The sequence below is a fragment of the Chiloscyllium plagiosum genome, unplaced genomic scaffold (genome assembly GCF_037043375.1).
Source record: "Chiloscyllium plagiosum isolate Xiang-an unplaced genomic scaffold, Cpla_swu_hap1 HiC_scaffold_32, whole genome shotgun sequence".
Classification (NCBI taxonomy): Eukaryota; Metazoa; Chordata; class Chondrichthyes; order Orectolobiformes; family Hemiscylliidae; genus Chiloscyllium; species Chiloscyllium plagiosum.
Window position 1 is genome coordinate 35,813,036 of NW_028270170.1, and position 72,089 is coordinate 35,885,124.

A 72,089-nucleotide genomic window follows, 5' to 3' on the forward strand; every position below is an offset into this window, starting at 1 on the left:
TGACATAAGAAACGTTGATGTTCTCTTTTACCTTTGTATGGCTTGGTGCATTAATTAGCAAATTGTTGCTACTCCTGTCGTGCTAACATAAATCATGAAGCTGTTATATGAAGCTGGGAAAATATTGTGGAGACCCAAGTATCAGGGTCTTCCTCTCAGCATTGCCAAAGGTATGGGTGAAACCAGCATTGCTCTGTACTAGCTCTGCAGCAGCAGTTACCAAGGTTAGAGACAAAAAAAACTGCAGATGCTGGATTTTAGGGTAGACAAGCAGGAGGCTGGAAGACCACAGCAAGCCAGGCAGCGTCAGGAAGTGGAGAAGTCAACCTCTATCTGCCTCCACTCAGACAAGGAGACATTCCACTCCCAAGCATTCCAGATGTCCAACTATTTTGAATAACATGCTTTGCCCCACTCTGTCATCCAGATAGCTCTCAACTGCACCACCTCCATTCCCCGTTCCACTGCTCTAACAACCCCCTCCAAATGCAATAAAGACAGTGTCCCCCTTGCCCTCACCTACTACCCCACTAGTCTCTGCAACCAGCGTATCTTCCTTAAACACTTTCAGCAACTCCAATAAACCTCACTACTGAAGAATATCTTCCCCTCCCCATCCCTCTCTGTCTTCTGCAAAGACCATTCCCTTTGCCAATCCTTGGTTCACTCCACTCTCCCCACCAACCCAACCCCCAAACCCCCAGATACTTACCCTTGCAACTGTGAAAGATGCAAAACCTGCCAGCATACCACCCGCCTCACCTCCATCGAGGGCCCCAAATCCTCCTTCCAGGTGAGACAGAGGTTCAACTGCCTCACCTCCAATCTAGTTTACAGTATCTGGTGCTCCTAATGTGGTCTTCTCTACATCGGGGTGGCTAAATGTAAACCATGGGAACATTTCGCCAGGCATCTCAGCCGGTCCGTAAGGACTGCCCTGACCTCCCAGTCCCCGCCTATTTTAATTGCCCTTCCCACTCCTTTTCTGACATGACTCTCCTTGACCTCCTCCATTGCCACAATGAATTAAACTGCAAATTGGAGGAACAACAACTCATCTTCCGCTTGGGCAGCCTACAGCCCGGAGGGGTCAACATTGAGTTCTCCAATTTCAAATAACCTCCCTTCCCATCCCTTGACTCTTTTCTGAGCCCCTCCCCCTCGCTTCTATTCCTTTCTTTGATCTTTCCTTCCAGACACAAATCGGGTTCATTCCTCCCATTGAATAACCAGGTTGTACCCTCTACCTGTCTGCACCTATGACCAGCTCACTTCCCTGTCCTCCCCCACACCCTTTATCTGCAGTTCCCCTTACACCCACCCCCTGCCCTGAAGAAGGGTTACACCTGAAACACAGATAAAGAGGAGCTGCCCGATGGATCATAGATTACTATCTATGAACTGCCTTAGACTTCATCTCTCTCAAGACACCCACAAAGCACTGTGGTAGTTTACCCATACCTATGAGTCATAGAGTCAGAGTCATAGAGATGTACAGCATGGAAACAGACCCTTCGGTCCAACTTCTCCATGCCGACCAGATATCCCAACCCAATCGAGTCCCACCTGCCAGCACTTGGCCCATATCCCTCCAAACCCTTCCTATTCATATACCCATCCAGATGCCTTTTAAATGTTGCAATTGTACTCGCCTCCACCACTTCCTCTGGTAGCTCATTCTATACACGTACCACCCTCTGAGTGAAAAAGTTGCCTCTTAGATCACTTTTATATCTTTCCCCCTCACCCTAAACCTATTCCCTCTAGTTCTGGACGCCCCCACCCCAGGGAAAAGACTTTGTCTATTTATCCTATCCATGCCCCTCATAATTTTGTAAACCTCTATAAGGTCACCCCTCAGCCTTCGACGCTCCAGGGAAAACAGCCCCAGCCTGTCCAGCCTCTCCCTGTAGCTCAGATCCTTCAACCCTGGCAACATCCTTGTGAATCTTTTCTGAACCCTTTCAAGTTTCACAACATCTTTCCGATAGGAAGGAAACCAGAATTGCATGCAGTATTCCAACATTGACCTAACCAATGCCCTGTACAGTCCCAACATGACCAATAAAGGAAAGCAGATCAAATGCCTTCTTCACTATACTGGGTCGGAGTCATGGACACTAAGTAATCCTACATTAGTAGGACTGCATTCCATAGATCTGGGGCCACGTCTCCTCCAAGCCCCTGGAAACTTATCCTGACAACACAAGGTCCTAAGTTTACATAAGTCACCATAGGGAGGCACTGCATAGGACTGGCTGACTGAGAGCTTTTGTACTGGGCAGGAAGAGGATTAAACACTCAGCTCTTGTTTTTATCTTGTCCTGCAAGCCAGTGGTAATAGCTGATAAGGCACTAAACACCACCCAGCTATTCAGATGTGACATCCAGACATATACCATGGCCCTCACACTTTGTTCTTCCTTTGCAGAAGGAGTTAGCATATGCCAGAAAGCAGCAGAAATGAACTGAATATGTCTCATTTGGAAGCATATTTAAAAGTTTTATTCCATTGGTGGAAACTTTGCTGGCCAACATAGGTCAAGGCATCACCTGTGAACACAAACCGGGCTGAAACAATTGGTGATGGGGTTACCTCAGACATTGTGATCTGTATGGCTTGTTTAGTCATTAGGGACATGTGAAAATTTCTTTGTGCACTTCCTATTTCAGGTGTGCATACTCCCAGAAATAGACACTACAGAGACCACATTCTCCCTTCTCTGAATCCTGATGTACGTAACTTTGAATTCTGTGCATTAAGAAGAATGATGTAAGATATATTAAATGTTGGGCCATTTTACCTTGGCCATTCTGCTGGATCCCAAACCTCTTCTGCCTGTATTCTAATTTCACTCAATCCCGCTCACTTATTTGGTACCTGGTCTGACAATTATACCATAAGACCATAAGACCATAAGACATAGGAGTGGAAGTAAGGTCATTCGGCCCATCGATTCCACTCCACCATTCAATCATGGCTGATGGGCATTTCAACTCCACTTACCCTCATTCTCCCCATAGCCCTTAATTCCTTGTGACATCAAGAATTTATCAATCTCTGCCTTGAAGACATTTAGCGTCCTGGCCTCCACTGCACTCTGCGGCAATGAACTCCACAGGCCCACCACTCTCTGGCTGAAGAAATGTCTCCGCATTTCTGTTCTGAATTTACCCCCTCTAATTCTAAGGCTGTGTCCATGGGTCCTAGTCTCCTCGCCTAACGGAAACAATTTCCTAGCGTCCACCCTTTCCAAGCCATGTATTATCTTATAAGTTTCTATTAGATTTCCACTTAATCTTCTAAACTCCAATAATACAATCCCAGGATCCTCAGCCATTCCTCGTATGTTAGACCTACCATTCCAGGGATCATCCATGTGAATCTCCACTGGACACGTTCCAGTGTCAGTATGTCCTTCCTGAGGTGTGGGGACCAAAACTAGACACAGTACTCCAAATGGGACCTAACTAGGGCTTTATAAAGTCTCAGTAGCACAACAGTGCTTTTATATTCCAACCCTCTTGAGATAAATAACAACATTGCATTCGCTTTCTTAATCACAGACTCAACCTGCATGTTTACCTTTAGAGAATCCTCAACTAGCACTCTCAGATCCCTTTGTACTTTGGCTTTATGAATCTACTCACCATTTAGAAAGTAGTCCATGCTTGTATTCTTTTTTACCAAGTGCAAGACCTCACATTTGCTCACATTGAATTCCATCAGCCATTTCCTGGACCACTCTCCCAAACTGTCTAGATCCTTCTGCAGCCTCCCACTTCCTCAGTACTACCTGCCTGTCCACCTAACTTCGTATCATCGGCAAACTTCGCTAGAATGCCCCCAGTCCTCTCATCCAGATCATTAATATATAACATGAACAGCTGCGGCCCCAACACTGAACCCTGCGGGACACGGCTTGTCACCGGCTGCTATTCGAAAAAGAACCTTTTATCCCAGCTCTCTGCCTTCTGTCAGACAGCCAATCCTCAATCCATCCCAGAAGCTCACCTCGAACACCATGGGCCCTCACTTTGCTCAGCAGCCTCCCCTGTGGCACCTTATCAAAGGCCTTTTGGAAGTCTAGATAGACCACATCCACTGGGTTTCCCTGGTCTAACCTACTTGTCACCTCTTCAAAGAATTCCAACAGGTTTGTCAGGTATGACCTCCCCTTACTAAATCCATGTTGACGTGTTCTAATCTGACCCTGCTCTTCCAAGAATTTAGAAACATCATCCTTAATGATGGATTCTAGAATTTTACTAATAACTGAGGTTAGGCTAATTGGCCGATAATTTTCCATCTTTTGTCTTGATCCTTTCTTGAACAAGGGGGTTACAACAGCGATCTTCCAATCATCCAGGACTTTCCCTGACTCAAGTGACTTTTGAAAGATCTCAACCAACGCCTCCGCTATTTCCTCAGCCACCTCCCTCAGAACACTAGGAAGTAGCCCATCGGGGCCAGGAGATTTATCAATTTTAAGACCTTTTAACTTTTCTAGCACTTTCTCTTTTGTAATGGCAACCATACTCAACTCAGCCCCCCCGACTCCCTTTAATTGTTGGGATATTACTTATGTCTTCCACTATGAAGTTTTACAGTTTTATTCCTGTAACCAAATCTCACAGTTACATTTCCCTTCGCTAACTCTTAAAAATCCTCTAACTCTTCCTCCTTCAGAGATTTTTGCATCATTTATTTCTGGCCTCTTACACATCCCAGATTGGTGGTCATGCCTTCAGCTATCAAGGTCTTAATTGCCTCACAGCCCACTCTCTCTCCCCCTAAGACACTCCCAAAATCTAGCTCTTTTACTAAGATTTTTTCCTTGTGTCCTAATTTTGCCTCATGTGGCATAATGTCATTAACTATTTGACAACACTCCTAAGAGGTGTCTTGGAACATTTTGCTTGATAAAGGTGCAACATAATGCAACTTGTTGCTGAGAGCCCCTGCCAGAATCTGGATACAATAGCTATCCGTCCCAAGAAACTGCTCCACAGCTAGCCAGCTAAATAGTTTGTGGCAATGGTCTTAAGACTATACGACCCACTTGACTTTATAAGGACCAGCTTGTTCTAATGGCCTTGATAAGACTGAAGATTCAGTATGGATAAGATTGAAGGTTCTTGTTACTCAGTCAATATAAATAAAATACATTGTCTGACTGGAGGTGTCACCACCTTTATATTAATAACATCTTGAGTTATCCCAGGGCAGTGGCTTGAAAGAAATTCTGAGATTTGCATAGTAATCAATTGAAACTTGCACCTCCATTCCAACTGATTAAAGATTTAAGAGCCATCTTAGGTGTGTTCAACTCATTCGCATGAGTTGGGTAACCTTTTGATCTTTTTGTTATAAATTCTGTGTCTAAGGTCTTCCTGTCTCACTAGCATCTGATGAAGGAGCAGTGCTCCAAAAGCTAGTGTTTTCAAATAAATCTGTTGGACGACAATCTGGTGTCGTGTGATTTTTGACCTTGTCCAACCAAGTCCAACACTGGCACCTCCACATCATGATATAATGCAGCATAAAACCAGTCATTTGGAAGCAAAATGATACAACCATAGAGCAGATGTGAGCATACCTGAGGAAGAGAAGGAGCAGAGATGAGTGTGGACTGGGAATGCATGAATATCAGGATATTTTTGACAATTTTTTTATGGATAGGTTTCTCCAATTAGGTGATGGGAGGATGTTCTGGGTCTCAAAGACCACTGGCCAGAGGTGGACAGGCGCTCAAGTTTTCAACAATATGGAGCACACATGGGTTTAAGATTCAGCTGTAATGGAGGAGATGCCCTTGGTCTCACACACATGGGTACCCTTCCTACTGACTCTATAAACTCCTATATGTGTGTGGGAAAAAGATCTGCCACCCTGCCCACCCACAGCATGGTCACATAAAAACGCAGAAGCTGGCCTGCAAAACACAGAAATCAAGCCCGCCAACACATATAGAACATACCCACAATGCCCTAGTCTTGGCCAAACAGGCTAACAAAGAAACCAGACATGACCAAGCTATTCCCAGACCAGCAAATACACTTCCCAAACAACCTTCACATTAATATCCCAGTCCTGATTAGCACTGCGATCCCAATACACTAATGGCAGGCTCGATAACCATTGAAACTGATACCGCATAAACAAACAGGCAGAGCGAGAGACCTCGGAAGACTTTGCTTGCAGGAGGAACAGAATGGTTGGCAACTTTACAAGTTCTTTGTTTAATGCTGCTTATTCAAGTATGTCGTTCTCACTTGGATATTCCTGAACACACTTGGAAGTCCCATTTAGCTCTGTCAGCTTCCAGTTAAACTCTTTTAAGTGAGGTACAATATGTTCCTGTGAAGCCGGAATACGTTACAACTCTGATAACTAGACATTGAAGAGAAGTGAAACCTAGTCTCTATGTATTTCTAAATACATATAAAAGCACACACTAAATATCAAACGTCCCCCCCAATTCAATAACTATAGCATCAGCCTACTTCTATCAACATCAGTACGTGAGTCACCAGTTAATGTTGCGTCACCTAACTATAATTCCACATTCAGTGAATTCACAACGTATGGGATGCACTCCATATTGAGCTAATAGGAACCACAAGGTGGGTTGAGTTTCAATGTGGGTCGGACATCCGTTGATCGGAAATATATTTCTGAGTTAATTTTATTTCTGATCATCATGGTAACTATATTTGAAAACTTAAAAGCTTCAATTGAACATTGTGTCAATTGGGTGATTCACAATTTTCCACATAACAGGCTTTTAAACATCACAAGAGTCCATTTCTCTGCTAGCCAGGCAAGCAGTCCTGTGACAACGGCCTGAGGGATTTATGGCCTTTGGCTGTTGCACATTGTCGGAGAAGTTTAGCCCAATGGATCAGAGACCACAAACGAGGATTGCAGAGAAATCGACAAACGGTCTATTAAACGAAACAATATCGTGGAAGATAAATTGATCAGGCTGACGCAGAACTGATTCTCTGCATAGTTGGTCAGAATGGTCTTCCCAGAACAGAAGATGCAGGTGTGCTTTATAGGGGTACAACACAAAGGTGATAATTGTAAAGTCACAGTACAAAGGTGAAAATTGTGAAGTGATTAAAACAAGAATAAACTGAATGGAAGTTAATCAAGCGTCCAGCAGTAGCAATTCATTTGTAATTGATACAGGAGATTCTAGCCATCTCCGTGAGTGGGTGAGAATATCTTCTACAGGATTCTTCATTGTATTTCCCGTCCGTGCGAATATGTGTAAATGTCCCTTCTCCTGGCTTTCAGGTGCGTCCATTGTGTCAGAAGTGGGAACATGCCAATGATTGCACAATGTTTGGCACCAGTCGCGACTCCTCAGATAATGAAGTATCCATGGCCAAATGTTTAGTCTGACAAGTGGGAAGTAACATTTGCATCATACAAATGCCAGGCATTGACCATCTCCAACAGGGAAAATATCTAAACATTAGCCTTTGACATTCAATAGCATTAGTTGATGAAGTGTTCAGCTAGAAAAAGCACAGTGGGTCAAGAAGCATCAGAGAAGCAGGGGAGTTTCATCAACTCCCCAGTTCCTCATATGCAGTTTGACCTGCTGTGCTTTTTCCAGCTCCACACTTTATCAACTCTGACTTTCCAGCATCTGCAGTCCTCACCATCTCCTTTCAATAGCATTACAATCACTGAATTCCCCACTTTGAATATCCTGACAGTAACTATTGACCAGAAACTGAACTGGACTAGCCATATAAATACTACAGCTGCAAGAGCAGTTCAGAGGCTAGGAATCCTGTAGCAGGTAATTAACCAAGACGTGTAGCCCTCCACTCCCTCCGCTCCAACCCCAACCTCACCATCAAACCGGCAGACAAGGGAGGCGCAGTGATAGTTTGGCGCACCGATCTTTACACCGCTGAAGCTAGACGCCAACTCGCGGACACCTCCTCCTACTGCCCTCTTGACCATGACCCCACCTCCCACTACCAAACCATCATCTCCCAGACCATCCACAACCTCATCACCTCAGGAGATCTCCCATCCACCGTCTCCAACCTCATAGTCCCATAACCCCGCACCGCCCGTTTCTACCTCCTGCCCAAAATCCACAAACCCGACTGCTCCAGCCGATCCATTGTCTTAGCCTGCCCCTCCCCACCGAACTCATCTCTGCTTACCTCGATACTGTCCTGTCCCCCTTAATCCAAGAACTCCCCACCAATGTTCGGGACACCACCCACGCCCTCCACCTCCTCCATGATTTTCGCTTCCCCGGCCCCCAATGCCTTATCTTCATGATGGTCATCCAGTCCCTATACACTTCCATCCCCCATCACAAAGGCCTCCAAGCCCTCCGCTTCTTCCTCCCCCGCCGACCCAACCAGTACCCTTTCACTGACACCCTCCTTCAACTGACTGAACTGGTCCTCACCCTGAACAACTTCTCTTTCCAATCTTCCCACTTCCTCCAAACCAAAGGAGTAGCCATGGGCACCCGCATGGGCCCCAGCTACGCCTGCCTCTTCGTCAGATATGTGGAACAGTCCATCTTCCGCAGCTACACTGGCACCACCCCCCACCTTTTCCTCCGCTACATCAATGATTGTATTGGCACTACCTCGTGCTCCCACGAGGAGGATGAACAGTTCATCGACTTTACTAACACCTTCCACCCCGACCTCAAATTTACCTGGACCGTCTCAGACTCCTCCCTCCCCTTCCTAGACCTCTCCATTTCTATCTCGGGCGACTGACTCAACACAGACATTTACTACAAACCGACCGACTCCCACAGCTACCTAGATTACACCTCCTCCCACCCTGCCCCCTGTAAAAAAGCCATCCCGTATTCCCAATTCCTTCGACTCCGCCGCATCAGCTCCCAGGAGGACCAATTCCACTACCAAACAACCCAAATGGCCTCCTTCTTCAAAGACCGCAATTTCCCCTCCGATGTGGTCAATGATGCTTTCCACCACATCTCCTCCACTTCCCGCACCTCCGTCCTTGAACCCCGCCCCTCCAATCGCCACCAGGACAGAACCCCACTGGTCCTCACCTTCCACCCCACCAACCTCTGGATACATTGTATCATCCTCCATCATTTCTGCCACCTCCAAACAGACCCCACCACCAGGGATATATTTCCCTCCCCACCCCTATCAGCGTTCCGGAGAGAGCACTCCCTCCGCAACTCCCTCATCAGGTCCACACCCCCCACCAACACAACCTCCACTCCCGGCACCTTCCCCTGCAACCGCAAGAAGTGCAAAACTTGCACCCACACCTCCCCCCTCATCTCCCTCCAAGGCCCCAATGGATCCTTCCATATCTGTCGCAAATTCATGTGCACCTCCACACACATCATTTACTGTATCCATTGCACCTGATGTGGTCTCCTCTACATTGGGAAGACAGGCCGCCTACTTGTGGAATGTTTCAGGGAACACCTCTGGGACACCCACACCAACCAACCTAACCGCCCCGTGGCTGAACACTTTAACTCTCCCTCCCACTCCGCCAAGGACATGCAGGTCCTTGGCCTCCTCCATCGCCAGACCCTGACCACACAACGCCTGGAGGAAGAGCGCCTCGCCTTCCACCTAGGAACCCTCAAGGGCAATAAATGATGATACAACCAGCAATGCCCAAGTCTCAGAATGAAAGTAAAAAATGCCCCTTGAGCCTGTTCTGCCATAGTTGTGGGAATCGCTCTACACTGCAATGGTATTTCCCCAACATTTCTTCCTTGCCTTTAAATAAATCCATGGAACAAACAAAGTAGGGTCACTGGACTTGAAGTGTTAATTGTGTTTTCTTTCCATAGATGCTGCTAGGCCTGCTGAGCTTCTACAGCAATTTCTGTTCCGGTTTTTGTTTGTTTTAAATCTGCAGTTCTTTGGTTTATATTAATAAATCGATGGGCTTCATTCCTGAAAGGTTCAATTGCACAACCATAAAATGCTTTCAGGGAGGGAATGCCAGTGTTTTTTTTAATCTTCTATGAAGGAGCGCTTCCTGATTTCGATGCAGAATGACCTGGCCCTAACTGTAAGTTTTTGCTATCTTGCCCTGTACTGCTGCAGCGCATCCAACATTGGTTTCATTTAGGAGGCCAACAGTCACCTGATTATTACAATCTGAAATCTTACACAATGCATGTCAATTTTCAAATGTTTGCTCACACATTTAGCTTAAGCTAATTTATTTCCCTTTCTCTGTCTATAAGTGCTCAATATGGTTAAGCTCCATGAGAGAAATATGACCACAATCATAAGACTATAAGATATAGGAGCAATATTAGGCTATTCAGCCCATTCAATCATGGCTGATATGTTTCTCAACCCTATTTTCCTGATTTCCCTGTAAAACTCTTGTTTCTTTACTAATCAAGAACATATCAACTTCTGTTTTAAATACACTCATAGCTTGGACACCATAGTCTTCCGCAGCAATATGTTCCCATAGATTCACCATCCTCTGGCTGAAGGAATTCCTCCTCTTTCAGTTCTAAAGGATTATCCCTTCACTCTGAGGCTGCACCCTTGGGTTCACAGATCTCCTACTCGTGGAAACATCTTCTCCATGTACATTCTGACCAGGTGTCTCAGTACTCTGCTAGTTTCAATCAGATCCCCTTCATCTTTCTAAACTCCATCAAGTACAGACAGAAATTCCTCAACCACTCCTCATATTCTTGTGAAGCTGCTCTGAATTCCCTTGCAAGACCAGCACGTCTACCGAGACCAAATCTATTCATTATATTCCAACTGCAGTCTGACCAGAGTGTTATCCAGCCCCAACAGTGCATCCTGCTCTTGCATTTTTGCCATCTCATATTGCATTTACTGTCCTAACTGCCATCTGAACTGCATGTTAACCTTAAGAGAATTTTGAACAGAGACTCCTATGCCCCTTTGTGCTTCAGATTTCCACAGTCTTTCCCCATTTAGAAATGGTCTATGCCAATATTTGTCCTAGCAAAGTGCATGACCTTGTACTTTTCCACATTGTATTCTTTCTGCCACATCTTTGCCCACTGTCTTAGCTAGTCCAAGTTCTTCTACAGCCTTCCCACTTCTTCAACACTACCTGTCCCTCCACTTAGCTTTGCAGCAATACCCTCAGTTCCTCTGTACAAATCGTTAATGTATAATATGAATAGTTGGGTTCCCAACACGGACCCCTGCAGAACTCCACTAATCTCTGACTGCTGTCCTAAAAAGATCAGATTAGATCCACTTACAGTGTGGAAACAGGACCTTCAACCCAACCAGTCCACACCGACCCTCCAAAGAGTCACCCACCCAAACCCATTGCCCTCTGACTAATGCACCTAATTTAGCATGGCCAATTCATCTAACCTGCACGTCTTTGGACTGTGGGAGGAAACCCGCACAGACATAGGGAGAATGTGCAAACTCCACACAGACAGTCGCCTGAGGCTGGAATTGAACGTAGGACCTTGGTGCTATAAGGTAGCAGTGCTAACCACTGAGCCACCATGCAGCCCCAAAAAGAACCCTTTATCCCAACTCTGCCTTCTGCCAGTCAGCCAATCCTCTAACCATGCCAGTACCTTGCCTCTCACATACCATGTGTTCTTATCTTATTCAGCACTCTCCTGTGAAAGTCTTTCTAAAATCCAAATAGATTATGTCCACTGGTTCTCCTTTGCCTCATTTGCTCATTACTTCCTCAAAGAATTCTAAGAGATTTGTCAAGCATGACACTCCCTTGCTGAAGCTAACTCAGCCCTATTTTACCATGCACTTTCAAATACTCAATAATCTCATCCTTAAATATGGACTGTTAGTTCATACCAACAAATGAAATCAGGCTAACCAGCCTACAATTTCCTGTCTTCTGCCTCCAAGGAATTCCCTCAACTTAAGCACCCTAATCAAGTGTGCTCTATTGCACATCACCATATCCAGAGTTACCTGTTCCCAGTTGGCTCTACCACAAGCTGCTCGGAAAAATAAAACTCCATAATAAGATCACAAGACATAGGAGCAGAAATTGGGCCATTCAGCCCATCGTGTCTACTCCACCATTCAATAATGGCTGATAAGTTTCTCAATCACATTCTCCCGTTTTCTTCCTGTGACCCTTGATCCCCTTCAAACTCAAGAACCTACCTGTCTCAGCCTTACATATATTCAATGACCTGACCTCCATAGCCTTCTGTGGCAATGAATTCCATAGATCTTGTGCATATTACACAAATTCCTTTTCTTGAGAATCTGCTCCCAACCTGACTTTCCCAGTCCACTTACATGTCGAAGTCCCCAGTGATTATTATAATAGTGCCTTTTTTACACATCTTTTCTACCTCTGATTTATTTTCTGTCACAAATCCTGATTACTTCTGGGAGGCCTGTATATAACTCCAATCAGGGTCTTTTCCTGTTGTGGTCCTTGAACTCAACCCACACACCTAGGGTTCCTGAACTCTACCCAGATGCTATGCCTTCTAACCCTATATCACTTCCTGCTATCAATTTAATTTCACTTTTTCCCAACAAGGCAACCCTGCTCCCTCTGCCCATCTCTCCATCCTTTAGAAAGTGTATTATTGGACATTTAGTTCCTAGCCCTGATCTCCTTGCAACCATGTCTCTGGGATATCCACAACATTGTACAAGCCAATTTCAACCTGCGCTACAAATTCATTTACCTTGTCACGTATACTGTGTGCATTTAAGTACAACACCCTCACTCCTGTGTTGACTGCCCCCCTTCTCATAGTTGTCCCCTTCTCTGCTGTGTCTAAAGTTAGATCCATGACCCTTTTCATACACTCTGTCCTATTACATGTTCTGGAAATTTTATCAACCTCTCCTGAGCCTTGTCCCTCTTTAATGTCTCCATAATTTTCCATGCAACTGAACTCACACTCTCACTATTTGGTTTCAAGCCCTATCTACAGGCCTAGTTATGTGATTTGACAGGACTCTGATCCCAACATAATTTAGTAGAGCCTGTCCCATCAGGAAAGCTTCATCCTTCCTGGTGCCAATGTCCTATGAAATCAAACCCATTTCTCCCACACCAATCGTTGAGCCACATGCTTACATCTTTAATTTTGTTGACCATATGTCAATTAGCTCATGGCTCAGGTAGTAATCTGAAAACCATTTTGGTTCTGCTTTCTAATTTAGCCCATGGCTACTCCCTCAGCAGAACTTCTTTCCTCTTACAATCTATTTTGTTGGGACCTACATGGACCAAGACAACTGGGTCTTTCCCCTCCCACTCCAGATTCCTCTGCAGCCCAGATGAGGTATCTTGAATCTGGGCACCAGGCAGGAAACACAGCTTTTGAGACTCTCAATCCTGGCCTCAGCAAACAGTGCCTTTCCCCTGACTATATTATCCCCAATTATAACAACATTCCTCTAGAACATAGAACGGTATAGCACAGTACTGTCCTTTCAGCCTTTAATGTTGTGCCGAACTGTGGAATTAATCTGATGCCCATCTAACCTACACTGTCCATTATTATCCATATGTATGTCCAACGCCCATTTAAATGCCCTTAACATCGGCGAGTCTACTACTGTTGCAGGCAGGCTGTTCCAAGACCCTACTATTCTCTGAGTAAAGAAACTGTCCCTGATATCTGTCCTAAATCTGTCACTCCTCAAATTAAACTCTGTCCCCTCATGTTAGCCTTCACCGTCCAAGGAGAAAGGCTCTCACTGCCCACCTTATCTAACCCTCTATTATCTTATACATTTCGATTAAGTCACCTCTCAACCTTCTTCTCTCCAATGAAAACAGCCTCAGTTCCCTCAGCCTTTCCTCATAAGACTTACCTTCCATACCAGGCAACATCCTAGTAAATCTCCTCTGAACTCTTTCCAATGCTTCCACATCCTTCCTATAATGTGGTGACCAGAACTGTAAGCAATATTCCAGGTGTAGCCTTACCAGTGCCTTGTACAGCTGAAGCATGATCTCATGGCTCTGAAACTCAATTCCCCTACCAATAAACACCGACACACCATATGCCTTCTTAACAACACTATCAACCTGAATGGAACTTTCAGGGATTTATGCACCTGGACACTAAAATCTCTCTGTTCATCTACACTGCCAAGAATTATATCAACAATTGTCTCTCCTGTTTTGAATGGCTCCCTGTACCGTGGTGCTATGGTCTGTTTGATCATCCTCCCTTCAACCCCAATCCTGCTTACCCAAGAATTGAACTTGTGCCGTTAGGATCACTCTGCATTGCAGTTCAACCATCCAGCCAAAAGCGCTAACCACCCCCAGTAAATATCAACAGCTACAACATGTAACAGGTGTCAGGAAGCAAATGATATGATATAATTCTTTAGTTAATGATGCAGAGCGGTGTATGGTCAATATCTTGTATTTCCCTTCAACAATGATTAACCATGAATACAATGAGAAAGTTGCACCCCCACATATAGGATTTGCTTACGATCATTTTTAAAATAGCTGGAATGAACTGATTTCATGTGAACAAACAGTTATCTTGTATTGATGTGACACAGATTTTATACTACATTGGCAGGGAATCTGATGCAATCTGGTTTTGTGAGTTGTTAATCTGATTGTGATCTGATGCTTGGTAAGCATCATGTTCAAGCAGATGGTTATTCAATATTTGACCATCGCACCAGGTGCAGTAGAGGAACAACAAGTTATAAAACCACACTTTAATGGTTTTTTTTCTAAATTGTGAAAAGGTCTAGTGAAACCATAAAGAGTAGCATCAAAAATGTCAATTGTTTTAGATGGCGGTGATTGCAGCACCATCATATTTTTGAGTACTCAGAACTTTGTCTTCCTAATAATAAAGTGACGGTACAATCTTATTTCAGTTTGCAATGCATTCAAAGGGATTTTAGCATCAAATTGTGACTTGCAATATGTGTGCAGCATGAAGCCCTTGACTGAGGTGAGTTCTTCCATTGTAAACTTCCTTAAAAATCACATGACTGTGCATGGGCCATTTTAGATAATTGTACATATGAAATATATGAGCAAACAAATGCATAAAGCTGTTGCATCACCCGGTACGGAGGAAGGAGGGCAGGTCTGAAGACCTCCTCGTGGGTCTGCTCCTGGGCCTGGCCAAACTGGCCATTAACAGGTCCAGGCAGCGGGCCGTGGAGGGGGTCGTTAGGGCCGACTGCCTGCCCCTCTTCCGCAGTTACGTTAGGGCCTGGGTGTCCTTGGAGAAGGAGCACGCGGTGTCCACCAACACCCTGGAGTTGTTCAGAGAGAGGTGGGCGCCGCAGGGAGTGGAGTGCATTATTTCTCCCTACAACTCTATTTTGATTTAGTCCCTATCCTCCCCTTCACTGTTTTGATCACACAGCACTGCCCTTTGATGTGAAGGGCAGTGTTTGTCACTGGCCACCCGGGTGTTTTTCCTATCTTCCTGGTGGTGGAATTTGAGTAAAGATTTGTGCACCTTGTGTCTCTCACTATGTCTCACACCTATACACACACACCATGGGTGCTGGGGAAAAATAAGCACTACCGCAGTTAGACGGTAGTGTGGGGGTTAAATAAGAAAAATAAAGAAAAAAAAATTAACCAAAAAGTAAGAAAAAAATAAAGCTGTTGCAAGCCTTGAGAAGGCAGCCCATTGGTAATAGACACTCAATCATTAAACCCTCTAATTGCTACAAATTTGTATAATAACACTCCACAGCTTTTGGGTTGGAGTTGGAGGGAAAGGGTGGCTTCAATCAGGCTCTCTCAATCTCTTGATCAGACATTTAGTGCCTCTAATTGAGGACCCCTCCCTCACACCCCTTAGGTGCTGATCTATTGGGCACACTCTGTTGGGCAACAGACCTACTTACAGTCACAATGGTGGCAGGAAGAGGCACTTGAATGGTCTTTAATTGCCACTTAATGACCTCAATTAACAACTGGACAGGGACGTCAACTATGAGCCTTTACACTATTAAGACCTAATTCTGGTGGAGGCCAGAAAACAAGGGTCTTGGTATGCAGCTGCTGCTCCAGTTAATTACCTCTCAGCTCAATCCTCCAAGAATAAAAGTTTAGCCCAAGGAAGCTGACAAGATCAGCTGTAATGTGAGTCTTACGCTAAACTGATGTTAATGGAGAATAAATGTGATAAAGTGTGAAAAGCTGTGAATTTTCTGGTTGGTGAATTAAATTGAAATTATCCCTTCAATTCTGGTAAAGTAAGTCAAATCTACACTATTTTTATAGAAAAAAATAATAAAACCTCATTTCATGGCTCAATTAGTTAAACCCCTAGGGGTGAGTAAGTGCACAGCTGTTGGACTTAATATTTTTTCCAGTTGCTGCTGCCGCATTTTATTAAAATTGGCTTCACCAGGATTTTACAGTGGATACATTGGTTATTATTCAGCTTTGTTAATTTAATATGCTTATGCCAATAATAAAATGTAATTTCAGCAAGCCCCTTACATGTTGTTGCACTATTGTTATTGTGTCTAATTTGGAGCAGGAAGGGCGAGAAAGCACCATCATATTAAAGGGCCTCCCCCTTTGAAACTCTCCTTGTGCCGTGAGGAAATAATATTAAAGAACTGCAGCACTAAGTCAAAGACCTATTCCATTAGTTATCAAGTGCCATATTTTAATACATAGAATAGGGTCATATTCAACTGGTTACAGGAGGGCCATGTCAGAGCAACTTCCTTTGGCTTGTTTTCATGCAGATGCCACCTGGACTTATGAGGAAATCCGACCCCTGAGGCCACTGGAAAGCAAGACAGCGTTAATCAATGAATGTAAAACTAAGGGCAGCACATCCTTAATACATCCTGGCTGCACAAAATTGACATTAAAGCAGAAAAACCCCTCTCTACACACAGGTGAATGGGATTGTGGTAGGCAATTAACCTGGTTTAAGATTGTGGTGGGCAATTAATTTGTGCTTTCATTACATTACCGGCAAAACGTTAAATTCAGGCTTTCTGCTGTTTTGCATGACTGCTCTATGCAACCTTCATTTCCCGCACAGTTCACTGGCTGCATGCATTGGTTAGGAACCTGATATTGTGGGTGCCTGTTGCCATTTAAAGACTGCCAGCTCTCTGATTGCGAATGTACGTGGTGTCAAGTTGAAGTTGTAAGAGTCTTTTCCCAACTGCAAGATTTTGTGAAAGATTGAAGAGTGACTGCAACGTGGAAGAAAACCTGATAATGGATCAGAGGTCTTTGTATAAGAGAGTGTCAGGAGAGACATTCTGTATTCTCGGGGGGGGTGATAAGAAACCTTTTAGGTATATGCTCAGGAACCAGCTAGAGATAGCAATTGTGGTGGACGATGTTAGAGGGCAGCTCAGGAACATAAATGTAATCTCGGAAGACATTCAATGATCTCACACATTCCCAAATAGGTGAAGTGAATATTCAAGAGGCATATCCCACCAATTGATAGGACTCTTGTTGTACAGTAGTATTGTGCCCATCTCAGAGCTCAGGTTCAAGACCAACTTGCTCCTGGTGTGTGTCATAACATCTCTGAGGAGGTTGATTAGAAAATATCTCCTACCAACTGATTCACCATCCTCATCTATTTTTCAATTCACTACGCTCCATCAACCATTTAACAGCAATTGATCTTGGGCAGTATATCATCTGGTGACCTCTATGGTTTATTTCACCCTCACACACTGAGTGCATGAGACCAGCCTCACACATATAACTCACAACTAGCACCCCCTGACAGCTATTAAACTATATAAAGCTATGGTGCAACACTTCACTGACTCAACTCACTCTTTCTTGCAGGAGAAGCTGATTCAATGAAGGAGGCAGCAGGAAGGAACTAGAGCTGGATAAGCACATCAGCAGCATTTCAATCCTGTGGAGGAGACAGTGCGGGTCATCATGTGAAATGGCAAAATTGAGGTCATGTCCGCTGGAGGATATCTGTCTAGCCAATTTCACTTCCCTTTTCTTGCTTCTACTGTGTCCCACAATCGTCTCTGACTCAAAAGCTATAAATTGCACAGCCACATACTACTTACTTTCTCCTTTCCCCTCACCACAGCCCAAATACCCCTTGAACCAGTCCAAAGATTTGCACATTAGGTGGATGTCCCATACCAAATTGCACTACACAGTCTAGGGATGTACAGTTTAAGTGGATTAGCCATGATAAGTGTGGAATTACAGGCATAAGGTGGGGGACTTTGTCTGGATGGGATGCTCTTTGGAGGATTGGTGTAGTCTTGAATGGGTTAAATGGCCACACTGGAGAGATTCTATGATCTATTAACCTTTGAGTTTGATTACCCTAGATCCACTCTCTTACTAGGAGCGAAAGAAAAGGAAGACAGTTAAGATGAAGAGGTGACATAATTCCAACTTGCACCTTCAGTCACCAGCTCGTCATCAGTTCATCTATGCCACATAAGGAAGGAATATGTATGTGGTGAGGACCAGGCATAAGTGCACAACAAACAGGTAATACAGTCATGGCTCTTTGTTCAATAAGTGTACAGAGGAAGGATAATGTGTAAATACACCAAAATACTTGGTACACTAGAAAACCTGATAGAACAACCAAGTTCGAGGAACACTAAGGAATCCAACCTCAACATATTAGTGGACTTTTCAAAAACTTGGAGTACATTCTTTCCAGCATGTTTGCCTTCATTGCTCAGGCCTTTATAGAGAATGAGCAACAGTTACAATATTTCAAGGATATTTAGGTAAGTACATGAATAGGAAATTTTTGGAGGGACATGGGCGAAGCACAGGCAGGTGGGACTAGTTTAGTTTGGGATTATGGTCTGCATGGACTGGTTGGACCGAAGGGTCTGTTTCCGTGCTGTATGACTCTATGATTCGATATGGTCGTTCTCCTCAGGCTCTGTGCAGTTGCTGTGTTTGAAGATCAATGTGGCAGCTTCCATTTCAGCACTCACTTCACATGTCAAAAGCTTCAATGGTGGCGCAAAAAGCTTCCATCAAAGATCTGAGTGCTGCAGTGGAGGTTCAGATTCCTGAAGAAGGGCCTGTGCCCGAAACGTCGAATCTCCTGTTCCCTGGATGCTGCATGACCTGCTGTGCTGTTCCAGCAATAAAGTTTCAACTTTGATCTCCAGCATCTGCAGACCTCACTTTCTCCTGGAGGTTCAGACCACTGCCTTTCAAGGTCCCAGACGGCAAGCAACGGGTTTCCTGTTTTCATAGTCCCAAGATGTCGCAGACATGCTTCAGCAGGTTTGCTAGGACATCATCCCAGGAGAATGCCCATTTCTTCGCCCGCTCTCCCCATCACAAACTTAAATTTCCTGTTCTTACCCCCCACAAAATCCACCAGTTCGCTGGCTGTGACTTGTCAGCCAGACATCTCAAACCTTTGCGAACCCTTTCCATACTGCACTCGAAAGCCACAATATCAGTGGTCCAGGTTTCCATGGCAACAAGCCCAACTTGCATGACAGCAATTGGAGCTTTCACTACAGCACTCTTGTGTAAGGAGATTGTTGCTGGGGCTGCATTGTCCATAGACACTGCATCATGATTTAGAGCCACAAACAAAATTGGATGCTACTTACTAGGAATGAGTTCCAAGTTCTGCACTAAGCACTTCTGCCAAGTTACTTCCAGACTTCCTCCAAACTCCTGTATGTTGGCTTCCTAGCAGGTTTCCCAGTGTGCCAGTTACAGCATTGAACGTACCCACCATTCTGCCCCTTGGTCTGCCCATCAAAGTTCTCACTTTGATCCTCAGCAGCTAAAGTTGATGGAATGTTGCTCAGTTGTGAGCTGATGGCTATGTTCTCGTCACCCCTTGCCCTGGATGCTGACCAATGTCTTCACGCTGCCTCTGCATTAGCTTCTAAATTATAATCAGGGTTAGTATAGAGTTAAAATCCTAGAATCCTTGCAGTGCAGAAAGAGGTCATTTAGCCTACTGAGTCCTCACTGACCTTGTGAAGAACATCCTATGCAAACCCAGCCTCCCCACCCCCACATTCACCATGGCCAACCCACCTAGCCTACATATCCCTGGACACTACAGAGTAATTTAGAACAAATGGCTAATCCACCTGACCTCCACATCTTTGGACTGTGGGAGGAAACCAGAACATCTGGAGGAAACCCATTCAGACACTGAATATGTGCAAACTCCACATAGGCATGGGAGAACACGCAAACTCCGGACAGTTGTCCAAGGCTGGAATTAAATTCAGGACCCTGACACTGTGAGGCAGCAGTGCTAACTACTGAGCCACCGTGCCACCCTTCAAGTGTCAAATGTCTCTTTATCATCATCATGTCCTTCCTCTATTGTCTGGCTGGGTTACACATTTTGGAAATCTGAAACGGGAAAGATTACTAGAGGAAAGCTGTGATGTGGGAATGGAATTATAAGAGGTGAACATTTAAATCACCTTTAGTTCATAAATTAGAAGCAAATTTGGGTTACGATGGTTTGCCAATATGAGAAAAACAATATTTGGGTACCAACATCTTCAGTCCTAGCAGCAAACATTGCCTTAGTGATCGATGTTTCAACAGTCATCTTGAAGGTAAATAGGGCACGTAGGCATCCTGCACCCATTTGATTGAGCCTACCTTGCCATGTGGAAATGGGGTTAGTGTGTCAGTGAGTTTTATGCAATATTTTTAGGCAATATCACAGTCATGAATTAATATCTGGCAGTGTGTGCAAACTGTGAACTGTACATGTGAGGCTTACAGCAGGTCAATGTATGTGAGGAGGGGGTTGAAACTTGCTTCATGTTCCATCAAATTGAATCAAATCTAAATGTGAATATTAGGTAAAAATCTATATTAATATCAAAGGTAATAGGAACAGTGGAGCTTCTTTACAATAAGCCAATCATCAAACTTTCTTTCTACTATCCCTTTCTGTTGTTAGATAGGAGATATAGAACAAATGCCTAACAATCAAACAGTGAAGATGTAGGCATTTAAGGTTTTCTGAATAGGAAGCTGACTCCAAGATATGTTCTGGGCATTGTGTGTGATGACGAATCACACAATTACGAAGACACAAGAACAACAGGCTTTTTAGGTTAAATTGTCTGAACAGTTAGAAGTGCAGCCTCCAGAAGCCAACACTGATCACTATGGGTGGATAGAATGAGGTATATAGATCTTATGATGCTGTTATGCTGTTGTTCTCTGAGTAATAAACTTGCATTTGACAGTACATGCATGCCTAAACCATAAGGAATAATGTAATTTAGGTGAACAGCTTTCTGTTGAAGGTGCACGGGGTCTACAAATGTTAAATATGACTCATGATTATTTGAGATTGTTGGTGAATGATGAAGTGGAGTAAAGTGAATGCTGCTTAATGCTGATATTGCAAATGATAGTGTGACGATGCTGTGGACTTAAGAGATTATTTGTCCTAGTTTTTATTTTCCCCAAGAGAGGTTAGGTTGTAAGGCAGAGATATTGAGCAGTCTACCAAAACCACTAGGGTAAACAGCTTGTGAGACCTTGGGTTTTTTTTATAGTTGGAAGAATGGAAGCAGCCTGGCTGTTGAGGCCAACTCTCTCAGATCAGGCTTTTGAGGGTTTTTTTCAGTTTTAGGTTTAGCTTTAAGCAGTTGTTGTGGGCTTGAAGTAGAAGCCATTTTTTCCCCTCCCTCGGTTACAGCCAGAAGCTGGGGTTTCTCTCTGCTGCTGGGTTACCTGTGAGACAAATCTATTTTTCTGAGTTTTCTGCGTTTGCCAAGGGGTATATTTATGGGATGTTACTATATTGAAACAGTTAATTAGTATTAGTTACTATATCTATTATTTGGTTAAGTTTTCTAATAGAGTTGTTATTCTAAATTCCTTTTTCTTTGGCTGTATTTTAACTATAGTGTTTAAATAAATTATGCTTTGATTAACATCTAGTAATTTGACCAGTCGCATTACATCTGGAACATGGCATTTTACAGTTGCCTTTCAAACAAAAAAAGTTAGGGTCTTGGCTGCCTTCTTGATATCTAGTCTGATCCATTACAATGGGGAGTATGCCTTTTAAAGATGCATTCACTGACCTTGACCACTCACTTGAGGACATTGAACATTGTGCTGTATTGCACCCCATTCATGATTAGCCTTCAGCATTGACTTTGTGACTATCTGTTCCCATTATCTCCTATGGTTACATTATATCTTTCCTTTCAATGTTCTCCACAAAACCTCCAATGCAGTCTCCAAAGGTTTTGGAGATTGTAGTTTCCCATGTTCTACCATTATTCAATGTTTCCCTGGTCAGATTTATGTCTTTCCCTCTAGGAACCTGTTCCACCTACAATGCATTTTCCTGTAAAGAGGTATAAGTTAGCCTTAAGCACCAATGACTAGCTTCACGTGGTGTTAGCCCCTTATGATGTTGACTGATCTGTCCAGTCAATCAAAAATGCAGTTAACATGAGCAGGGAGTATGAAGATGAGATATTAGCTCTATTGTAGTTATCAGTCATAAAATAATGTTCCTTGCTCTCAATTCCCAAAGAAGTTAGCTCCCCAGGTTTTGATGTCAATGTTTTTGAATTAGTTACCTGATGAAGAAACAGTTCTCACAAAGCTAGTGCTTTCAAATAAACCTATTGGACTATAACCTGGTGTTGTGTGATTTTTATCTTCATCTTGGACGCCCCAGATGACCCTGGTGGAGTTCAGTCAGTGTCTGGCAGAGACATTTGCTCAGGACAATCACCCTTGCTCCCTGTAATAAAAATGCCATCCCCTACAGTGATCTGATCTTGCTGGGTCCAAAAAGTTTCAATTCTAGTTGTGATGGCCCTCTTATTTCCCCACCACCAGCTGTTTTAGTTTTGAGTCCACAGTCTAATATTGTCAGTGATAACTGGAAGGGTGTTCCAGAAACCTTAAAACCAGAATGGACTATTACAGTGATAGCACCATCAATGGTGTGTCTGCCAGCAGGAAGTGACTCAAGGCATCTGCATTTGCAACTTGGATTTCTGATAGTGTTCTAACCTGCAAATATTCCCACTTAGAATGAGAGCCCACCACTGAATTCCACCTGAAGATATGGATGGCACAGCCTTGTCCTCTTTGAGTTGCCCTAGCAGAGGTTTGTGGCCTGTCACTATTACAAAATTACAAAGGTATTTGTGAGACTTTCTCACACCAAAGATGACTGCCAAACCTTCCTTCTTTACCTTAGCTTGTTTGCGGTCCACTTCAGCCAAAGTCCAGGAAGCGTATGCTATTAGACATTCCTCTCCACTGGGCCATCTATTAGCCTGATACTGTATGGGGAGGCATTGTGTATCAGCACCAAATCTAACTTGGGATCATAATGTGCTAACACCTTGAACAATGTTCGCTGCTTCCTCACTTCCCTAAAGGCTTCGTCTCAGCTACGAGATCATTTCCAATGGCTGATCCTTTTTCAATGGCAGATATAACAGTGCCAGAATGGAGGCCAGGTTACATATAAACTTTCCATAATAATTCACAAACCCATAGAAAGACCTAAGCTTTGGTCTAGTCATGAGAGCCAGGAAATCCTTTATTGCCCTCACTTTATCTTCCAACAGGTGTAACCCAGTCTTATTGACTCTGTAATCCAAATAGGTCACTTGGGATGCCTGGAACACAATTTATTCCCGTCTAAGGCCTATGCCCACCTTGGTGAAATGCCTAAGGACTATGTCCAAGTTCTCTAAGTGCACTTTATTGACCTTCCCTGTTATTAGCATGTCTTTCAGGTAAATAACAACCTGGTGTAGATCTTATAAAATGTTCTCCATCATCTGCTGAAAAATGGCACAGGCTGATGATACCTCAAATGACAGTCTCGCAGATTGGTACAAACCCTTATGGGTATTAATTGTAGCATACTTCTGGAAATCCTCATCTAACTGCAAAGCAAGTATGTCCAGCTTCATGAAGGACAGTTTCCCCTGCCAGGTTTGCGTATAAATCATCTGTGTGAGGGATTGGGTATTTATCCATTACCGTTTCTCCACAAAAACAAACCCACCCATTGGACTTCACGATCAGTACAACTGGTGCTGCCCAGGTCAATATACAAGATGGCTCAATTTCTTCAATAGTCCCTGGACCTTGCTGAAAAATTTCAGGGTGTTTAATTAGGACTTCACTCAGGCAGCCATTTTGAAATTGAAAAATGCTGAGCCAATCAAGGTGAATCTTTCTCAACCACTTCCATCCCATCAGCCTTGGACCTGAACCTTTTACTACAATCAGCGGTAACTGAACCAGCTGCTTCTTGTACGAAACTGGAACCGATGTTGTGCCATTAATCTGCAAAGTTTCCCTGGTATGGGTTCTCAATCTAACTGAGGTCGTAATCAATCTTAAGGTTTGGAGTCCGGAGTAAAGTTTGTTAAAGACTGCTTCTACAATCACCAATACAGCTGCGTCAGTATCAACCTCCATTAGAACCAAGTGACCACTAAATCAGACATTCATTTTGATTGGCTCTGATTTCGATGTCACAAAGCAATTTAACTGTTCCAAAACAGATTTAGGCAGGCTTTCCCGGAAGTGCACTCTCCTGTGAATTTTCTTACTCAGTTCAGGTCTACTGGGACTCTTTTGTTCTCTTGAGTTCACATACTGGCAGCAACTACAATGGCTTGCTGGCCCAGATTCTGGAGAAAATTTTAATGGTTTGGCCAAAGTTTGGCATTGTTTTTGTTGTTTGCTGTGTGCTGACCTAGAGTCTCTCTTTTCAGGATATGTCCTGAGGGAGGCTACGCAATTACCTTCACTCAAATGATACCCATAAGCTCAGTCAAGTTGGCGGGGTTGTCCATTTCCTTCAGCATACCCTGTATTACATATGCTCCATTTGCCACATTTTCCAATGATAAAGCCAGACGTAGTGCCTGTTTGAAGTCCAGTTAGGCTTCAGTAAATAAGCGCTTTTGCATGGTTACACCATTAATCCCAAATTACCGAATGGTCTCGCAGGAGAATTACATGTTGCTTTTCATCTGTCCCAATGGTATTTGCCCAGAAAAAATAACATATTCTTTCCACATTCTGGGCCCAGCCATTGATGACAGACTCGAACAAGTCAAGTTTACCAAGTCAAGTTTCTGGCATGTTGCCAGAAATATTTACTCCAATTCAAAGATGGCTGTTGCAAATGAACTTCTTTAAGATTGTATTTTTTCTCTCATCGCCTAAAATAACTCCATAGAGGTCAGTATCCTGCCTTCAAGTCGCCCCTTATTTGCACACCAATAGCACTTGACACTGGTCAGAAACAAATCCTCAACTGAACAGAACCTTTTACACTCCTATTTATATCTGTCAGCCTGAGGTCCCTGATTGGAACAGGTTAACAGCCCCAATCAGGGAACCCATATGCTATGAGGTCCACCTGGCTGACCTTATCACTGTCACTACATCTAGCAACACAGATGCCAGACATCAGCCAATCCAATTCACCCCATATGACATCAGGGAATGGTTGAAAGCACTGGATATTGCAAAGGCAATATGCCCTAATGAGTTTCAGGCAATAGCATTGAAGATGTGCTCCAGAACTTGCCACACACCTAGCTAAGCTGTTCCAGTACAGCTATAACACTGACATCTACCTAGCAATATGACAAACTGCCCAAGCATGTCCTGACAAAAAAAGCCAAATCCAACTTGACTCATTACTACCCCATGACTCTACACTCAATCATCAATGTAACCAATCAGCACCTGCTTAGCAATAATTTGCTCACTGCTGCTTAGTTTGGGTTCCATCAGGGCCACTTTACTGCTGATCTCATTACAAACATATTCCTCCATGACATTATCACTCCCTAACTCTGCAATTTCTCCATGCCTGTGCATATTTTCCAGTTTGTTCATTTGTTGCACCATTATTTTTTAATTCAACTTTGATTGCAGAATCCTCATGATTCAGAGAAAAGTGGGTGATTTCTCAGTGTCTTGGCCAAAATGTATCCCTCAACCAGTACACTTTGAAAAGATATAGCAAATGATTGCTATGTCGGATCCAGCTCTGTGCACATTGGATACTCTGTTGTAATATTGATTATATTTGGACAGTACTAGTTTGGTTAGTTCAGTTGGCTGGATGGCTGTTTAGCAATGTAGACTGATGTCAGTATGGGTTCAATTCTTGCTAAGGTTGCCATGAAGGATTCTCCTTCTCATCCTCTCCCCTTGCTTGAACCTGGTGGCTCTCGAGTTAAACCACCACTAGTCATCCCTCTCTAATGAGAGACCAGGACTATGGTGACCTTATTTTTACTCATTTGGCTGTGAAGCACTTTGGGTTGCCTCAAAGTCCTGCCAGGTGCTATGTAAATGCAATTTCATGTGTTCATTTATTGGTAACGTCATGACATCAGTAATCCAGAGTCTATTGCTAAATATTCTGAGGACTTTGATTCAAATGCCATCTTGTCAGGTGGTGAAATTTGAACTCAGCAAAAAAAAGTCTGGGATAAATAAAACTAGCCTAATGCGAATGATTGTGGTAAAACTCGAGTTCACTCATGTCCTTCAAGAAAGGAATTCTACCATCCAAACATGTTATACCTACATTTGACTCCAGATCAATGTTAAGTGGTTTATTCTTAACTGCCTTCTGGGTTTTTAGGGGATAGCAATATATACTGTCCAAGCTATCGACACCCACTTTCCATGAATAAATGTTTAAAAAGCCACCTTACTTAGAAGGGAACTAATTTAATGAGTATGTGTAAGGAACTTTGGTTTAAAATTTAGAACAGTTTAAAATGTGTTTTTCGCCAGTTGGAAATTGTATCTCTTTATCATTTCTGATTTGACTATTATATGCTATTTAATATTTATACACCTCCATACAGTTTTCTCAGATGCATTTCTGGTCTCTTAATTCAGGATTTCTCAATCTACAAAAGGTCATTGTGACTCTTTAATGTTGACTGTAGAATTGATAAAGTATACATTCTCCAAAACAAAAATCACATTTATATTTAAATGTAGAGATAAACGCATATGCAAAAGATATACAACTTGTTATAGTTTACTCCACATGGCATGAAGTGAAACTCTTTAAAAATTGCAGTTTATGCAATTTCAATCCTGGTTTCAAAAATATTGCCCATTACTTTCAAAATGTTGTTAAAACATAATCTAAAATGTAACTGTTTTAAAATGCATGTATCTATAAAACATTCTGGTGTCTGGGGACTGGGTTCTTCCTGTTTCAGCTAAAATTAATGACAAAGGAAATCATACATTAACATTCAACTGTGTTCATTGCATTTCACCAATAGGAGCTGAAGCTACAATGGACAGGGTTGAAGTTTCTTGATCAAGATAACTTAGTAAAAATAACCAGTACTGTAGTGTGAACATCTGCAGCCAGAACAAAAATTCTCATTGAAATTTCTGTTCCAATTAATTGTACAATGGCTCGCAGTGCTGGTAAACCGAGACCAGTATCAAGCATTTTGTTTTTTATACTCAGCATTACAACCGGTAAGTGTTCCTTCTTAAATTCTCCTATGTGTCATTTGATGCCAAAGTACTCATTGTTCTTTTAGGATTTGGGGGTCTGAAATTGAAGAAGGCATTAGTGCACATTCTTTTTTTTCCAGTCTAACTTGCACATGTTTATAGGATCACTTCAAATGATTTTCTGCATGAATTTCTGTTAAAATCTACAGTTCTGAGGAGCACTCTGCCATGAGTCAAACTCAGAGATCTTTTCAACTCTTGCAAAATGATATTGCACAATGTTGAAGCTGTATTCTTAGTGGTTTTCTTGGCCATTTTATTGTAATGCTTTCCTGAATTTTACAAAACACAGGAAGTTCAGATTCCTTTGTTTTTAATGTTGTGGTTTAGTCTTACGTCACTTTGTGGAGAGCAACCTGAAAGTAGTTTCTTTCTGAATTGCTAAATGACTTTCTTGATTTTTGTTCAATTCTCCTGGAGTGGTTTGCAAGAATTCTAGAAAAATAAGTTGATACTCAAACCTGTCAAAAATTAGTAACACATAGTTAGTTAAGCAAATATTCCTGTTTCTGTTGCTTTATCGTGTTGTTATTTCTTCACTGCTCACCTTTAGTCCATTTGTGTCTCCAGAAGGTAACTTAATGCTTGTTAAATGTGTTAGCATTTCATACTGGAATCCTGTTGAACTGTAGATTCTATGTCGATTGTTTGTTCATCTGAGGAGTGTTTCATGCAAGAAAATTCCTGCCCTGGACACTACTTTCCAGAAAAGGACAAATTACTTTTTATATAGATTCTTCTCTTACTCCACTTTTCGTCTCACCTCCCTTCCAAGTTTCCTTCTGTTGGAAATTTGAATTTTAGGTTCTGGACATGTTCTTGCTCATCGATGATCTTGAATGTGACCTTTTTAGAAGCTTAGAGACATCCTCCTGTCAATTTTCCCTTTCGCTCTGTCACAGCAGAACATCAACACAAAATCGCCCAATTCGCAGCCCAGCCAAGAACCGATATATTTAACATGGACAGTGCAGCAACAATTGAAGGGATTTCAGTTCCAGGATAATGAAATTCAGTCTTCAGTAAAATTTCCTAGTATTTGGGTTATGAAGCTGGGTAAAACATGAAAGTCACAATTTTTGTAGATGCTTCATCTGAAGTTTAGTCTCTTCAAAACAAAAACTGAGACATACAAGAGGCAGACATGCTGAAATATTTGTATATACATATTCTTGTAGATGGCATATCATTCCTGCACAAACAGATTTTCAAATTCACAAAATTGGCTTGTAGGGAGAAGGAAAAAGGAAAAAAAAACTATAATTTTTTTGACAGATAGGAATTACATTTAGAATCCAGTGGATATTTTGTAGTGCAGTGATAGATTTAAAGTTCTTGTCTAATGTTTACTTTAGATAAATTTAAACCTATTTTTCAGTTAGCTTGTGTTTCAAAAGGAACAAAAAAGAAGAGGACATTTTGTATGTTAGGCCATGACAGAAAGAAGTAAGCTTTGATTTAGCAGGTACTGAAAGAAACATTCATAGGCTTCAAATGTTGATCCCAATGATGTAGACTCCTTTTCACAAATTCTCATTCCTGTCTCAGCAATTGCCATGAATCAAATTCATATATGATACTAATTAACCTAATCCAATGAACTACAATGCAATTTGGGAGTTGTTGGATTTTTTTTCTGTGAGTCGCCATACCTCCATTTCCAAGATGGCAGTGGTGGGGTCAGCAGCATTCAGCTACAGAACCTGGGGCTTGGCTGTTCATGGGCACCATGCTGCGGTGCCAGCCAAATCTATATCATCTCACACATCCGTATCATTCAGTGCTTTTGCGGCTTCATTGTCTTTCTGTGGTTTTTTTGTGGGGAGTCAGTTGGACCCAGGACTCACACAGACCCAGATCCATGGCCAGCGTAGAGGCTCCAGCATCAACAGTGGAAGAGCCTGGAGCCAGGATTCCAGCGACCGAATACCGATGGCAGGGCCTGAAGAGTCATTGTACAGAGATCAGGAGGCATGAGACCAGGCTCAAGCTCCAGCTGGAATGCAGTGGTTGCAGGAGTTGTTGCGACAGAGGAAGTGGTCCTATAACCAAGACCCCAAAGCCCATTAGAGGCCCTGGATGATCTTAAGCAGCAAACAGAGGAGTAGCGGAGGGTAACAAGAAAAAGAGGGAAAGGTGAACACTTCTGCACTAAAACTTTGCGTTACATTCAGTGTTTCAAGATGGCGCTGGAGCTTGATGACGCTTTGCATTCTGCATGTGAAGAAACAGTTTTTATTGTATTTTTATATACATGTGGCAATAAATCTAAATGACACAATAACTTATACAGTCAATTATTGAGACAGATTCTGTGAAATTCTCTTGGATTCATATGAATGTAGATGAAGTGGTGGTCTGACTGAAGTGCTTGACCTGTTAAAAGGATTAAACAGGAAATACGCACAAAAACAATTTCTGCTGATGGAAGCAATCAAATGTTAAGGGTGTATTCATCATATTTAAGGAGAAAGTTAGGTAACAATTTTACCCAAATAGTAGTGCAAATCAAATCTCGAATTCTCAAAAGTCTGTGGATGCTGGCCAAATAGAATTAAGTAGTAAGTAGAATGAATAGATTTTTGTTGCTTCAGATCTTCAGGTATAGGGAGCTACTGCAGATTAATTAAACACAAATTAACTATGACTTAACTGAATGGTGGAGCAGGCTTAAGAGGCCAAATTAACTATTCCTGCTTCTTTTACACAATAAATCACAGGTATGGTGGCATGATGAATATGTTATTAGTTTAGGAAATTGAGAGGTTTATTACTTCTGGAAACCTGAGCTCAAATCCCCCAATGGTAGCTGGAAAATTTTAACTTCAATTAATTAAATAAGTCTGGAATAAGAAACTAGTCTCAATTATGGAGATCATTAAACTAGTGAATTGTTGTGAAAAGCTAACTGGTTCACTAATATCCTTTAAGGAAAGAAAATTTGCTATCTTTATGTGGTCTGGCCTACATGTGACTCCAAAGAAACAACACTGTAGTTGACCCTTAATTGACCCCTAGCAGCCCATTCCATTACATCAAACTCATAGTAAAATTGAAGAAAATAAATCTGGACCACCCTACATTGACAAAACCAAGTCCAGCCAATTGATTCCACAAAGGACTTGACTCAAATCTGGCACAAGTCCCACACACTTGTCCAGCAATAGCCTAACATAGTGATGATTACTGAATTACACTTTTTTGCCAAAGTCCATAGCACTTCGATCACAACTTCCTGTGTGGGTCTTGTAATACAGGCAGGACATACTCACCAAATGTAACAGTGCAATGGTGACTCTGAATCCAAGAGTGAAATCCAAGGGCAAGGAATCCCTCCTGCTGATTACTACCTTCCATTCCTCTTCAACTTATGAATCCATATTCCTCCATGTTCACCACCACTTGGTAAAACCTCTGAGGGTAGTAGGAGCATAGAATGTAATCTGGGTGAAAGAATTCAATGTACATTATCATGAGTAGCTTCGTAGCACCACCAAGCTGACTGAGGATATATCTGCCAGATTACGCCAAGCAAGTGATGAGAAAATCAGCAAAAAGGAGGAAATAATTTGATCTTCACCTATACACTTGGTGCAGATGCATCTACCCATGACACCATGCAATTTGTGATTACTGCACAATTCTTGTGGAGACAAAGACCTATCTTCACATTGAAGACACCTTCCATTGTGTTGCATTGCACTATGGCTGTGCTAAATGGGATAGATTCAGAAGGCATCTTACAAAACATGGTGTTGTGGATCATTAGGGGCAGCACAATCATATTCCACCACAATCTTGGATTTCATATTCAAGCATGTCCCTCAATCCGCCATTGCCATTGAATCAGTGCACAGACCTTGACTCAATGTGAAGTGAAGGAAGGCCTGGTAGGAGCAAGAGACATGCCTTGAAGCATTGTGCCAACACTGTGAAGCTCATTCACAGGATTGCATGCTGACTAAACAACAAACAGGAACATGTGATAGCTTACAACCAATGGTTTAGATCAAAAACTTTGCATTCATGGGATATCCAACCATGAGAAAAGTGCAACAATTGAATAACTAACAAAAAGCAGAGGACCTGTATATTCATACCCATAGTGATGGTGGAGTCAGCAATGCAACCAACATCAGCTTAAGTTCTGGATAGATGGTCTAATACAGCCTCTATCTGAAGTACCCAGCAATACAGAGACATGTCATCAGCAAATTCAATTAACCCCACATGACATGAAGAAACTGTTGGGCTACACTGAATGAAGATCTGTTTGGATTCAATTGCTATCATCAATAACTGGGGTTGCGGTGGGTGTTTGATATAATTGATCAAAAGCAAATATTGTGGCAACAAGAGGATATTAGAGACTGTGAATTGTGACTCCTGAACCAATTTCTGGATGATTGAATCTCCAATAACATTCAAGTTGCTTGACACCATCTAGGATATCGCAACCCACATGATGATAACACACCTAACACTTTAAACATTCACTCCCTTCTATTACTGGCACGACATGGTTATAGCATGTACCAGTTACAATTTGCACTGCAACAACTTGCCAAGATTTCTTGGATGGCACCTTCCGAATCACTTATTCCTAATTTCTTGTTCCAGTTTACTTTTATTGTGGAAAGTCTATATATATCTGTTAACACTGGGTATTAGTTTTCTGTCAGAACAATGTCATGTGAAGTGTTTCAAAGAGAGGAAGTTACAATTATAGCAATCAGGATGAGGCTGCAGTAAAAACAAAATGATGCAAATACTGCTTTGCATAGTTGATATTGCTGGAAACAGTAATTTCTTCCCTGCAGCATTTTGGTTTGTACTGCAAGAGATACTATTTGTTGCTTTAATTCTGCCACAGCTCAATAAACAGTGATTCCTGTCCATTTGCACAGAAAGAGGAAGCAAGTGTAGTAGATATCTGAATACACCACAAACTTTAAAGATCTTCTACATTCTGACTTGTGACTCCAGTTCATTTGGCTTCTGGGACGTCATTCACTCTGCCACTAAGATGCTAGATTACTGTCTGTAGTGACTGGAAAAGACAAAATAAAGGAGGCAGTGACAAATTACTTCCTAATGTGCATGAAGTCACAGTACAGAGATATCCAGAAGGTGGCATTAAGTTTCTGATTTTACTTTAAGCTCCAATGAATCCAGTTGCAGATCCAAATGGGCTTAAAGAATAGCCAGAGAAAAGATGAGGGCTTACTAATGCAAGAGGGATGTTGTTTTGAAGTTGAAATTAAGGTGCCTTGCAGAAATCAATTAGGAGGTTAACTGCCTTTCTGAACAATCATTTCTTTCTGTGGAGTGGATCAGAAACAAAGTGTCACTATCAGCTCCTGAGAGAATTATCCTCGCACAACCCAACAAAAACAATTACAACATACATTGTTAAAAGCTGGGTCTTAAAATGTAACATCAATTCCACATTGAAGCAAAGAGCCCTCTTGTGGTGTAGTGATAATGTTCTGGCTGTTTACTGGGAAGTCTAGGTTAAGTCCCACCTGCTCTAGAGGTGTGTAATTACATCTCTATACAGGGTGGTTATAAAAGTAGACATCCATAGTGAGGCCAAGGGGACCCACTTTTGGTGCAGTGGTAGTGTCTCTCCCCCTGGACCAAGAGCCATGTGCTCAAGTCCCATGTGATCCAGAAACATATATTTACATCTCTGAACAGATTATTGAGAAAATTAGGTTAATAAATAAAAATGCTGAATTATGAATATAACAAGGCAAAGGTGGGTCTCTTCTGGCACAGTGGCAATGTCCCTGCTCTAGACTAGGAGGCCTGGTTTCAAGTCCCACCTACTCCAGAGGTGTGACATAGCATATCTGTGCAGGGTTGATTAAAAAACATCTAAATGCTGAGATAAATGTCCTCATGGTGCAGTGGGAATGTCACTACTGCTGAGACCAGCAGCATAGGTTCAATTCCCATTCTATTCAAGGTATGCAATAACATCTCTGATGCAGGTTAATTAGGAGCATATCAGTGGGGCTCTTGTGGTGCAATGATAGTGTTGCTCTCTCTGGGCCAGGAGAACTAGGTTCAAGTCCCAGCTTTTCTGGAGGTATGCCATAACATCTTGCAACAATTTTTTTAAATTACGCGGTAAGGCAATGGGAGCTCTTGTGGTGCGGTTTTAGTGATACTACCTCTGAGGCAGGAGGCCCAGGTTCAAGTCCCTCTTGTTCCAGAAATGTGTAACAATAGCACTGAATGTGTTGATGAGAAGCAGGGTGTAGTGGTAAATTTGCTAGTCTAATAATCTAGAAGCCTGGTTAGTATTCTGAAGGTCATGGGCTTAAATCCCATCATAGCAGATAATGAAATTTGAACTTGATAGATGTATATTTTAACAAAACTGGAATAAAAAGCTAGCCTAATGACAACCTTGTAACTATTGTCATAAAATCCCATTTGGTTCACTAATACCTGTTATTAGAAGAAATACTGCTCTCCCTACCTGATCTGACCAAATGTAGTTCTAGACCCATAGTAATGTAGTTGACTCTTAACTGAAGGATTGGCAGTAAATGCTTTTTGGCCACCCACTTACCAGGAAAAAGATCCACTCCCTTTGGCTTTCCTACATGTTTCCCACTGAATCATCTCCATAGTGAATTTCAACCCTGGTGTGCTAGTGAATGTTTGCTCTTATCTGAACACTGTCAAGTTCCATTCTTTGAACTATGAGCAACATTTTGGGAGATAAACTATGATTATAGGATATAGTTTGCATAAATCTAGAATTTATCCTCAAATAATGCAGCAATCAACACCAATGCACAGAATGTCATTACAGAAATTCAATTCAATCAAATTTTTAAAAAAATCAATTCTTTCCTCTGCTGCATCCTAAAGCTTGGAGATAGTGAGAACTGGAGAATCAGAGTGGATGCAGAGTGGAGCTGGAAAAAGCCCAGCAAGTCGAGCAGCATCAGAGGACAAGGGGAGACGATGTTTCAGGTCAGAATCTTGCACCAGGATGAAAGATTCCAACTTGAAATGTCAACTCCCGTCCTCCTCTGATGCTGCTTGACCTGCTGTACATTTTCCAGCTCCACTCTGCATCCTAAAGCTATTTTCCTTCTCCATCTCAACATTTAGGTCTCTTATAGCATTACAACTTGACATTGTAATCAGAGGGTGCAATACAGGCATTTTTATCAAAGGTTTTCTGGAATCAGAAGACAACAATGAATCTTTTTCTTTATTTTTCTCATTCTCATTAAAGTTTACTCTCTGCATATCAGAGCAAATATGTATCTGTATAGTAAATATTGATCCTCCTGCGGGTCAGCATATGGACAGGTTATGGATTTGAAATAAACAGCTCCTCCGCAGTAAGCTCCCAAACTTAACTCTAGCATCAGGGACGGGTTAAGGACTGGATTTTGATGTAAATTGGAAACTGGGATTTGCATTTTGTGGTTTTGAAATACATCCACACAGAGTGAAATGACACAAAAATAATTACTGAGCGACTCAGCCTGAAATCCTACCTTCATTTCCATCCAGCACCATTTTATGCAGTTCAGGAGAAACGGCAAGAGGAAAGCAGCCTTGCATCTATTAACAAGGTACTTAACATCACTGTGGGCTAATAAACAGCCCATGACTTAAGTCTTTTTAATCATCAGGGTAGCGACCCAATTTTTGTAGTTGTTATTTTACACATGAAGGCATTAAACACAATTTGGAGGCAAGAAGAATTTTAAAGTTAAGTAGAATAGTTTTTGCTCCCTTGACATTTCATCATAAAATAACATAGCATGAGTTGTACTCATCAAGATGAGCCATGCTAAATTGTAATTGAAAGATGTATCTCGCCATTAAGCCATATTTATGTCAAATTGCTACTTCTGCCAACTGACAAGCTGTCAAGTAAAGGATTAATGCTGTAAATGTGGAATCGTTTCTAAAATAGAGTAAATGGCATAAATGCAAAGATGATCAGTAACGTGGTCTCCTTCACTTGAGAAAACAGACCCAGTGACATCAGTTATCAGCAACAAACATCCCAAAGCCAAAATAAATTTTGGCATGTGTGTTGAGATCACCATACTCCATGAGTAATAACTTCACTGGTTGTACTTGCACAACTGACACTGACACATAGCTGAGGGTATCAAGATCTGAGAATCTGGGAATGAGCACAGAGGCCTAAAGTGATGGCTAGAAGTGAAGACTTAGGCCATAAAGCTTGTGCTGGTCAGGCAGCTGTTCATGGTGCGGAGGGTGAGGTATTGGCTCCATGCAGAATTTGGACATGAGGGGAAGCTCTGACAGCACCAAATTCACTTCTCCAGCCCCTCCCTATTTCATTGGACACCTGAAAGCTGGCTTAATAGACTATTCTTCCACTTAGAAGTCTGTGTCTGTCACTTAGCCATGACTAGCACTGCCATGTGGTTTGTCTGTGCTTGTGCGCTCCTTGTACCACTTAGAGGTGGCATTCCAATGAAACACAGCCTTTCCAGACTCTAGTTTGAGCACAAACAGGCGACAGAGAACAGATGATTACAGCAAAGAAAAGAGCATTGAAATGAGCCTCACGTGTCAAAGATCAGGCCAAGCTCAAGATCGCCATTGCTCTCTCGAAGCTGGTTACTCCATTGGAAGAAACGGATTGATGTTTCTGAGAACCAGAGGTCAGCCTCGTTAACCTACTCACTCTGAAATCAGTACACCACCCACACCCCCACACTCCACCCCCAGCTCTGGCCAGTCCATCCGGGGACCAATTAAGACCATGGCTGCTGGCAAATCCAGTTCCCACTGACCAAGTGACAGAAGCAGGCATCTTGCCACCTTATGCCACTTCAGTGATGGAAATCTGGGCCCTGGACATTTTCTTTTACATTTGGAATAGAACTAGGTCAGTTTCTCACTTCCCAGTGAACAATTTAGTTTAGCGTTGATAAAGCTATCAGGAGTAGTTTTGGACATTTATTTTTCTCAGCCCATTTATTATATGGGAGCAACTAAAGTATAAAAGTGCAAGTGCCATAAAAAGGCAGGAAAACTCAGACCTATTTTAACCAGATAATTCATAATTTAGAAAGTACAATTTGATTCCAATTGTTTGGCAAATGGTTCTGAGCACACAGCAAAATTGTCAAACTTCTATTATTTTAATTCATTACTTGTGATGGGGAGTCAAGAACCAGGGGTCTCAGGATGCAGGGTGGAACATTTAGGACTGAGACGAGGTAAGTTTTCTTCACTCAAAGGGTAGAGAACTTGTGGAATTATCTGCCCCAGTAGGCTGTGGAGGCCATGTCACTGAATATATTCAAGAAAGATTAAGTTAATTTTCAACTTTCAAGGCATCTAGGAGCAATGGAGAATATGGCATTGAGATAAAAGATCGAGCATGATCATACTGAATGGCAGAGCAGGCTCGAAGACCCAAATGGCCTTGCTTCTATGTCCTACTTCCTTGTAAAGTACTAAATTCATACTGATGAGAAGATACTAGATTTGATTTGTGATTTAAGTTAACTGACTGAGACTGGGCTAATAGTTGAAGTGCTACAACTGGCCACTGTAATATATATTGGCAGTAGAGAAATCCCATAACTGACTCCAATCTTTGTCTTCTTATTGGTTAGTGTGTATCTGTTCACAATGAGTAAGAACAGAATCAACCTTACTGAGTGCTAGAACAGATTTGATAGACTGTATGGTATACTTATGCTTCTGTGTCTTATTGTCTTATAGTTAGATTAACAGAGTTCAATTACATTACTGATATCTATGCAGTAGTATCCCTGTTTATCACTCCTTTAAAAAAGAAATTGCCGTTTAAAATATGTATATCTACAGTATATTGGTTTTAATTGCAGGTGCGTTATGTCAAGGGCTCGTCTTTAATTACTCCGTACCTTATCAAGCCGTTAAGCTCGGAAAGAAGGTAAAACTAACCTGTTCCTTTGAACATCCTGCAAAACAACAGACGTTAAATGTCATATGGTATAAATTTGGAAAAGAACCCATTGAAGCACATAAGATATCGGGAATAACAACTGGAAATGGTGAGGCATGTTCTTGGCTTTATATTTCGAATGCATCAAAAAATCATTCTGGGATTTACTACTGCAATTCTTCTTTGAAGAGCGATTTAACTCAGCAGTGTGGTACAGAAATTAATGTGATAACAAGTAAGTAAAAAGAAACCTTTCAAGATATTTTGTGCTGTAAAATATGTTGTTTAATATTACTGAACAGTATATTTTAGAATTTCATTTCATATGTCAATTACCAGATTGTATTTTTAATATAATTTTGCATATTTAGAATATGCAGCTATTTTTCAAATCAGAGTATTTTGCCAATGTACTTCCTGTGAAACTGTCTTCTCCTGTGGGTAATCCTGGGTAACCCATCAGTCAAACTAATACAGAATCTTCAATGTTTTATCTATATCGGCTTCATTAAAACATTTGAAAGTTTAAATTTACTACATCAAGTACTAGAGTCGCACCTAAAGAAACAGGTTAAACTGAAAAATCAATGGGCTAAATGCTAAAAAAAACTCTCACTGCATTGAAAAGTCCAAATATAAACCTGCATGAAAACTGAAGAATGAGAAACTTGGAAGAGACATCAAATAAGATCATTTTATCCAGGTAAATAGAATTAATGGACAAAGTAATGATGCTGGTCATTGGCATATCAAGTAAAATTAGATTGATGGGGGAACTGAAAGCAAAGTACCAAGGATAAAGTTACGACTGAATATAATGATATAATTGAGAAATTAGGTCAAATTTAATTTTTTCTGTCCTAAATATTTATACCTTTTTTATTGGAGGACTGTATGCTTTGAAATGCACAGAAAGCAAAATTTAACTTTTGGAATGCAAAATTGGATGGAGTGTGTAACCAGCAGTTATTCTGCACCCACTTCTGCCAAGATCAAGTTTCACTCCCAAAATATGTGTATAAATAATTAATATCTCAGACAATGTGTTCACCTGAACTGCCATTCCTTACCTAGTGTTGACGTTATTGCTTGTTTCCAATCTGTCACCCTAACACCTGCTAACTATCTATCTTCCCATAAGAGACATTCACATTCATAACAATTTGGGAGCCAAACTGTTACTCCAGCGTCTTTGGTGTTGCATAAAGCTCTCACAAACCCTAGTAATCTAGTTAGCAAATTTATTTATGAAAAAGGGAAAGCAATGGTTTAAATGCTGTCAGGCAAGAGAAAGGTATACTCATACAGCATATGATTTATGTTCCTAGCTAATGTGTAAAATACAACACTGTAATCTCAGTGAACAGAATGGACCGAGGGTTGCGAGAATCCCAGTGGCCACTTACATATTCTTAGCACCCACACCAATTAATCTCTGAGGCCCCAAGGGAATTATGTCCTTAATTGGCAATGGGAATACTGTTGCTGGAGTCTCTGTTCCACAGGGACGTCTACTTCCAGGTCTTATCTCACTGTTGTAGAACTCTCAGCCCAAAAAAACTGCTGGCCCATCAGTTGTGTCACTAGTAGTATTGGTTGCTGATGGTATTTCACTTGGTCTTCAGAGTTCATCATAGGATCCTTTTGAGAAAGGTAAGTGGTGGTGGTATGATGGTAAGAGAAGGGATTCAGAGGAGAGAGTAAGGAGCTGACAGTCTCCCTTGATGATAAGTTGCCCACCTGGAATACCAACAGCAGTGGGAGGCCCCAAAATGGGCATTAAATAAGGCTTCATTGGCATCTGGATTGGAAAGCTTCCTCACCCAGACTTATTCAGAAGAGGCAAGAGTGCCCATATTCCATACCTTTTCCCAGTCAAACAGCTCCCTGCCTCAGAAGCTGCCGTCAGGTGTTGTGGGGTTAAATTCGATTTGGTTTAGAATGTATGCTTTAATGGAATATTTAATTGGAGTGTGATATTGTGGGCAATTGCCTCGTTTTGTCAATTAGCTTAGATTTATGTTGTCTAGTTCTCAATGCTTCCACCATTAGGAACAGCTTCTTGTTATCTATTCTGTCAGGGCCCTTCATGATTTGCATATCTGTAACAAATCTCCTCTCAAACTCTATTCTCAAAGATGAACAGTCCTAGATTCTCCAACCTATCCACACAACTGAATTCCCTTATCTTGTGATACTGTATTGTGTCTTTTCTACACCTCTCAACAATTCACATCCTCATTAAAGTGTGATTCCCAGACTGGATGCAATATTCCAGTTGAAGCTGAGCAATGTTTTATATATGTTTATCATAACCTTACTATAGAACAGAGAACATTACAGTGCAGTAGAGGCCCTTTGGCCCTTGAAGCTGAGCCAACATGTGAAACTAATCTGAAGCTCATTTAATCACACTATTCCATTATCATCCATATATTTATCCAATGACCATTTAAATGCCCTTAACATTAGTGAGTCTACTACTGTTGCAGCCAGGGCATTCCATGACCTTAATAGTCTTTGAGTAAAAGAACCTACCTCTGACATTTGTTCTATATCTATCACCCCTCAATTTAAATCTATAACTCCTTGTACTAGCCATCACCATCTGAGGAAAAAGGCTATCACTGTCCACTCTATCTAATCCTCTGATCATTTTGTATGTCTCAATTAAGTCACCCCTTAACCTTCTCTCTAACGAAAATAGCCTCAAGTCCCTCAGCCTTTCCTCATACCATACCAGGTAATATCCAAGTAAATCTCCTCTGCACCTTTTCCAATGCGAGCCTTCATAAAGCTCGAGTTGAATCAAACTTTCTTAAAAGGTATGATTACACATTACAGGGACATTCACCTTCTGGTCAACTTGACTAAATTAAAGTTTTATGAGAACAGTCATCACAAATAGCTTGAAGTTCTCAATTTCATTCTTTCAAAAGTTTAATAGAGTTAAGGAGAATCTAAAGGGTTTTTACAAATACATTAAGGACAAAAGAGTAACTAGGGAGAGAATAGGGTTCCTCAAAGTTCAGCAAAGCAGCCCATGTGTGGAGCCGCAGGAGATGGGGAGATACTAAACAAGTATTTTGCATCAGTGTTTACTGTGGAGAAGGACATGAAAGATATAGAGTGTTGAGAAATAGATGGTGACATCTTGAAAAATGTCCATGTTACAGAGGATGTGCTGGATGTCTTGAAACACATAAAAGTGGATAAATCCCCAGGACCTGATCAGGTGTACCCTAGAACTCTGTGGGAAGCTAGGGAAGTGATTGCTGGGCCCCTTGCTGAGATATTTGTATTGTCAATAGTCACAGGTGAGGTGCCAGAAGACTGGAGGTTTGTTAACATGGTGCCACTGTTTAAGATGGGTGGAAAGGACAAGCCAGAGAATTATAGACCAATGAGTCTGACGTCGGTAGTGGGCAAGTGTTGGAGGGAATCCTGAAGGACTGGATGTACATGTGTTTGGAAAGGCAAGGGACCATTAAGGATAGTCAACATGGCTTTGTGCATGGGAAATCATGTCTCACAAACTTGACTGAGTGTTTTGAAGAAGTAACAAAAAGGATTGATGAGGCAGAGTGGTAGATGTGATCCATATGGGTTTCGGTAAGACATTTGACAAGGTTCCCTATGTGAGATTGGTTAGCAAGGTTAGGATTCATGGAATACAGGAAGAACTAATCACTTGGATACAGAACTGGCTCAAAAGATAGAAGACAGAGGTGGTGGTGGAGGGTTGTTTTTCAGACTGGAGGCCTGTAACCAGTGGAGTGCCATGAGGATCGGTGTTGGGTCCTCTACTTTTCATAATTTATATAAATGATTTGGATGTGAGCATAAGAAGAGATATAGTTAGTAAGTTTGCAAAGACACCAAAATTGGAGGTGTAGTGGACAGCGAAGAAGGTTATCTCAGATTACAACGGGATCTTGGTCAGATGGGCCAATGGGCTGAGAAGTGGCAGATGGAGTTTAATTTAGATAAATGCGAGGTGTTGCATTTTGGGAAAGCAAATCTTAGCAGGATTTATACACTTATTGGTGTGGACCTCGGGAGTGTTGCTGAACAAAGAGATCTTGGAGTGCAGGTTCATAGCTCCTTGAAAGTGGAGTCGCAGGTAGATAGGATAGTGAAGAAGGCTTTTGAAATGCTTTCCTTTATTGGTCACAGTATTGAGTATAGGAGTCATGTTGCGGCTGTACAAGACATTGGTTAGGCCACTTTTGGAATATTGCATGCAATTCTGGTCTCCTTCCTATCGGAAGGATGTTCTGAAATTTGAAAGGATTCAGAAAAAATTTACAAAGATATTGCCAGGGTTGGAGGATTTGAGCTATAAGGAGAGAATAGGCTGGGGCTGTTTTCCCTGGAGCGGCAGAGGCTGAGGGATGACTTCATAGAGGTTTATAAAATCATGTGAGGCATGGATAGGGTAAATAGGCAAAGTCTTTTCCCTGGGGTCGGGGAGTCCAGAACTAGAGGGCATAGGTTTAGGGTGAGAGGGGAAAGAGATAAAAGGGACCTAAGGGGCAACTTTTTCATGCAGAGATTGGTACGCGTATGGAATGAGTTGCCATAGGAAGTGGTGGAGGCTAGTACAATTGCAACATTTAAAAGGCATCTGGATGGGAGGGTTTGGAGGGATATGGGCCGGGTGCTGGCAAATGGGACTAGATTAGGTGAGGATATCTGGTCGGCATGGACGAGTTGGACCAAATGGTCTGTTTCTGTGCTGTACATCTCTATGACTCTTAAAGTTAACTGAACAAGTGCTCACTGAATAAAATGAGGCATCATGTTAATGCCAAATGCAAACATAATCCCAATTTTACTTTTTTTCACATTTCAGCTGAACACAAGGTCTCACTGACCTTACTGTATGTTATATACTGGTAACTTGTTTCAAACAATAGTGGGAACTGGACTGGGAACAGAGTGGTGGGCAATTGGTGCAGCAATTTTTCAGCTGGTGCGTGTTAGGCAGCTGGCACAGGAAGATGCATCCATGTCTGATGACATAAATAACCAATTACACTGCCAAATCAATGCCAAATGCAATTTTCTTTCTATTTTGGGCAGGAGCTCCTTTGTGCAAATTGACATAACAGGACCTGACTAACAGTTTTGAAAAACAGAGCTTTATAAAGGCTAGCATTGGAAAAGGTGCAGAGGAGATTTACTTGGATATTACCTGGTATGGTATGAGGAAAGGCTGAGGGACTTGAGGCTGTTTTCGTTAGAGAGAAGGTTAAGAGGTGACTTAATTGAGACATACACAATGATCAGAGGATTAGATAGGGTGGACAATGAGAACCTTTTTCCTCCGTTTACTAATTTTATCAAAAAGTAAATGTAGTTACCAAATGGAGAATTCTATCTTATACCCATATCTTGTTCTCCATGAAGATCGGTGAACAGATTGTATTATTGTGGTAAGGCTGTTGTGTTTGTTACCAGACTGATCTGGAGAATTTGCATTTATATCCTTAAGGCCGCTTGAGAATTTGAATTCAGTTCTGAAGCACCTTTATTAAGTTGATATTGGTAAAAGAGATCACAAAACAAAAAAACTCCAAGTTGCTCACTAACATCCTTTAGTAATGTAACCCTGTTGTTCTTGTTGAGTCAGACCTCTGCTTAAATGCAACCCACACCAATATGGTTGACCCTTATCATCCATCTAAATGTTACATCAAGCCATTTTTAGCAGTTGCAGAAAATGGCCATTATCAATTTGTTTTTGAGCCTCAAAGGGAGCTATTAGGACAAGAGTTGATCAGAGAGAAAACAAAAGCTGAAATTTCTGGAAAAGCTCAGCAGGTTGGCAACATCCATGGAGAGAAAGATCAGAAAGGTTAGTTTAAAGGAATGGCTTAAAACAGTAGATTCAGGCAGGAAGGAAATTCAGAGGTCAGGGAATTGTCACTAACGAAGTGATAGAACTCAAGAACCAAAGAGAGAAACTAGATCAGCAGTTGCAAGGATGAAGGAGGTTGAAGAGGTAAGAAGGGGTTCGATGTCATGGAAAGATATTAAAAGAAGCAGAGGATAAAAATTAAGACTTTAGTGGGTAAGAGTTTATGTTGGCCAATGTGCGTAAGTCAGATGAATGAAATTGAGCTTAATGCAAGTTAAAATATTAGCAGCAGTACTTTAGATGAAATTAAGTTTAACAAGGATGCAAGGTGATTAGGAAAGTCTTGATTGTGAAGTACTTAATGAATTACAGGTTCTGTCCATTTGTGTTAATGTTTGACACTATTACATCATAATATGGAGCAAAGATGGTCATCGGTGTGAGACTTAATGAAATTTTATGCTGCATTTTCATCATTTTTCCACCTAAAATTAGAAAAGGGGAAAAACCTGGACACAAGCCACTCATTGTTTCTGCTCTATTTAGAATCCATTCAGGTCAGATGAAAAATAATAATGGGATCTAGGGGTACACATACAAAAATCATTAAAAACAGATGATGTTAATAACTTCAGAAAAAGCAAATCCAGAAAGGGATTCGTTTTAAGAGAGTTAGAACTGAAAAGCAGAAGTTCTGGTAAATGTACGTAGGATGTTGAGTCTGGATCTTCAATGTGCTGTCAGGAACTCAACCGCTTGAAGTTTGGGTCCTGAGCCTGTGCCATCACTGTTGTGATGCTATTTTGTTTAAGCAAGGGGTAAGTTTTCTACCAATTAGAAGGATTGAGTGCCTTTGGGTAGGTGCTGCTAGTCTGGCATCAATAGCACAGGCAGGTGGTAGTCATGTTGGGTGCTGCCAGAGCCTTTGCCAAGAAAGAAAGTAGCACCCTATAGAACAAGCCATATCACGCATTGCAAGAGGCCATGCAGGCTGGACTACTGTAGCACCACTGGAACTAGTAATCCGAGATTCAGGAGAGACTGGATGTAAATCTACACAGAGAAAGTTGCTGGTGGCCTCACAGTAAGATTGACAACTGTGCACTACAGCACACCAGATTTTATTTTATACATTCATACGTTCTGGGTGTCAAGAGCTGAGCCAGCATTTACTGCCCATCTTTGGTTGCCCTTGAGAGAGTTGTGCAGAGTTGCCTTCTTAAACTGCTGAAGTTCATGTGCTGTAGGTCGACCCACAATGCCGATAGCGAGAGAATTCCAGGATTTTAACCCAGCCACAGTGAAGGAATGGTGATATATTTTCAAAGCTGAAAACGTGTTGCTGGAAAAGGGCAGCAGGTCAGGCAGCATCCAAGGAGCAGGAAAATCAATGTTTCGGGCATGAGCCCTTCTTCAGGCTCATGCCAGAAACGTCGATTCTCCTGTTCCCTGGATGCTGCCTGACCTGCTGCGTTTTTCCAGCATCACATTTTCAGCTCTGATCTCCAGCATCTGCAGTTCTCACTTTCTCCTGATATATTTTCAAATCAGGATGGTGAATGGCTTGAAGGGAAACTTGCAGGTGGTGCAGTTGCCATATGTATGCGCCATTGTCCCTCTAAATAGTAGTAATCATGGGTTTGGAAAGAGTTGCCTTAAGAACTTTGGTGAATTTCTGCAGTGCATCTTGTCAATTGTACACACTGCTGCTACTGAGGGCCAGTGGTGAAGGGAGTGAATGTTTGCGAATATGATGCCACTTAAGCATGCTGCTTTGTCCTGGATGCAGTGAAGTTTCTTCAGCCGAGGTTGATAAAATTTCAATGGTGAACTGACAGGGCTCATAATAAGCTCCTTAACAGCCTGATGAACTCATTCATTGGTGCCAACTGTGTTTCTTGCTTCATCCCTAATAACAGCCCTTTGAAAATACAACAATGTCCCAGAGGCATCAAAATTCTGGGATAGCCTCAAGGATTGCAATTTTTAAGTCCCATCTGCACCACGTTTTAGCCAATGTCTGTTTAAAATTCTTGTCCCATTCTCCCTGGTATACAAATAATATCAAGGATTTAAAAGGGTAATACTAGAATTGACAGGTTATACTTTTAAGAAAAAACTGCTCAAGTTCAGGCTATTATTTCTGAATAGGGGGAAACTGATCGATGACCCTTGGAGGTGGAATGATTTAGGGGCAGCACAGTGGCTCAGTGATTAACACTGCTGGCTCACAATGCCAGGGACCCAGGTTTGATTCCAGCCTTGGGTGACTGTGTCTGTCTGTGTGGAGTTTGCACATTCTCCCCGTGTCTGCATGGGTTTTCTCTGGATGCTCTGGTTTCCTTCCACAATCCAAAAATGTACACGTTAGGTGAATTGGCCATGCTAAATTGTCCATAGCATTCAGGGATGTGTAGCTTAGGTGCATGATTCAGGGGTAAATGTAAGGGAATAGGTCTGGATGGGTCACTCTTCAGAGGATCAGTGTGGATTTGTTGGGCCAAATGGCCTGTTTCCACACTGTAGGGATTCTATGGACTGGTAAACATAGGCAAAATGATACAAGTCTTCCACAGGGTAAACATGTTTACATGTGAGGGAGAGACAAAAGAAAATGGAAACATGAATGTATGATATACATTCGTTGATATTGCAAATGAATGCTATGAGGTAAGGTGAGATTGACAACGCTTGACATCAAGATTTGCATCAAGGAGCCTGAGCAAAACTGGAATCAACAGGTATCAGAGGCAAACTGGCTGCTGGTTGGCACACCTCCCCCCTTACTTCCCTCCAAGGCCCCAAGGGACACTTCCATATCCGCCACAAATTCACCTGCACCTCCACACACATCATCTGTTGCATCCGTTGCACCCGATGTGGCCTCCTCTATATTGGGGAGACAGGCCGCCTACTTGCGGAACGTTTCAGAGAACACCTCTGGGACACCCGGACCAACCAATCCAACCACCCCGTAGCCCAACACTTTAACTCCCCCTCCCACTCCACCAAGGACATGCAGGTCCTTGGACTCCTCCATCGCCAGACCATGGCAACACGACGGTTGGAGGAAGAGCGCCTCATCTTCTGCCTGGGAACCCTCCAACCACAAGGGATGAACTCAGATTTCTCCAGTTTCCTCATTTCCCCTCCCCCCCACCTTGTCTCAGTCAAATCCCTCAAACTCAGCACCGCCTTCCTAACCTGCAATCAACTTCCTGACTTCTCCGCCCCCACCCCACTCCGGCCTATCACCCTCACCTTGACCTCCCTCCACCTATCGCATTTCCAAAGCCCCTCCCCCAAGTCCCTCCTCCCTACCTTTTATCTTAGCTTGCTGGTCACACTTTCCTCATTCCTGAAGAAGGGCTTATGCCCGAAACGTCGATTCTCCTGTTCCTTGGATGCTGCCTGACCTGCTACGCTTTTCCAGCAACACATTTTCAGCTCTGATCTCCAGCATCTGCAGCCCTCACTTTCTCCTACTCAGGAAGATAGTAATGGTTATTGGACGTCAGTCATCTCAGCTCCAGGACATTTCTGCAAGAGTTCCTCAGGGTAGTGTCCTAGGCCCAACCATCTTCAGCTGCTTCATCAATGAATTTTCCTCCAGGAAATGGGGGAAGTGGGGATCTCTACTGATGATTGCACAATGTTCAGCACCATGTGCAATTCCTCAGATTCTGAAGTAGTCCATGTTCAAATGTAACAAGATCTGGGCAATATTTAGGCTTGGGCTGGCAAGTGGCAAGTAACATTTGCGCCACACAAATGCAAAGCTATGAACACTACTGATAAGAAACAACTGCCCTTTGACATTCAATGATGTTACCATCACTGAATTCTCTACTATCAACATTTGGGGAGTTACAATTAAACAGAAACCCAACTGGACTCACTATATAAACACATTGGCAATACTGCAGAGAGTAACTCACCTCTTGACTCCTCAAAGTCTATCCACAATCTACAAGGCACAAGTCAGGAATATGATAGTGGGCAGCACGGTGGCTCAGTGGTTAGCACTGCTGCCTCACAGCACCAGGGACATGGGTTCAATTCCAGCTGAGAGCGACTGTCTGTGTGGAGTTTGCACATTCTCCCCGTGTCTGCGTGGGTTTCCACGAGATGCTCCAATTTCCTCTCACAATCCATAGATGTGCAGGTCAGGTGAATTGGCCATGCTAAATTTCCCATAGTATTGTATAAAGATAGGGTAGAGGAAGGGTGTGGGTGGGTTGCTCTTTAGTGTGGACTTGTTGGGCCAAAGGGCCTGTTTCCATACGGAAGAGTATCTAATCTGATGCTCCCCATCCTTGATGAAGGGCTTATGCCCAGGATGCTGCCTGACCTGCTGTGCTTTTCCAGCACCACACTCTCAACAATACTCCCCATTTGCCTGGATGGGTGCAGTTACAACAACATTCAACAAGTTTGACACCACCCAGGACAAAGCAGCCCATTTGATTGGCACTACATTCACAAACCTCCACTCCCTCCACCACCAATGCTCAGTAGCAGCAGTGTGTACTATCTACAAGATGCACTGCAGAAATTCGCTGAAGATCTCAGATAGCATCTTCCAAACCCACGACCACTTCCATCGAGAAGGACAAAAGCAGCAGATACATTGGAACACCACCACCTTCAAGTTTCCCTCCAAGCCACTCACCATCCTGACTTGGAAATATATTGTCATTTCTTCCCAGTCGTTGAGTCAAAATCCTGGAATTCCCTCCCTAATGGCATGCTGGTCAACCCACAGCAGGTGGACTGCAGCTACTCAAGAAGGCAGTGCACCATCACTTTCTCATGCGCAACCAGGGATGGGCAATAAATGCTAGCCCAGCCAGCAATGCCCACAGCCCAAGTGAATAAAAAAAACTTTCTTATATCCAAGTTAATCAAAAATAAACCAAAATTGAATTCAACAGACATTTCTTTACCCTGGGAGTGTTAACAACATGAAACTTTCTGCCGCATGAAGTGATTGACAGAAATTATGTAGGTACATTTAAGGGGAATCTATACAGGTATTTGAGGGAGACAGAATGAGAAGGAGATGATGACAGGGCTAGGTGGAGAAGGATGCTTTAATGCAGCATAGACCAGTTGGGCTGTGTTTCTGTATTGTATATTCGGTGTAATTTCTTCTCCCTTAAATGTTTCTCCTTTGCATATGTAAATCATTATGGGATGCCTCACCAATCTCTGGCCACACCGATTTTCCCCACTGCCACATGAAGCCTGGTAGTAATCCCTGGAGCATTAGCAAAATGCTCACCAGGATTTGAATGCTTCATCCATTAACAAGAAACTTAGAAGCAAAGAGTTTGCGAGGAGGGCAATTGTAGTGGCACAAAAATCTAGCATAATCTTGGTCTAGACTTCTGTAGTACTAACTGAAGGCTTGGCAGGCATAAAGTTGACAGAACTGGTGAATGTAACAAGGCAGCAATCACATCTGTACTACAGAAACAGTTATAAAGTGAAACACTAATAATAATGAATATGGAACTGAACAGAACATTTGGCAAGTGAACTAATGGTGTAAACAGAACTGTCAGCACAGCTGGCACTAAAGCTCCTGTTACAGGGCAGGATTTTCTGTACACAGGCTATACTGAGAAAATATAAGCATGAATTATGGAGTGTTTAAATGCATCATGCTGTAAAATAATATATTTTATATTGCAAACTCCATTATAATGTAGTAAGTCCATTGCCTGTCATGGTGAAGAAAGAAATAATTTGCATTGATACAGCACCTTTCCCATCACTGATATATCTCAAAGTACTTTACAGCTGAAGGTTTTTGTGTTAAATATAGGGCAATTTGTGCACAGCAAGGCCCAACAAATGGCTGAAATGCCGGTTTAATCTGTTTCTGATATAGTGACTATAAATGCTAGTCAGGACTTTGCCTCAATTCTAAATACAACCACCTAGTGGTTTTTCAATCTAATCCAAAACAAGCTCCTGGTGCAGAATCAAAAGCAGATGGCAGCCATGATTGGATTTGTAATTGCCTTCGAGGTTGGAGAAGTCAAAGAGGCAGCAGCATCTTGGTGTGTACAGGTAGCTAAAGAGTCAATTACAAACCTTTGTGAGATATTTTTAAGTTTGCTTCTTTTTCAACACTTTAATTCAGCAGCAAAATCACGAGGCTCCTTGATGCATCAGTCATTGTAGGTGAATGGGTTGCTGGCTTTCCCAAACAAATAGGTAAAAACAAGGACTGCAGATGCTGGAAACCAGACTCTAGATTAGAGTGGTGCTGGAAAAGTACAACAGTTCTGGCAGCATCCGAGGAGCAGGAAAATCGATGTTTCGGGCAAAAGCCCTCCAAACATTTCCCCAGCTTTGAAGAGTGGCACACCATCTACACCTGCACCAATCTCACCATCATGGGCATTTGTAAAGCAAGTTCTAGGAATATGATGTAAATAGCCATTTGTGGCATTCCTCCTTCATCAGTACAGATTATCCATGGAGGTTATAGCAGAAGATAGAGAAAAATCCATGAGAGCTATACCTTAAAACATTTGATATCTAATTTCAATCTCTTTCAATGTGCAATGTTATAATGTCATAATGTACTCTGCTATGCACAAGATATCAGTTTAGCTTGAATGTGAATTTATCTTTTGATGGTCTCCATGATGATATGTCAAGAGAAGGTTCCATGGCAATACCCAACCAGTCAGAATCTACTTGCTTGGGCTGAGAATTAAGATTGATAGGCATCTCCATGTGTAACTAAGTAATCAACAGCCATTTTCATGCAGTATAAAATGATGTCCCTATGTTCAAGCCTATTTTGATAAGTGCAAGGCAAAAAAAGCGTCAACTTCTTGTTTACTTTTAGTCATGTTTAAGCTCTGTACTACCAAGCAATTCTGGATATATCACTATAAGTGTTGCAACCCACCCAGATTGACCATGAATTAATAATTACATGGTAGTCAATAATTCAAGAGAAAAGAACCAACAAATATACAACATAATGCAGTCCAAGTGAAGACGTAATCTAGTGAAGCTATATATAAGTAATACCTGGAGCACAAGGCATTATGGCACTCTTGCTGTCATCAATCACTTATGAATCAGGCTACAAGTCAAGTGATTAACATGGATCCTGATCACAATTTGATACAGTTATACTGAAATACTGTTGTCTCTTGCAAAGTTATACTTTGTGTCTTTCCATTCAGGAACCCTCCCGAAAGAAGAGCCAAATACCATGTACACAATGAAGGATATGTTGATTTTAATTCAAGGTGTTCTGCTGATCCTGTGTCTGACTTTGCCAGGAATGTTGTTTCTGAAAGTAAGTAAGCAGCAATTCAACCTCACAGCTAGTTAATGCATTTCAGTAAATATTGTAGACTGTTTGGAATCACTGAGATTTTTGCCTTTCATACATGGGTGTTAAAGATTCCCTATGCAGTACCTAAGAAAGGATAATCTTTTATGAAGGATCACATAAAAAAAACCTTTACTTAATTTTCACAACAACAGAAGTAAGTCTCTTGAGTCTGTTATTCAATTCATGGTTGTTCCACATCTTAATTTCATTTACCAACTATGGTTTGAAACCATTGATATCCTTCCCGAACAAAAGTCATAATTTAAAAATATTCAATTAGTTCCCAATTTCAATGCATTTGGGGAGAAAATTCCGGATTTCCCTCCTATAAAGAAGCATTTAATTATTTCAGCTCTAAAAACTCTGGCTCTAATTTTAACATCATTCCCTTGTCCTGGACTCTCCCATCACAGGAAGTAGATTCTCTCTACCTATACGATACAGTTCAATACGGTTCAGGAACAGGGCCTTCGGTCCACCAAGCCTGCACCAATTTGAATCCTTATTTAGACATAAATAAGGAGGAGAAAGTGAGATCTGCAGATGCTGGAGATCAGAGCTGAAAATGTGTTGCTGGAACAGCGCAGCAGGTCAGGCAGCATCCAGGGAACAGGAGAATCGTTTCGGGCATAAGCCCTTCTTCAGGAATGGGATTCCTGAAGAAGGGCTTATGCCCGAAACATCGATTCTCCTGTTCCCTGGATGCTGCCTGACCTGTTGCGCTGTTCCAGCAACACATTTTCAGCTCGAGACATAAATAAGGGCAATTAGCAAGATCTAATAAGGAAAACCAAGAGATCTTTGATGCTTTGTTCCTAGGCCATTCTCAACTTTCAGGTATTGAAGATTATATTTGACCTGCTCAGTGCAACATGAATAGATAATATCGTAATAATAAACAAAAGCAAAATACTACAGATGTTAGAAATCTGAAATAAAAACAGAAAGTGCTGGGGAAACTCCAAAGGTTTGACAGCATCTTTAGAGAGAGCAATAGTTGACATTTTGAGTCCAATATGATTCAGGTTACCACTTGTGAATTTCCTTTATCCTCCTGTTCTGAAGAAGAGTCATATCAGACTCAAAATGTTAGCTTCTTTCTCTTTCCACCGATGAGTTCCTGTTTTTATAAATATTCATCTCTGGGTTGACTAAAGCTCCCTTATGAGAATGGGTGACAGAGAATCAGTAACTTGCTTTACCGCTCACTCAATGTGAAATAGTCTTTAAAAGAAATGCAATTTTTTTTATCCACTCGTGGAAATATGGTCATCACTGGCTGGCCAGCAATTTATACCCATCTCTAGTTTGCCTCAAGGATGGGGTGGTGAGCTACCTTCTTGAACCATTGCAGTCCACTAAATAGGCTGTTGACCAGCTGTCATTTGCTTCCACATTGTTGTTGCAAGTCAAGGTCAACCCTTTGACTGGAAGACCAAGACATGACGTGTTCCCTGCCAGACGTTTAATGAAAACACTGAAAACAAATTTGATTTTCTTTATCCTCCTTTATTTCCCTATTTTCTTCCATCCCCCTCTCCTGAATGTATTAGTTCTTTGCTGACATGTAGTTGTTCTCCTATTTAAATGGCAAGTTTTCTTCTATGTGACCATTGTCAGTGAGTGTCAATTGGTTATTAGGCTATAGCTTTGTCCAGTCCAGTACATAGAAGTACATTTCTAGCAGAACAATGCTGGAAAGCATCAGGCATAATAACTGGCTGATTATGTCACCATAACCTGTGAATATTCAGGCAAGTTTGGTACCATAAATGTGATCAACTGCTCACTTTCCTAACCTTCAGGTTCTGAAATGATCTGATTCAGGAAGGATTTATTTCCATTCCTGCAGTGACCTACACTGAGTAAATAAGTGCTCTTTCATTGTGCCAAACAATTGAGTGCGCTATGTTAGCTGAATTAAATATTGTGGTGTCAAAGCTAGCCTCTGTCCCTTGACTGCAGAGGGGAGAATAGATAGCCAGGTCAATTGCTCTTTTGGAACTTGACTAACATCATCCAAATTAAAATTAGAGCTCTTGCCAGCAGGGAGAAGAAACTCTCATTCTAGCTATTTCTGGTGTAGCTTAACCTCATTGATAGGACCATTTGTTTATCCAAAATGCCAAAAGATCTGATATACTTCCTTTTAAGATATGGATATGAAGGAGATGATTTATTTTTAAGTCAGTACATGGAGTAAGGGAATATCAAATAAAGGGCAGGCCATTGAAGACTGAGAGGATTGTGAATCTTAAGGCTGTTGAAGCTTAGTTATTGAGCATATTCAAGACTGAAATCAGTTGATTTCTGAATACAAATGACACCAAAGGATACAGAGATAATGTAGGATAATGAATATGTGGTTGAATATCAGCCATGATCTAATTGACCAAATGGCTTACTTCTGTTATTATGTTTCTATAGTTGTTAGCTACACGTCTGGTGCTAAAATGCCCAACATGCACACCTATCTTTTAACATTGGAGGACATTAACCTTGCGATGTTTACCATACTATCATTATTAGAGTTAGCAGGAAACTACAAAGTATAAGTAGACATGTTTGTTGATGTACAGCATCTCCACTTGCAGCTGATACTTCAATCACAATGTGAAACAAAATATTATAAGCTCAACAAATGGGCATATCATTGCAGTATGAATGCCAACATTTCTTAAGGACAACGTTTAAAAAAAATCAGCCAATGATAAAGAAAGGGGAGTTGAAAGTTTATCGCTTTTATTTTTCACAGAATAATCGAACAAAGAAGACCGAAGAAATAGAGACGTACCATATGTATGAGGTATGAAATTAATAAAGTGGAAAATTTTAATATTAACATTACACCAGCAAGAATGTAGACTTGAAGCAAGTGATATGAAAAATATTTGTATTTTTGGAGGTATTTTCAAACTATCTTGATCCAGATATTCCAGTTTCATGAAGCATCTATAATGTGGAGGTAGTCAGGCTTGTTCTGAATCAGCCGATAGAAATTGGTGACTTGCCATTAACTGTGCAGATTGCAACATCACGTGGTTACATCCACAAATGTTGGATAAAATGCCTGACACACACTTGCACAATGCAGATATATATACTGAGAGATATTAAACACCCACAATCATTCAGTAAGTAAAGAAATAATGCACTCACATTCTGCACCTCATCTTATTTTAGCAGCATAAGCACAACGAGGCAAATATACACAAAAGCAAAATGCTGCAGATGGTGGAAAACCGACACAAACGTAGAAACTGTTGGATATACTCAATAGGATTCGCAGCACCTGTGAAGAAAGGGTTAACAATTTCAGGTTGTGATTCTTTTCACCAGATGAATTACATGTACATATTCCATGCTTAATAATATCAATAATTCACTTTTCAAAATTTATTGATCAGCAATGGAATTTGGCTCATTGGATTCCCGATCTGAGTTTGAGTAGGCTATTTAAACACTCAGATGTTCTAAACATGCCACAGCAATGTTAGAGCATTTAATTTTTAGTCCAACCCCTAGTTTCATGACACAAGAGAATAAATACAAGATCAGCAATTCACAAAGTCTAGAAACATTACACTAACCCACTCTCTTAAACAGCATTAAAAGTGATATTAAAGGTTTCACCAAATTGCAAACTGAATTGTTTCTGATGCCAAATATTTATTAAGCAAAAATTATTGCTGTTTTGGCTTTGCAAAGATTAACATGTTTTATTCTGTTTATGAATGGCTATGCCTCTGCTGATTGGAATATTACATGAAACATCTTAATGTCTTGAAAAATAGAGTCATAGAAATCTACAGCCAGAAAAAACCCCATCCGTTCATCAAATCTGCGCTGGTCAAAAACAACCACCTAACTATTCTAATCTCATCTTCCAGCACTTGGTCCTTAGCCTTGTATGTCATGGCACTGCAAGTGTACATCTAAGTATTTCTTAAATGTTAGGAAGATTTCTGCCTCCATCACCCTTACAGGTAATAAATTGTGGATTCTCAGCACCCTCTGGGTGAAAACGGTCTTCCTCATACCTCCAATAAACCTTCAGTCCCTTACCTTACCTTGGTCATTGTTCTCACAATCAAAGGAGAGGCTTCTTCCTGTCCAACCTATCTACAGTCCTCATAATTTTATAGATCTTGATCAGATCGACAAGGGTCTATACACAGCAGCAAGCTGTACAGGAAATCCCTCTGTGCAGAATGGAATGCCCTTGACAGGATTTCTGCCAAAAAGTTCAAACTGTGGGGCTAAGGTTCCTGAGGAATGTTTTGAAACCTGAGGCCAATGTGAAAGTTTGAATGTAGGCTGGGATCAGGCAGAACTTAATCATATGTCTTTATACCATGAGTACCATCAGGGCATTTGCACCACATTCCTCAGACTCTGATTGGCTTTGCCCACAAGCAAGTCATTTGATCCATATTAGTTATTCTGGCATCAAACTCTCGTTTCTCTGCCATCCAGCACGTCTATGTCTCTGGTCACCCTACCAGCCTGAGCAACCCCTTACCTGTTGCATGTACAAACCTGTATTGATGAAGGTGTGGATTCAGAAACAGTGCCTCTCTGATGACAACAGCTACTCCTGCTGAAGAGAGCTCCAGCATGAGGCAATCATGTTCAGTACTTGACCAGCTCCTGGTAAAAGACGGGCAATTCCTGTAAGAAGTCAGATACCCCCCTGTCCATAACCAGAAGCTGCCAGTTGCAATTGAAGCTGTGTATCCGGCAAAAGAAGTATATCACCTGTGCACATCATCTCGGAAAGGGCTTGATGTAAAGGTATCACTGTACGGTCTAAAGGCAGAAAACTATCACCTGGATGTCTAGGCACACCTACCTGACTGCCCTCCCTAAACAGGAAACTCAGTACCTCAACAGTGACTCAGGATTGTTTTGTACCAGAAGTTTATGAGCATCTTCTGGACTGGGAGTTTAGAATATTTTGACAGTCAATCCTGTCTGCAGTGTAGATTTATAAGCAGCTGCCAATCAACTGACCAGTTCCTTTTCATAATACCAGTTAGTGTCTAATTCTCTTCCTGTAGTACCCATACAGCAGAATGAAATGTTACGGTTTTAAATAGCTAGGTCACATTAAACACAAAGTCAATTCAATAGAGTCATCCACTATGTTAATGGTATAACATACAAAATCTTATATCCTTCAACTTACTACGAATATCAGCAAACATCTTGTTACAATTTGTACTGTACTATTGAATTTTACACATTTCAACTGTTTAAGAGTTTTTAATAAGCTTGCAGATATTATGTCATAATTGTTAATGCTATACTGCAAATTACATCACAGAAGATTATGGCCAGCACTGGCAGGTACATGAACGTTGTAAGTATAAGAGCTGATTTACTAGTAGGGATTGACGTTCATAATGGTGTTTCAACCTGAGGTGTAGTGCTTATTTTCTGTCCATTCAAATGAATGAAGGGAAAATTAACAGCAATTGACCAATTTATTGTGAGCTCCACTTCTCCAGTGAGAGCATCCAACTGAAGAATCATCACTAGAGTTGACATCAAAAGTGGTAGCTCAAAGAAATTCAAGCCTGGCTGTCACAACATGTGACATCAGGGTAGGAATTCTGTTTGACACAGTTCTTAGTTTATATTGTACTCTATATGTTTGTACCAAGTTCTTTCTTGCTGTTTTAACACCTGCTTCAAAGTTGTGTAGATGACAATTTAGTACAAGCACACTAAGCCTCTTATCCAACAGAACCAATCTTAATTTCTATCTGATCATCCAAACCTAACTGATACTACTGAGTTGTAATTACTCATATTATTCTCAAGTCTTCTAAATGATTTACGAGCTGTTTAATTTGGTACTTTAAACAATGTTTCACTTATTTAAGAGAAACAGGCAACACAACCTTTTTGTGTTGAATTAAGGACAGCGCAGTGGTTTCGATGAGGCACAGCAAATGGGACTTGCCAAACTTATTGATATTGTTATAGCTCTTTAACATCACAAGAAACCCTTTAACATTTTCTCTGTGGATATAGATTGGATTTAACAATGAAATCTAAGTCGAGGTGTTTATATGGGTATATTGGAAGTTACTTACATTTCTATTTTTAAAAAATCCATTTTGTTTCTATTTAGGGTTTGGAAGTTATGCAGACAGCCATGTATGAAGATATCGGCAATGTTAGACCTGCAGATGCTAAATGGACAGTTGGCGAGCAACCTAAGGAGTAACTTCCACAGCCACCTCCTGACTCACTTGTATTAGGAACCCATAACAATGTTTCCCTGAACAATATTTTAGAAGAAATAATATTACTGGTATAAGAATCAACTTGAAGAAAATGATCAAGATGGCTCACAGAAGTGATTGTGGTTCCCAGTCAACACTTCAGTCAAGTCTGTGTATGATACAGCAATATTATAAGCCCTAACTTTTGCAGATCACCCCTTGCCTATCCACAAACATGTATAAATTGTTTTGTTTGCCTTTATATTTTAATATTGGGAGGATTTATTTGAGGCTTAATTGTGTGACGAGGTTAATAATTTTTTAAGAAATATTGGAGATGTCTTTTGATGATTTATAGAAAAATTGTCTGTACAGTTTAATCAAGGGGTTGATATACTTCATCAACTCAGAGCTGTTAACTAACCACATGTCACATGTAGCATAATGGATAGTCAGGAAAATTATCAATATATGCACAGTGCATTTGTAATTGGTGCATATTATGTCCAAAATAATGAAGCATATAGTACCAGTTAAACATTTATCCTTTGATCATTCTTATTTTGTCAGCTAAGTGTAAAGTCTTCTATTAGATCAAGATGAGATAATGTGCACAATGGAGGAGACTATTGGAGTAAAGAGAAGTAATCATCTTTTTCCAGAGATCAAAAACTGGGGAAAATTAAGACTTATCCTGATATAATTTGTACAAATTTTCACCTGTTGTGAGGCATGTTATAAAGACTTAAAGGGTTGAGGTGATTCTATAATCTATGTTAAAAATCACACGACACCAGGTTATAGTCCAACAGGTTTATTTGCAAATACTAACTTTCAGATCGCTGTTCCTACGTCAGGTAACTAGTGGAGCAAGATCACAAGACACAAAATTTATAGCACAAGATGATAGTGTCATGCAACTGATGTGATCTATTGGACAAACCTAGATTGCTGTTAAGTCTTTCATCTTTTCGAATGGATTGCATGTTTTGATTCTTTAAAATGTAAATCCCAAAACTACTTTCAAGTCACATTCCCGAGATAACTTAAGGTTTTGTTTAATAAAAGCTGACATCTCAGCTCAGGAAATGCATTAAAGATGTGAAGTTACAGTCTGTCTGTGTCCCAATCTTGAGTCTGACTGGTTCTATCTCCAAAGTAGGAATTAAAAGATGAAAGAATTAACAGCAATCCAGGTTTGTTCAATATATCGTACCAGTTGCATGACACTATAATCTTGTGCTATAAATTCTTTGTATTCTGATCCTGTCCCACTAGCTAACTGACAAAGGAGCAGCGCTCTGAAAACTAGTAATAAATAAGCCTGTTGGACTATAGCCTCGCGTTGTGTGATTTTTAACTTTGTCCACCCCAGTCCAACACCGGCACCTCCTCAACATGGTCTCAGTAAACTATATGGGACACTTTTTGGGGGGTTTGTCCATGTCATCTTAAGCTCAAGATAAAACAATGCTGAAAAAAACACACTGTAAACACAGCAATCTGTGTTTTTCTGTAAGTTAGACACAGATGGCATTACAGGCTATAGAGTGTTATTTCTTTTCCAGCAATTTTTTGACAGTTTTAATAACTTTTCTATCAGATGGTCACACATGTCAGGTTTAGTGACAAAGTCAGCTGATTTATCTAATAATGATACAGGAAGAACTGATTTTGATCAATGATGTTGACATCTATTTTAAGGGAATTTGACCATGTATATATTGTACAAATAATTCAGTGAGAATCTTGCTATTGTTACTAACAAATATATGTATGCTTGAGGTAAATGCCACATTTAGTCACCTCTGTGTTGTAGAATTCAATGGAAAACTGAAAATTCAAAGAGTTTGTTGAATTGTTCTGTACTTGGTATCTGTGATAACTTACCGGCTTTTAAATTCTCTTCATCAAAGGGTATCTGTGTGTAGCCTAACTATAAATGATTGAAAATCATTTCATGCTTTACTGTTTTTTTTATTCTTGTGAGCACTCAATAGGTGTAGATAAGAACATCAGGCTTATCAAGCCCACTCTTTCCAGGCAACATAAAAATTTACATAGTGTTTACCCTCCTCTCTCAATGCTTTAGAGATAAGGCTAGTGTATATCCTTCTTACATTGTAGTTTACAAAATAATTAAAGGGAAGAAGCATGATTCCCCCTTCTCAGAGATCGCTGTGTCAATTCATCTTATACATGTCAAACTTCACACTCCAAAACATATAATTGCCTATTAAATACCAGATTATCTGTTCAAATTATTATTTTTGATCATTTGCATGAATCTATTAACTGTGAATGAAAATATTGTTCTACTTGACTTGTTATCCCTACGTTTCTTCTTTCTTCCTCTGGAATTTGGGTCCTTTATCACTGTAAGCTATTTATTTGAATTAAATTTGTCAACAATTTTTAAAACTGCTGTCAATGTGATTTTGTGCACAACTTGTCTTTGCAATAGATAAAAAGGAGTTAACTAAGTAGATAAAAAGTTTCTATTAAACATTTAACATGAAGGAACTTTACTTGAACATTGTTTACTAAGTTGAAACATAGTTTTGTACCTTCACCTGACAGGAAAAAAAACAAATTAATGCAAATATATTTTGTTTCCTATGAGGTAATTGTTGACTTTTATCACCTGGTGATGATGTCACACTGCTGGCTCCTGCTTGCTAAAATGCACAGGGACAAAATAAAAGTCAATGCAGGATTTTTTTTTACTTTTTGGAAAATTTATTAAAACAGGTTTTCACAAGCAACCTAGCAGAAACAGAGAGGTTTTCTCTCAGAGATTAATATCTATCCTGTGAACAGGCGCAAGTGGTATAGTATAAAAATGCACCTAACTTCGCTGCCTTCAGTGTAACTTCAGCCAGTAGGAGGCAGTGTTTCATCATGCTCTGGTAGCACATACTCCAATGGCTTCTCTTAGTAAGTGCAAAACAATTGGCTTTCTTTTGATCATGATTTATCTATATGTAGAGATAAAGTGAACTCAAATAGATTTAATTATTAGTGTTGGTTTTGTGCATTAGGTGGAACTTTGATAGTAATTGGAGTAATCCTTTTAAAGTGAAAATACTTTCATACTGGAAATCTTTGCTGGATAACCAAAGCAAAGCAATCTCTAAAATAATGTAACCTTACCATTTATCCATTTATACAATCAACACAAAAGAATTCAAGGAATATCTGATCAACATATTTTGGTTTACCAAATTTATTTGAGTGTTTCAACAGGAACTTTAAAATTCAGCATATTTCTCCTTGTTACTGCACTTCTATCCTAGATTTTAAATAAATGGATATTTTAGCAGAATAGTGTAATTGCATTTCTGCAACCTGCTAAAAGATACAACCTGTAGTCAAATTCTGATCTAGAATTTAGACGACAGTCTAAATTTTCCACTGACATAAAAACTTGAAGCTTGTAATTGATTTCCATTTGTGTTGCCACACAATTTTATTACCCTAACTGATGGTAATACTGAAGAAGTCAGATCCCAAAGTGAAACCTGGCTTGATAGACCATAACTTTTTATTTTTGTTTCTGTTTATTGTGGAAGTCAGTCACTGCATATGTTTGCAAGAGGCAGGCAATTTACTTTCAACCAAAAACTATAAATGTTTGATAGACAACAGGAATAAAATGTGGACTATATTGCACTATACAGGACCTATTCAAATTATTACAAGAGTACAGAGTCTCAAACCTCAGTGAAGATTCACCCTGTCTCAATATTAAAGCTTCTTATTCAGCTGGAACAGCTTAAGTCTATTTCTGTTTGGCAAATTTCTGTTTTACATTCATTCAATGCCATTTCATTTAGTTATTGTATCTTCCTGCAACCCTTAAAATAAACTGCTAAGTGAGCTGACTTATTTGCTAAAATGGATTCCTAAAACTCATGTCCTCAACAGTCTTGTAGAATGTTTTCTCTCTGACACGTTCACAGCCTTCTGCTTTGGGTTAAAATCACACGACACCAGGTTATAGTCCAACGGGTTTAATTGGAAGCACTAACTTTCAGAGCACTGCTCCTTCATCAGGTGGTTCCAAAACCACCAGCGGCTCTCCGAAAGCTAGTGCTTCCAATTAAACCTGTTGGACTATAACCTGGTGTTGTGTGATTTTTAACTTTGTACATCCCAGTCCAACACTGGCATCTGCTTTGGGAACTTACTTCACACTGACTTCATAGTTTTTCAGGGCTTCTCACCAGCCAAGATTGCTTGGACACAGCTACATTACCTTTTGCTGTTAAGGAGTACTGCTCTCTGAATGAATCTGCTTCTGGCCCTGCTTCTGTTTCTGTGGATCATAGAACTCAAGTTTTATGCAGTCCTTTTCCTGGTGGCTTACTGATTATTTAGCTCAAATCAAATCCATTCTTGGAAGTGTGGCTTTGAACTCAGGAATCAAGACATTAAAAAAACAAGTCATGTTTTTACAAAAGTAAAAATTAAAATCCATTTTTCCTCTGCTTTAGATCCAAATAACAAAATTCTAAACCTTAATCATACCATCCCAGAAAAAATATTTTCATTTCCTATTGTAATTTCCTCTTATCACCGTTACCATTTTACTCATGCATATTTATTTGGACAGTACCAATACAGTTATACAAAAGGGGGAAGGACTTTCCATATCCATCAAATTCCACGCACCTCCATTTTGATCATGACATCCATATTTGTTCTTGTTAAAATAATGTCATCTTCTTCATGAACGATTTTCAAATTGTATGCACATAGCATTAAACTCCAATGAAACAATCTCAGATTTTTGTTATGCATTTTAGAAGATAATAATCCATGAAAGTAAATCTCTGGGGAGTAGTTGGATATTTAACTGTCAAAATGTTTTGGAGACAAAATCAAATTATTTTTTGGTTGAATACATTTGTTGGCACAAATTCAGTTTCTTTTAGAAAAGGAACTGACTGACCATTTGGTCCCCATGTCAGCCTCCAGTAATGAAATTGCATCAATATAAATGGCATGGTTTAATTCTGCTGAAACCAGTGTGAACGTCAACTTTCATGCCTTCAAAGGCACACTGACATTCCTATATCCATTCTAACTTTTCGACATTCTTTAAGAAGCTTGTTCGTGGAGCTAAAGATCACAACACATTTCCAATAAAATCCACTCATGCCTCTCATTTTTGTCTTGGGCGCAGGAAAATCCAAGATAGCCTATATGTTTGCCTCTCTGGATGATATGGCACTGTAGTTTGATCCAAGTAAGTTATTTTCACTTATGATTGAACATAGCCAAATCATCGATGTAGACAGGACAGTTCAATAAGCCTGCAATGGCCTTGTTCTTTAATTGCTTTAAAAGTGTTGGTGTATTTTCAATCCAAACTGTGTGAGTTTACATTGATAAAGTTCATTTGGGGTCACAGTAGATGAAAGATCTTTGTACCAATAAATGGAATTTGTCAAATTTCTTTAAATTATTTTTTGCAAAAAACCATGTTTGTCCAATCCTTCTAATACAGTCCTCTGATGTTACTGTGTTGATGTTGCAATAATTTGTGCAATGTCATTGTGATCTATATGGTTCAACATTGTCACAATGTGAATTCCAGATATTATGACATGGTTCAATAATGTAATTTCCTATCACGAGCTTGCTCTCTGCTCTCACTTCAGCAAAACTCTGGGATAAGTCCGTAAAACTGTTTCTTTATGGGTAATGCAATTCAACATTGGCCTACATGTAGGCCAAAGATATTTTCCCCTACTTTTTTGCACAAAGGATTCATGAGACAAGTGTTAGCTTGTTAAGTCACCTCCGTAGTTTTCTGGGCAAGAGTATAAGATTTCATCCAACATTTCATCACTTCTGTATTATCCAATCTGATTATTGCAGGGTTGACATTTAATTTCTGATTCATTTCACTCCCTACTTTTTTAGCTACTATAAATATACTTCTCTTCGAATAGTTTGCCTGGTCATAGTATTGGTTTAACATCAACATGACACACTCGCTGATCCTTCCTTCTGTCAGGAGTACTCATTGCATGATTCACATTATTGGGGTGTTTTCTTTGAATCGATATAGTCCAGCAAACACTGTTTTTAATGGTTCCATAGAAACAAGTAACAATAAGGCACCTTATCTCTAAGGCACTGTTTTGAACCTTGGGGTTTTTAAAAATCATTCCTGAAGAAGGGCTTATGCCTGAAATGTCGATTCTCCTGCTCCTCGGATGCTGCTTAACCTGCTCCACACTCTTGACTCTGATCTCCAGTATCTGCAGTCCTCACTTTCTTCTAGTTTTTATTAACCTTTCCTAGTTTTCATTATTGAGCATCTTTTCGGCCACATAACAAGCTTTGGTTAATTTCTGTTTGAAACTCAACACATAGGTTGGAAGTGGAGTCTCTGGAGGTGCTTGCTTCACCCATTCAGGCTTTTGTTTAAAACACCCCAAAAGCCTCACAAACTGCTTACTCTCTTGAATTCAAATAAACAGCTTGTCACCCCTGTCTTAAAACCTCTCTTCAAACCAAAAACCAGGGACAAAATACATCTCTGAAAGCCATAGTATCATCACAGATTCAATTTCTGAGTAGGTAAATTGTTACAGTTCTCTCAGAATACATTTGTATTTCTGTTAAAGAAGCTAGGCAGACACGTTTAGCCTGTCAGAATCATTGTTTTATCTTCATCATTTTCATTTACGTTTTTTTAAAAACCTATCAGCTGACCTGATTTTTCTACATCTCTTTTGCATGGATTGTTTCTCTTCCCGTCTGATTGGATATCAGAATCCATTCAATCACAACACACAGTTAGAAAACAATCCAGGATGTTCCTTTTGGCACATCCCTGTTTGTTTTTGCATCCTCCATTTGCTCCTGAGTGAGGTCAATATTTGTGAACTGGCCAGGCCATTTCCCCAAGATAAATTCATCCTTTTGACAAAGATTAGTTGCACTACAACTACAACTTTTCCACTAAAACATTCTCCAGTCAAATGGAATTGATTTTGCACTCCCATATATGCCTGCAATTAATATTTTCTCCTTCAGTGGTTCCACTGGGAAAGTAGATCGTTTTGTCAGACAGCATCAATGACTGACTTGCTTCAGTATCTCTCAATATTTTTATTGGATTTGCCCCTTGATTAGAAGAATAAGGAAGTATCACTTGCTTTTGAAAAATACATATTCAGAACCTCCAGTGTTCTTAATTTCTTTAGTATTAGTCAAGAAAGCTGTTTCTTAACTCTCAGAAATCACTTCTTCCTTTTTCTTAATGTCTGGTGAAACACATTCCATCTGTGCCACTTGCTACAGATTTAATATTAATTTTCTTTTCTAATACACCCTTTCTTTTAGGTATTCCTGTGATTCAATATGTCCCTCATTCAGTTTTAGCAATTAAATTTAGAATGCCCACTCTTATTACAATATAAGCATGTTATGTTCTTTCTATCAATCCTAGATTCTAGCCTTTTTTACTTTATTGGTTTGGTGCACTGGTGTTTATTTCTTTAACCTAATACTTTTTACTATCACCAGCCTTTCTATTTCAGCAGTTTGCTTGTTGATTCCTCAGTGTACATGTGAAACTCTCGGATATTTGAGACTTGATACTTATCTATACACACTGAGGGTTGTCACAATTCTTTTTGGAATTCTTCCCTAATGGTGATTTCTTTCACATTCTCAACTTTTCCAACTTCTTCAGTGAGCAAAACCAATGAAACCACAGCATTTCTTTGTCTCTGTTAAACTTTACAAATGTCTGGTTTGGTTTCTTTCTTATAATCCTGCAGTTTAAATGATAGCCTCCTGAGACAATCGTTGAGTATTGCCCTTTTAAACAACTTAATAGTCTGCAGACTGCCCTTCTGATATACTGGCTGACTTTATCAGGACACAGTGTAATATTAAGTTTAGAGCATCTATTGCCCATTTCAACCACACAGATATATTTTCAAATGAAATTAAATATCTTTTCAAATCAATCCTTTAAATTTAAGCACTAAACTGAAGATTTTTAATTAAATCAAATCACTCATTGTAATCCAAATCATCCTCTGAATTCTTATCTTTTCTTTCTTTACGCTAACCTTTCCTCTTGCCAAATATTATCTAGGCTCTCCACTTTAATTTTCTAGCCTCTTAAAAGTTATTTTTCTTTCTCCTCATCCAGATTCTTTGTTTTTCAGTCTCATATCTTGCAATTTTCTTACTTCCATTTCTGTTTTTCTCAGGCTCTACTCTTTTAATTTCATTTTTTTTCCATTTCTAACTAAATATTAGCCAAATCCTTACAAGATTATCCTTTTCATTTTTACCTTCCATTTATCTGGTAATTCTCACTCAGTTTAGACTTAGTCAAAGATTTCAAATAATCCACTGTCACAACATTTATTCCCAAAAGAATATTAGCAATAGTCAAAAATATTCTAAAATTCCAGCTCATGGTAAGTATCAATTCATTATAGAATCCATTATAAACCCACTGACTCCCACAGTTATTTGCACCATACATCCTCACACCCTGCTTCCTGTCAGACTTCCATCCCATTCTCCCACTTTCTCCATTTCTATTGCATCTATTCCAATGATGCCACCTTCCACAGGGTGGGAGGGAGTGAGGGGCCTTAGAAATGTCCACATTTTTCCTCAACCGAGGATTCCCTGCTACAATGGGCCGTTGGCTGTGTCTGACCTATCTCCTGCTCTTCTGCCTCCACTCCTTTTCTTCTCTCTCTTAATATTAATAGAGTCCCCTTGCTGCTCGGTTACCGCCCCAACAGCATCCATATCTATAAGATCATAAGCCACCATTTCTGTCACCTCCAGCCAAATGCCACATTCAGACACACATTCCCCTCCCATCTTTGTTAGCATTTTGCAGGGACCATTCCCTCCAGGACACTCTGATCCACTCCACCTGCAACACCAACACCTCCACAGCACCTGCCCACACAATCACAGAAGATGTAATGTCTGCCCATTTATCTCCTACCTCCTCACCATCTTGCCTTTCAAGTGAAGCAGCCATTATGTATACTTCATTCAATCTAGTTTACTGGATATCCTGTTTACAGTGTGGACATGATGAAACACAGACACTCTCTTTTTTTACTCTCTGTCTACCAGTTTTTCCTATCTGCTTTCTTCCCACAGATGCCGTCACGCCTGCTGAGTTTCACCATCAATTTCTGTTTTTGTTTCAAATCAATTATTCTGTTTCTATTCTCATTACCTCCACATAACTTTTTTAAACATTCTCAAATTCAAGGATGTTTCATCCCACAGACAGTCCCACTTTGTTATGATCTTAGCTGATGCTAATACTGGAGAAGATACATCCCAATGTAGAAATTGGCTCAATAATTTAAAAGTTTTACTTTGAATTTTAGATACCATAAATGTCAGTCATTGAACAACTTCACAAGAGGCTACCATGTATTATTAACAAAAAACATTAATACATATGGAAAAAAATCAAACTGTATCACACATTTGAAACAATTTCATTACAAATATTAAGTATATTAATAATCCCTTTTACCCTAGCAATAACATTACAGATAATCAAATCTCAGTGAAGTCAATCTATCCACCTGCTAAAACCTCTTGCTCAGTTGTCATGATTGTAATTTATCTCTTTTCAGCAAATTTCTGCTGTGCATTCACTTGATGCTATTTTCTTTAGATAATGTCTCTCTCCGAGACCCTTAACATACAATTAATAAGTGTTCCTTGTTTTCCAGTCTTTAACAAAATTGCAGGATACCGTTTTCCCTGATAGCTTATGTTGTGTCTTGACCAAGCTTATATGGTATCATAGAACATAGAACAGTATAGCATAGTACAGGCCCTTTGGCTCTCAATGTTGTATCGACATTTTATCCTAATCTAAGATCAGACTAACCTACGTCCCCTTCATTTGACTATCATCCATGTGCCTATCCAGGAGTCATTTAAATGTCCCTAATGTATCTACTACCACTGCTAGCAGCCATTTCCATGTGCCCACCACTCTCTTTGTAAAGAACCAACCCCTGACATCTCTCCTAAACCTTCCACCAATCACCTTAAAATTATGCCCCCTTGTGATAGCCATTTCTGCCCTGGGAAAAAGTCTCTGGCTATTCACTCTTATCTATGCCCCTCATCATTTTGTACACCTCTATCAAGTCACCTGTCATCCTTTTTCACTCCAATGAGAAAAAACCTTAACACCCTCAACTTTTCTTCATAAGACATGCCCTCCAGTCCAGGCAGCATCCTGGTAAATCTCCTCTGCACCCTCTTTAAAGCTACCACATCCTTCCTATAATGAGGCGACCAGAACCGAAAACCATATTCCAAGTATGGTGTAACTAGAACTGCAGCAAAATCTTGCAGCTCTTAAACTCAATCCCGCTGCTAATGAAAGCCAACACACCATACACCACCTTAACAACCTTATCAACTTGGGTGGCAAGTATGACGGATCTATAGACATGGACCCCCAAGATCCCTCTGTTCCTCCACACTGTCAAGAATCCTGCCTTTAACCCTGTAATCTGTATTCAAATTCATCTTTCCAAAACCAATGACTTCACACTTTTCCAGGTTGCAATGCTCCAAGTAGCATAGCCCTAATCACAGCATTGACTTTAGAAGAAAATTCTTATAAAGTTCCGGAAAAAAAAACTTGATGAATTTATTAAGGAAATCAAGAAAGATTATACAACAAGGACTTTACATTCTAAGCATTAATTAAGGTGCTATATAAGGAAGTAAATTTATCCCACTCCTGTTCCTAATCCACACCAGCCTAGTATTTAATGCCCATTTGTACCACTCAGGAAACTGTGCTCAAATGACAGTGCATTCTGATCAGGTAACTTTACAATTGCCACACTCATCACAGCATCAAACATGGAGGAAGAAGCCAGCAAAAAAAATTCCAATTTACAGATGAAGAAAAAAATTAATCACTAAGAAGCGAGAGACAGCATCAAGCAGACCAAGCATCCAGTCAAGCTACTCAAAGGTAAATAAAAATGTATTAATTAAGCTTTTTTAGCTTAATAAATACACAGAATTCCAGTGCTGTATTCTGTTTTGATGTTTATGTTTAAACTGTTTAATCCTAAAAAGAATAAATTATAAAACATGAAATATTTCTTCAATGTTTCCACTCTTTGTAATTGGTTTTACTGGTTAATGTGCACTTTGCATAAAATTAACACAATTGCCCATAGCTTCTGTGCACCAACCTATACTTAACAAGCAACTCATTTAAAACCAACAACAAAACCAGAAAGTGCTGATAAGACACAACGAGCTGGGCAGCACCTGTGTTGCAAATAGACAAGTTGATAACTTGACTCAAGCATTTTCTTGATACAAACCCATTGTTAGTTATTGCCATGCATCAAGCATAAACTCTGCTGTGATGAACTGAACTCCATCATGTCAGCACAATGCAATTTCAGAGGTATTGTCGTCACCATTTTGTATCAATTTATTCTACCATGGATTATCAACTGGAATCTGCTGAGGGCGATAAAGTTTCTCAAAAGTCAGTTGTTAAAAGGTTGGTTTAAAATACAAAATCTCACTCCAGTGTTCACTTTCATCCAGCAATCATTGAATCCGATTGTAGATATCAGTGCCACATGCTTATAAGCAGGATTTCAGTGTCCAAAATAAAATTTCTGTTTAAAATATACAGTTTTACAAGAAATTAGAATCCTAGAGATGTACAGCATGGAAACAGACCCTTTGGTCCAAGTTGTCTATGCCGACCAGATATCCAAATCTAATCTAGTCCCATTTGCCAGCATTTGGCCAGTATGTCTCTAAACCCTTTCTATTCATGTACCCTTTTAAATGTTGTAATTTTACCAGTCTCCACCACTTCCTCCGGCAGCTCATTTCATACACACGTGACCCTTTGCGTGGAAACGTTACTCTATTGGTCCCTTTTAAATCTTTTCCCTCTCACCCTCAACCTCTGCCCTCTAGTTCTGGACTCCCCCACCCCAGAGAAAACACATTGTCTATTTGCCCTATCCAGGCCCCTCATGATTTTATAAACCTCTGATGTCATCTCTCAGCCTCTGACACTACAGGCAAAATTGCTCCAGCCTATTGAGCCTCACTTTCACTCAAACCCTCCAACCCTGGCAAAGTCCTTATCAATCTTATCTGAACCCTCTCAGGTTTCACAACATCCTTCACATATTAGGGAGACTAGAATTGCACACAATATTCCAAAAGTAGCCTAAACAATGTCATGTACAGCTGCAACATGAACTCCCAACCCCTATACTCAATGCTCTGACCAATAAAGGAAAGCGTACAATTACGCCTTCTTCACTGTCTTATCTACCTGTGACTCCACTTTCAAGGAACTATGAACCTGCACTCCAAGGTCTCTTTATTCAGCACCACTCCCCAGGACCTTACCATTAAGTGTATAAGTCCTGCCCTGATTTGCCTTTCCAAAATGCAGCACCTCACATTTATCTAAATTAAACACCATCTCAGGCAAGTGAGATATCAAATTCCACTCTGCTGAAGGGACAACAGTCTAAACATTAAATTGCCTGCCTGACCTGCCGAATGTTTCCAGCATTCTTGAAACCTGTACAAATGGCAGATTGAGTCCTTTATAAGAGTTTATTTTTCTCAAGCGTAAGTAGGTATGTCAAACAATCACGAGATTTTTCAAGTAGCAAAGTTACTTTCTAAAACAATTTATAACATGTCTGAAAGTCCAGATGTATTTCCTTTTTCAAGTTCTATTTTGTTTGCAAGCCTGTTTTAAAGTGTTTTATTTATATACTTGGCATAAAACAATGGCTAAAATCTGAAGCAAAAACAGAAAGCTGGAAACATTCGGCTGGTCGGGCAGGCAATTTAATGTTTAGACCATTACCCCTTCAACAGTAGAATTTGATATCCCACTTGCCTGTGACAACTGCTCACAAACATCAAAAAGCAGAAATCAAATGATCTCCATTGACAAGGTTCTTTTCAATGGGCCCTATGGTGTTATAGGGGGATAGAACAGCAACAATTCTTCCATTCCACCTGTTTTGACACTCAGCCTCCATCCCATGCGACTACAGCTTCTTCTAAATTTCTTCTAAACAACGCTTTTTTCAAAGATTTCCTCAGTTGTTATTTCTATACTTGATGTGCTATACTCAAGTCTTGAAGGGTAAGCGCAAAAATCCACTAGAGTGTTTTTTTGCTTAGCAATTTGGATATTGGCAGCTGTTTTCTTTATTCTATGATTATAAATGTTCATGAATAGCACAAGTCTTTGATATGTTTTCCACCTTCTGATAGAACTATATCCATGTCCATTGTTTGTTGTTGGCCTTAATTTGGTAATTAGAAATCTGCAACCAAAAAAATAGGTGATGGGAAAGCAATGACGTAGACAAATCAGTACTTGTCAGACTGGCTTAATATTAGCATTCATATCTCTGACATGGACTAGTTATGGATATAATCCATTCACAATATTGTCCACACAACTTAAAGCTGACAGTTCAGTGCAAAACTGAAGGAGCTTTTGTCCTTTATTTTATTATCCTATTTTTCTAATCCAACCTATTCAGGGATGTTATTACACACCTCTACAATAGTAGGATGTGAACCCAGACCTCATGGTCCATGGGTAGGGACACTATTACTGCACCATAAGAGGACTTCTGTCCTTTAAAAAAAAGGTTATTGTCTACAGGTCTTGTTGAGAAGGCTACTATGGTTGTCTCATGCCAATTTACCTTTTGAAAAGGCAAAGATGAGTTGCCTTTTTGAACGACGGCAATCCAAGTGTTGTAGGTACACTACAGTGTTTTAAGGAAGTGAGTTCTCAATTCCTGAAGCAGCAATATTAAAGGAACAGTGATAAAGTTCCAAATTAAGATGATGTATAGCCTGGCGGAGACATTCAGGTGAAATTGTTCATGTGTCTGTTGCCCTTGTCTTTGTCTTAATATGTTGAGGCTTTGTTTGCTTACTCAGGTAAACATAAGAAGGAGAATCACACTGGACTGAAATCTTGGTCTCTCTCCACAGGTGCTGCCAAACTCAATGCGTTTCTCCAGCATTTCCTGCTTTGATTTTATATACTATTGAGATTCCAGATAGTGTTTAAAGAGCAGAGGATTTATTAACCATCTCAGAGAATGCTGGAGAAATCTATACCAGACTCAATACATTAATTCTGTATCTCTTTCCATGGATGCTGCGAGACCTGCTGTTTCTCCAGCATCTTCTATGTTTGTTTCAGATTTCCAGCATCCACAATATTTTGCAGTTTTTAAAGATAATTTAACAATCTCATTCCTGTTTGTATGACCTTACCATGTATAATTGGACTCACAGTGACTTCACAAGAAAAGTAATTCAGTCCTTGTAAAGTGCTTTGGGATAGCTTGTAGACATGAAAAGTGCTTTATAAATGCATGCTATTTCTTCTTTTAAATGCACAAAAGATCATTAAGACTAATAAAAGATATCCAGCATTCTAAATGCAATTTACCAGCATCCTTGTAATCACCTCACACTCCCACCCTCATTCCAAAACACTCCATCTGATAATAAAATGTATCCTTGGAATTGTATGGAAGGAAGTACACACAAAAGGTTCAGATCAAAAGGTCATGATATGTAAGAAGCCAAAAATCCATTCTCCTAGTTAAATGTTTCATTGTGTAAACTGATCTGATCTCTATTGCCTTCTGTAGGGAATCGTTCAGGACCATCTGATGAAGCCCTTTATATCAGGTAGTTCTCATCGCTAAAATTTCCACAAGCAAAATTCATTTGTATTTTTTAACGTTAAATATTGTAATTTAACATCAAGAAATAATACAGGTCAATTGTGTTATATTTACAGTTTCCTTTAAATAACTTTTATGTATAAAGCTTCACAGTTGTCTCTTAATAATATGCATCTTGATTTGAATTAATCTGTTTGTTCTCATGATATTTGTAAATCTTGCTGTGTTTCGGCGTATTTCTTTAGAAAATGGTGTGCAATAGTTGGAATTGTGAAGTAAATAGTTCTTGATTAAATATGAGAAATTACAAGTAAAAGTAGAAAATTAATTTGGTTTTCTGATCTTAATTTGTAAAAC

At 40.4% G+C, this 72,089-nt stretch overlaps 1 protein-coding gene across 2 annotated transcripts; it reads left to right on the top strand.

Moving 5' to 3' along the window:
• The first annotated feature begins 27,292 nt into the window (after positions 1-27,292).
• LOC122539989 (B-cell antigen receptor complex-associated protein beta chain) lies at positions 27,293-59,373 on the top strand. 2 transcript variants are annotated; one of them, XM_043675248.2, is made up of 5 exons: positions 27,293-27,493; positions 37,408-37,722; positions 50,565-50,680; positions 53,475-53,525; positions 56,859-59,373. In XM_043675248.2, exons 1-5 carry the CDS (start codon positions 27,424-27,426, stop codon positions 56,952-56,954), a joined length of 648 nt encoding a protein of 215 aa, XP_043531183.2. In that variant the 5' UTR covers positions 27,293-27,423; the 3' UTR covers positions 56,955-59,373. The 2 variants fall into 2 exon arrangements, with proteins under 2 accessions (XP_043531183.2, XP_043531184.2); XM_043675249.2 differs by having other exon boundaries at positions 37,408-37,596.
• Positions 59,374-72,089: the final 12,716 nt, after the last annotated feature.

What these genes read in the sequence shown, in the direction of transcription:
- LOC122539989 (XM_043675248.2), top strand. Translation starts at nt 27,424, where the DNA reads ATGGCTCGCAGTGCTGGTAAACCGAGACCAGTATCAAGCATTTTGTTT. An exon ending in TATACTCAGCATTACAACCG is followed by an intron (nt 27,494 to 37,407) that starts GTAAGTGTTCCT and finishes TTTTAATTGCAG; the next exon opens with GTGCGTTATGTCAAGGGCTC. An exon ending in CAGGAATGTTGTTTCTGAAA is followed by an intron (nt 50,681 to 53,474) that starts GTAAGTAAGCAG and finishes TATTTTTCACAG; the next exon opens with AATAATCGAACAAAGAAGAC.